The sequence below is a fragment of the Rhizophagus irregularis genome, chromosome 13, assembly GCF_026210795.1.
Source record: "Rhizophagus irregularis chromosome 13, complete sequence".
Lineage (NCBI taxonomy): Eukaryota > Fungi > Glomeromycota > Glomeromycetes > Glomerales > Glomeraceae > Rhizophagus > Rhizophagus irregularis.
Genome location: NC_089441.1, coordinates 1404903 through 1474787, shown reverse-complemented (window position 1 = coordinate 1474787; position 69885 = coordinate 1404903). Strand labels below are relative to the sequence as shown.

Here is a 69885-nt window from a genome sequence, read left to right as displayed (position 1 = left end):
TACATAATTAATTTTATCCTAATTTTTTAATATAATTCAATATTTTTTAAAAAAAGTTAATTTTATTAAAACAAGTAATTCTATGTTCATAACTAATGATTATGATTAGCGTAAATATAAAATTTAATTCTAGAATAAGCGCGCAAGTTTCGTTTAAGGGAGAGTATCTTAGCAATAACACATAATTTTTAAAGAAATACAGCCAGTATACAAAATTTATGCTAAATATTGGTCTGAAATATTAAGCGTAAAAGGATTTAAAATCTTTTCTATGATTTATCATAGAAAACAGGTTTACTTCTTTTCTTAAAAGAAGATAAATACATTTACGAATAATAAATTATGTCTATGCTCGGTTATGGAATTGATATGTAGAGTATTATAAATATAAAAATAACAATTACTAATAAAATAAAATAATCATAGTTTAAAATAGTATAATTGATTGTCAGATTTGTTAAATTCAGCAATACATTTTTCAATGTTCATTAAAGGTGCGTGCATAAAAGTCACTTCCATTTTGGGATAAAATTCATACGTGTCATCAAAATTCCATTAACCATCTGCCTTCAACCATTAGTTGATTTGCTTGAATTTTGTATCCACGCTGTAAGAAAAGAAAATGAATAGAAATAAAGAAAGAAATAGCGTTTTAAGAATTTTGTCTGTAATCGGAATATTATCGAGAAGGCTACTTTTACTGTAAATGTTTATGTATAAATTTGATTTAATATGACGAATATTGGTGGACTTATGATTTTTAAATGAATTCAAATATAGTAAAATAAAGTAAAATCATATCGCTTCGTATACTGTATATTGTAAAACTTTCGCTTAGAGCCATGTGAAAATTAACATTGTAACATTGTGACACATGATCCATTTACAGTTTTTGTGGTTTCTAATATGGGTAAAACATTTGATATATAAAATAAGTCCCCTTTTTACAACTAATTTTCTTTTCCTTTTTATCCTCTTCGAAAATCAACTAATTTAGCAAAGACAAGTACCGGATGGATTTTATTTCCACTTTGCGAGATGATGATAGCTTAGTAACTTTGAAAGTTACCGTTAATTTAGTAAACAATATTTCTTAAGCTTCTTCGCACGCGGCACGCTATCAACGAATATGAATCCATCGCAAATTCGCAACTATGAATCTTAATAATTCAAAATTTAATGACTAAATTTTTGAAGCAATTAATTATGAGAGGTAAATTTTTAAACAAATTTGAAATTCGATGAAAAAGTCTTATGCAATATATATGGGTCATTATGTCATTTTTTTTTTCTTTATTGTTAATTATGGTTTTCTTATGAGTATTAATATTTGTTTTAATATTGTATATTATCAAGATTGAAATAAATATTTGTTTAAGATAAAGGAAGAATAAGGTTATTTCGAATAAATGTAAAAATTTCTCAATAAATTAGAAGCGTACAAAAAACAATTTGAATATTCGAAGCAAATTTCTTTAAACAATGCAAAATAAAATTCAATTTCACACCAAATTGGAAGTCTTATAACTTTGAAGATTATACAATATTATAAAAAAATTACGGATCTAGATAAAAAAAAAAAAATCATTTTATAATAACATATTTCTTACCATTTTCTAAATTGGGTAGCTTGGTAAAAATCCTTCCATATGAAAATAAAATTTTTCGTAGTTTAATTAATATTCTTAATTTTTAATCTTTTTTTATAGCACAAGCAAAACTAATACTTAAACAATAATTATATTTTAAAATTTAATTATTTATATTTTTGCGGAAAAAACATGCGAACATATTATTATAATTGTAAGTTAAATATGTTAAAAATTACTAATACTTACTCATGATGTAATGACTCACGGCCTGGATTGAAATTTACCCGAGGGTTAATCATATCCGACGGATATAGAAGTTAATCATAATGTTGGCGGAGAATCAATAGTGCTGGCCGACATTGATAATCACATGACTACGACTTGCGGTTCTTATAAACCTGTAAATATGAGTGGTGAATTATACCAACGGATAATAGTGGGTAAACGGATTATCTGACGTTTAATCCGGAATTCCGGATTTATCCGTGACGGATGAAAATTATCCGTTATCGGATTCGGATCAGAATTATTTGGATGGTCGAATTTCGGATCGCTTTTATACGGCAGGTGACATAAACCTATAATATGGTATGTTCAAATAAAGAGATACTCGCGCAAATTGATGTTTTTGTATCTTAAAAATTAACTTATTTCTTTAATAATATGGTCTAAATTTTGCAAATTATTAAAACTAAAATTATATACTAGACATTATTAGTATATGTAGATACGAAATTACGCATGAACACGTAATTTATTTAATTATTTTTATAAATTAATCGTAAAGGACTATGCTAAAAATAACATTAAATTATATTAAAATTTCTATATATTAGTATAAATCTAGAGTCATTTTAAGAGCAATTAAAAATGACTATTATATCAAACTAAATCTAGAGCTACTTGAATATCTATTTTATCAAAAATTCTATTAAAATTAATTTAGAGATTGCTTGAGAAATGAAGATAATAATGGTTATATTTATGTTCAATTGGAAAAGAATATATCATTAACATGATTATAAAGTGTGTTGGTATATATGATGATAGCCTTATTGGATAGGTTTAGGAGAATCGCATATTTCACATTTGCTAGATTTCTCATCAAAATATTGTTTAATTATTACTGCTATTATACTTCCCGCTGCTACAATGATCGCGGTTACTATTGGTACAACAATTACTATAGCTTTTTCATTTTTGCAATTATTAATCGCCGTATTTTTTTCATCAATCGCCTTATTTTTGTCAATAATCATTGCATTTTTTTCTCTTTCACAATCAGGAGCATCAACATATCTAGCATAGCAGAGTTCTCCACTGAAACGGGGGTTAGGACAACTAATGTTTTTGAAGTCACTAACACTAGCTTGTATACGGAATAGATGCTGCTTATCAGTAATAACATTAACGCCGATGTATTTATCAACGTTCAAGTCATTTCTTGTAAAGTTGCGTGCGTCAAAATTACCTCCCCCATTTTGAGATACCACTTGAATCAAAAGAACTGATGCACCACAGGGCATACTATAACGATAAAGAAAATTTATATCAATATTAAGAAAAAATAAATTAAATAAATAGAAGTTATACTTACAAGAGCAGAGTAAAAGTGATGTTTCCACCACTAAATGAATAGAAAGTATCATCAAAATTCCATTTACCATTTGATTTCAAGTCATTAGTAATTTGTTCACACTTGGCATCAACATAGTAAAAATGGAAAATGAAAAAAATGAATGTAAGAAAGAGTGGGTTAAAAATTTTATTCATAATCATGATTTGCTTATGGAGAACAAGAAGCATGTTTTTCAATCAGTTTATATAGAAAATTTTATTAAAGATTCTTTCAACAAGTGACAAATATAGTATTGTTTAATATACCATTTACAGTAACTTTATGAAACATTGTTTTGATTTCTAATTCGACGACTTCAGGAATTCTAGAATAGATAAATAAATAAATATGCAACTACGCCAGCCATTATGATTGATCGTCTGCATGATTCCAGTTACACGACTACGAAAATGTTTTAAGGTAAAAAAATTTGTAATTATCGAGTAGATGTAGGAAATCTTATATTATATATTATCACATTATTTTTAAAAAATGAAATATTAATTCAAACTATTTTTATTTTTCATTGGACGGCAAAATAGTAAATAAATTACCTATAAGGCCATTCCCGTCCTTTCCGGCGAAAAATTTGAGGGAGGAAGGAATAATTTAAACATGATATTTAAAAACATAATAAAAATTTCGAAGCACGGTGCTTTCGCTATGTGCATACCCTGCCTCCATGATACGGCCTACCACATAGAGGTTTTAAATGGTGCATTTCATCAACGGCCAAATAACCCTCGAAAGACCCCCGAATACAGTACCTTTTGCAAAAAAATTCTAGGGGTAATCTGCATGCAGTAAATCAGAAATTTCGATAAAATCGGAATTATCCGGTACCACTGAATTTTAGATAAGAGAGGGCGTTCTTTAAAATTTTCAAAAATAGAGAATTAAAATTTCCACAGTAATTAGACAAACTGCGGTAGACTAAGTGCCACAGCAGCTTTTATATAAAGAAAAAATCCGATAGTTTATTTGGGTACGGAATTCCTTTTTTGGAATTTTTAAGAAACGCCATCCACATGTACTGTGCATATACATAATACATGTACAGTACATGAAAGTGTTGGAATTTTCCTAATTTATAAATTTTTTTTTTTTTTTACTTTTACCAAGACGATATACTATTTGACGAATCAATTTTAATTGTGAGACAGAAATGTTCAATGGTATCATAAAACAAACAAACAAGCAATATACAAGGTGAAATAAATAGAATTATATACAGTAATAACAGTATATCCAGATTTCTAATTGGAAAAATAATAAAATTGAATAAAAAATATAGATACTTATTACGATTAATTTATTTCCTATACTCACGTCATGTCTCCAAATTTATTATTAACATATCTATAAGTATTCATTCACGTTTATTTAAAAAGAAATTTACAAAAATAATTAAAAATTTTATCATCACGATATACATATTTTATTTTTTGATATATAAAACTTGATATTGAGCAACGATATACCGAACTTAATCATATGAATTGAAATTAGATCACGGTCTTGGTACTATCTATAATTTCTATCTTCGTTATCATATTTAGTAAGGATATTTTAATAATAATTAATTGATTTTAAATTTATTTCAATTTTATTTTATAATACAAAATAATATATAATTTTTTATAATCTTAAAATTTTTTTTTTTCAAAATTTACAATTTTCATAAATGTATATTTTTCAGAATAATAATAAGTATTTGGTCGAGCAATTAACTAACTTATTAAGGCTTGCGTTTCACGTGCTTTTTTTTGATTGACGAGCACGTAATAAATTTTGATACCTGTTGATCGTTCACCAAAAAGCATTGTACTGCTATAAATAAAAAAAAATCGCTATATCGAAATTTAAACTAAGTTTGATATTTGATGTTGACTTATTTTACTAAAAAAGCAAATTTTGTAAAATAAAACGAATCGTCGAATCGTGAAAATTATTTTAGATGAGCGCCGTTTCTTTTTTTAATTTTATTTTATATTATATATATATATATAATATATATTTACATTTTTCGTCAAACCACTTAACCACGTCACCTAGTTCGGTCATTAATTACGTGATTTTATATAAAATTAAGAGGTAAAAAAAAAATAAAAAGATTTAACGAAATTATAAAAACTTTTTATGGAAGTGGAAGAAAAGGTATTTTTAAATTGATTCAGTTTTTGGTCTCAGAAATTCACGAACCATTCACAGATTTATTATATTTAACTAGGGGGAAAGCGACTATGAGATCGCTTTAACTTTCCAAAATACCGAAACAAGATGGTATTCAGCAATCCGGAGATTCCTGTTCTGGAAAAAGCAAGGTAAAAATTTTGAGTTCTTCTATGATGGAAGTACACAATGGACTGGCTCCGAAAATGATTTCCGTGACTTATCACAAGATTGGTTTTTAATTAAAGCTAATCAGAATGAAACACTTCAGGAGGTCAGTCGGGTCCGAAAGTGACGCCCGATTTTGTACGGTGTTACGATACACAAAATTTACATTATTTATACCCCCTTTTTTTTATTTTTAAATGTTTTTCTCACAATTTCATAACCTAATAAACGCGTTGCAAAGTTAAAAAAATAATGTCACATAGAACTGAGTTAACTTCTCAAGATAAAGGAAAAATACTAGCATATATGGAGAATTTTAACCCTGCACAAATAGCAAGAAAAATGGGTCGTGACCCCACCACAATAAGAAGAATTATTGACAGATACAAGAAGACAGGGAAAACTGAAAATTTACCTAGATCGGGGCGTCCACCTGCTCTCAATAATAATGAGAAAAATGCACTCATAAACAAAGTTACACAAGATCGATGCGAACCTTTACATGAAGTCATTAATACATTAGATTTAAATTGCAGCCTTACAACTGCTAAAAGAGCATTACATAGTGTTGGAATTTATTCCCATGTTGCTGCAAAAAAACCCTTTATCTCAGAAAAGCATGCATTAGCTCGTATTAGTTGGTGTGAGAAATATAAAGAAAAAACAGCTTATGATTGGGCACAAGTTATTTTCTCAGATGAATCAAGTGTTGAGATTGGCAAGCAGTCACGACAAATAAGAGTTTGGAGACACACAGGGGAAAGGTTTAACACTGAATGCTTGACACCTATCTTTAAAAGTAGTCGAAAATCAGTCATGGTTTGGGGATGTTTTGCAGGAGGGATAAAAGGGCCATTAATTTTTTGTGATGAAAATAAAGAAGGAAATGAAAAAATCAATTCAAATACTTACATTAGAATCCTAAATTCATATCTGTATCCATTTCAGCATACAGTTCATGAGTTAACAGGAAGGGCTGCAATTTTTCAACAGGATAATGCACCCATACATACCGCGAAAATAACCAAGGATTGGTTGAAGAAGAATAAAATTGTGGTTATTGATTGGCCAGCAAATTCTCCCGATCTAAATCCAATAGAAAACATCTGGAAGCAGTTAAAGGACAATATCCAGAGTTGTAAAGTCTTTCCAAGAACTGTGGATGAACTTAAAGTTGCACTAAGTGAAGAATGGGAAAATTTGGATTGCTCCATTTTTGAAGAGGTTGTTGCTTCAATGCCACAAAGAATAAATGCAGTACTAGAAGCAAGGGGAGGGCCAACACATTATTAACCATTTTTAGTAATTATTTTTTATGTGAATTTTAATGAAAATCAATAAAGTTTTGCCATTTTTGGCATTAATTTTAAATTGGGCGTCACTTTCGGACGTGACTGTACATAGCTAGTATCGCCCGGGTGATGATGTGGTCATCCAATATTTATAAACTAATGGGATTTGAGATATTGTAGATATTGTGATTCAGGATTCGGAAATTGTATATGTCGGGAAAATGTTTACTTCGGGAAAGGTACTATATTTGATCATACTGTAAGTAACCGTAGTAACATAATACATAACAGTCTGATTAAAATGTGACTATTTTTTTTGTAATTTTAAGTAATTTTTGTTAGGACATAGCAATCAACAATACGACGAAAAATAAGGTTTCTTTTTAAATGCTTTTTCTTTAAATTATAAATTTGTAAATTATCGTAATTATTATGAAAATTTTATTATTGTAAAAGTATTATTTTTCAAACAAAGTATTTTTTAAATACTTAATTAAAGTATGATCATATTTTGATAAATATAAAAAAAAAAAGATTGATATGGTTTAAATACTTAAAAGGTTTTGTAAATTAATTTGGTTGTAAATTAATTTAGTTATTTATATTTAAAAGAATTTTAAATTCATTAAAATTATATTATATTAAATAACATTGAATTCCTATTGTGAATTTTCAGCATATTGTAATAGATTTGCAAAATCATCTTGATGCCATGCCCAAGAGGCGGTACTAGTATCAGGATAAGGTTCATATAATATACCATGTGAAATACCCATTACATTGCCTGCGTTAGTATTTGGATCATAATTTCTTAGCCAAGGACCCCCACTTGAGCCGTAACCAACATCTACATTTATACCTCTATACCACTCGTAATTTGGAAGAGTTGATGGAAAATCAAATGAATCTCCTTGCCACAGACAAAGATGTTGTCCATCTTTGGGACAGTTCACGAAACCACCAGAATTATCATGTGGATAACCAAATACAGTAGTTGGAACATTTCCTTGAGGTATAACGAGATCATAATCGAAAGCTCCTGTATCATCTTGTAATTTTCTTCCTTCTGGGTAATAAAACTTTATAAAGCCATAATCAAACCTTGTAACGTCTTGCCTAAAATCTCCCCAAATAAACGATTTATAAGCATAAACTTTTCCAACTCTACCTGGTACATTATTGTTGTACCCAGGAAAAAAATAAAGATTAGTATTCCACGTCTGAAGATAATAATCAAAAATACAATGTGCAGCGGTAATCGCAATATTTCCATTATTAGTTCTAATTACAGAGGCAGTACAAGCATCATCAGATCCGTCTGTTTTTACAATCTCTAAGAGTCTGACAGAATTTATATTATTAATATCATCAACAAAAAAATCTGTTGTATTACTCGTTCTTTCTTCTGCTGATGGAATATCATATGTTTTAATCATAGGTTCCATTTTTGCTCTTTTACTCATAGGTTTAGAACTTGTTGGAAACGCATAACTTGAATTCGTTATGATTATTAATACAACAAATATACATAGTATATATTTCTTCATTTTTGTTAAGGTAACGTATTTTTAGAAAATTGATATATAGTGGGAAAAGTTAGAGGACTGTTAATGAATGTCTTATTTTCATCGCTTTATATATTTTAAAAAAACGATGTTCATCCATGATCTAGTGATGCCACTACTCCCATTCTCTCATTTTGTTGTATATCGTCACTAAAATACAATTTATTTAATAAAAAGGAGGCCAAAAATTCTTGTCGAGCAATAATCTTACTCTTACTCACCGTCTTATATTTTCTTCCCTTGGTGAACCTGAAATAATTTCTTTACCAAATATCTCAAGTATTCCTTGGGAATCCATTAATTCCACTTTATCTTTTACTCCAGTGTCATTTTTTTTAATACGGCAATATCATTGGTTAGAATAATCACTTTCTAAAATTTATATTTATCAACATCGATATCACCAGCATTTCGTCTTTTTCTAATTTCGTAGTATCGACAGTATCGACATAAACAGAAAATTCTCTCCTTTTTAATAAAACATTTGTAAAATCATTTAGATACATTTCTTGGCATGTTTCACAAATTCTTAAGAATTAGGTTGTTAAACATTTTAGTTAGATTCGGTATATTATATGATCATTGCCTAAGGGGGGTGGTAAAATCCTAAAATTTAAATCAGGCCATCCCCTTAATTATTTATAAGTGGAAATATCATAAATTATTTATTAGACTTCTTTGGTTAATATTTGTGTTTTCACTTAATTATGGAATTACTATTAAAGTTTTTCCTGTTCTTACAGAGAATACATAAATGAGTTAAAAAAAAATTTGAATTTTGGTGTAATGTAAAATACCAATCAATAAAATGTTCTATATGTTATCTTCAAGGTAATAAGTATAACGATGGCTATTAAAAAGACGCAAAAGGACAAAAAAAATTAATTTGTGTAGGCATATCACCAATAAGAAATTTTTTTTTAATATCATTTTTAAACACCCTGCACCAATTATGCCCTATCTTTTTTATATTATAAATGTATATAAATAGAAAACGATCATCATCAATAATAAAATGAATAAAATAAGAAAATGATCTCTTTTTTCACATGAGAAGTCAACGTAACCTTTTCCCGAAAGACATTATTCCGATATAACATTTTCCCAAATCATGTAAATTTTTATATAACAAAATAAATTATTAAGCAAAATAGCAAAATTATCTTCTGTAGTAAACATGGTTCCTTCCGCCTGTTTAGTTTGAGTGTTTAAACTATGCTATGTATAAAAAAAGGTTACGGTACATTTCGCCGAAATTCATTTCACCGAAGTATAGATGCTGTCGGGATTATTTTTACGGTTACGGCACGTGCCGTAACGCCGTAATTAAATGCCGTAAATCGTATATACCGTGGCGCCATAATGCCGTAATTTAATTTAATGCCGTAATGTCGTAAATATATATGTCGTAAATGAATGAGACTAAACTTAATTTCAGCCAAGTTCGTAATGCCGAAGGTCAATTTTTTTTTTTCGCGGTTTATCACGTGTCGTTACACTAATTTCCAAAAAAAAGGAAAATTTGTCCCGAATAATGGGTTGCACAATGTTACATGAGTTTCCAAAAAGGAAATATTCCTGTCAATCGTGTAGCATTTGTACAAGTCACGTGATCATGATTAGCTTCATTACGGTTACGGCATTATTTACGACATATGTCGTAATGCCGAAATGTCGTAATTAGGGAATTCCGACAGCACCTATACACCGAAGGGATATTTCATCGAAGGGACGTGGTCGTTTCTTTGAAAGTGCAGTTTATCGAATCCATTTCACCGAATCGTCCATTTTACCGAATCGTCCTTTTCGCCGAAAATGGTAGCGATTAACATTTTAATAAAAAATATTCATCGCGCAATGAAAATAAAAATTAAATTATTTTTAGAGATTTTTGTTTTCCAGGATTATTATAAATTTAACATTCAAGTAACTGATATTAATTGTTGAGAAATAAATAAATAACTTTATTTTCCTAAAACATTTATTCACGAAAAAGTAAGTAAAAAAAAAGACGATTAATATATTATAAACAACAACGAGATAAATTTAATAAAAACCAGCTAATCCCAAAATTTTTCTAAAAAACATTTCTTTTATGTATTTAGTATAAAAACAATAAAATAACTAAGTGGAATAAATAATTTTCTGCGAATGTTTATTCGGCGAAATGTCCATTCGATAAAATGACTCCGGAGAAATGGGAGTTTCGGTGAAATGGTATTTCGACGAGACGTTCTTTCGGCGAAATATCCTTTCAGTGAAATACTCCTTCGGTGAAATGGCTTCGGCGAAATAGGTTTCGGTGAAATGGACTTCAGCGAAAAGTCCCGATACCATAAAAAAAGCATCGAAAATATTTTAAATATTGGATGTTATCATAAATATGCAAGAAAAGTCGTTCCATGTATTTACAACAAATAAATACAATGCAACGAATAATAAATTTTATTATAGTAAAAATATATGAAAGTAAATTAAGTATCGTATAGCACTGACTAAAAGACCCCCCTTTGACGTACCCTATTATAATATGGTTACGATTTAGTTCCCATAACATTAACTAATTAGATAATATGTAAAATTAAAATTAATATTTAAATAAACAACTATTGTTCAAGTCATTATTAATCATTAAAAATAATATTCATTATTTGATTATTGTTTAATTACTTGAGTCAAGTGGCTTGCTGCGGGGATGCTTATTAATTTTCTTTCTTTGTTATTTACAGTATGATTGTACCCAAATTATATTTAATGATTTTTTTTAGTTAAGTGTTTCTTTCTTATCTTAGAAAGTTCAAATGGACCAGATATTACCAAATAATTCTGTGTCAAATTTGTAGGTTTATTTTCCATCAGAATCCCGTTATAACACAAGCCCAACGTCGCAATCCTGACAAATCATAATCTCGAAAGTTCGAAATTTTGATACTCATTATAACGACATTTATTATCTTTTTTTTTTAGTTTTATAATACTTTGTAACGAATAATATTTCTATTATATCATATATGTAATAATTTTAAAAAATTAAATTTTTTTATTAATACGTCGCAAAATTAAATAATAATTAAATATTTTTAATATAATAACATAATTTTTAAAATGTTTCGCAAAAATCAATGTTTTTATTCCAAAAATTATATTTTTACATGGTGAAGAATTAAGTTAGATAGTGGGATAATTAGTTAGAGGTATACAAATAATCCATATTCAAAAAATTAATTTTTTATTCCTCAGCATGGTGAAAATAATGGCACCAACTGATCACCGAATATATTTGCCGTTTCTTGCTCCTGATATAATCGTGTTTGGTCATGAATTTAAATCAGGAAACTTTCGAATTAATTGAATGGCAAGAGATCCTTCCATTTACACATCAGACTTGAAGGTAAAACATAGTATTATTAATGCATTAATTCTACCATTTGGAAAGAACACGAGGCAACCAAACAGTGGAACTTTCCCTCAACATTACCAAAAAACATAAGAAAAATTATCGCCAGGCTCCTCTCACTCCAAAAAAACGTAAACGTACACATACTGCCGTCAATGATGATACACTCGGACATACAGTTAGGCAATCAGGCAATATTTTACACCATATTGATACGCAGCCTATCGGAGTCGGTAATCGATCTGGTAGAACCACGTTCACTACTCCATACAATAACCACAATATCCGCATAAACAGCTTATATTCGATGGACATCGAGTAATTTCTTACATGCTGGTGATTAGAGACAATTTTATTTTTTCTTTACCTTCTACTATAGATTATTTTTATAATAATTCTTTTACTTGTAATCTTGTTAATTAGTTCATTTATTTTTTTTTTATCACGGTTTCTTTTTCTTTTCCTTGGTGCATATGTCTGGGGGAGGGTTCATCCTGATCCCGCGCATTTTCCTTTTCCGACCAAGGTGACAACACCCTGATTCCGTAATGGTCAGTCGTGTTTTGGTTACTAGTTTTCATAGTTACTTTAGTCTTTAGTTTATAGGTTCCTTGTAATTTTTACTGTAACTTGCTTCGCTTTGTGATTTAAAAATAAAAAATACTTATGCATGACTAGAGATATTTCGAAATTGTTAAATAAAATAAAATAAGATAAATACAATTTAATAAAAAATAAAAAAAGTTATATTGTATGCTGAAGAAATTAAAGTATATTTATTTGCTAATATTAGTATAAACTTTATTAAAGTGCCAGAAAAAATATAAAGAAATATCTAACAACTAGGAAATCTATTATTAATTTTTTCCTAATTCTAACAATTTTTATAATCTTTCCTTCAAAATTTTATTCCTCTCTCTTTCAAATGCAAGAATTTCTTCTTGTTTAATATGAAAAATTATGTTTCAGAAGAAAACACTGAAATATGTGGCTCTGGTTATCGCGATTTCCTGTATATTAATGAAAATAAAAGAATGTGTGCAAAGGATCATAAAAGCACATTGAATAAAAAAATATTTCAGATTATGCCATAAAAAAATTTTTTGATAAAGAACTAAAAATGAGAAGACAAATCCTAAGTCTCGCGCCATTATCAGATGACACTTGAACGTGTTACATAAAATCACGTGGAAACACGTGAAACACGTTCCACATCAATAATATATGTCAAATGGGCCAGACTGATGCATATCATTTACTAAGCTATATGGTTTTATTTAAACTGACATAAAGTTGGTCATTTCTTTTGTTACATTTAACAAAGATCAATAATTACTGAATCATTTTGACAAATATAGCAATAAATATAAAAAAGATTAGTAACATGTATCATTAAAATAAAATTGCATCCGTGTATCTAGTAATAAATACTAATTATATTTGCATTTTTTATCACTCAAAGTCTATTTGTTTGACAGATCTATTAATTTACATTATTTAATTATGATATTTGGGTCTAATAATTCTATGTCAATTTTTAAATCTATATTATGATCTAATATTTATTACTCAGCTTAGAATAGTAAAAATAGGCAATATGACTTGAACTGACATATTAATACAAATGTTAATTGCATCAATGTGTCAGTCTAAGTAATATTGCTTACAAGCCATTTTTTATATTTAAGGTTCATACATTTTTTTAGATTTATTATTATTTATTCTTGTTCTATTCTTGTTATTTATTCTCGTTCTTATTCTTGTTCTTTATACGTTCTTATTTCTTGTTCTTTATACGTTCTTATTCTTGTTCTTTATATTCTTGTTCTTTATACTCTATTTTTAAGTTTTAACCATGCTATCAGAAGAAGTCTTACATAAAGTTCAACATGCTAATTACTGGAAAAGATCATATATTCAGTGGGGGATAGAATCATGGGATCAATTTTACTTTAAAGAATTTCCAAATTCAACAAAGCAAATATCACATACTATGTTAGGAACTGAATTAGAAATTTTAATTAGAAACTTGGAACCAAAATCAAGAAAAATCCGAAGATTATTAGATCTGAAATGTCAATTAAAGGTTAGTATTGCACATTTCTAGGAATGTAAAATATTAACGAGCATAGTGAGTGTGCTACAACCTATTCTACGGGTATAGGGAAGAAGAGCGTCTAGCCAGTATGAGTACCTAGTGTCTCATCCGCTGAGGCGTGCACAAAACTTACTATGGGTTCTTTTGATTAAGGTCTGCTAATTCTGGAGGAGGAATTGGCTATGTACCTTCCTTATGTTAAAGGATCTTACTCATAATCTCTTGTATATTTCAGAAATTTGGAAAAGAAAATGGCGAAGAAAAAGAAAATCAACTTAACAGTTATTCTATAAAAAAAAAATTATTGGAAAAAACAAATCAAAAATAAAATCTAAAAAAATTATTAATAAGAGTGAAAAAGAAAGAATGAATGAAAAAGAAAAAGAAGGTTCCATAATTTCTGATCACACTGGTTCTATTTCAGCTGAGGCATTTAAAGATTCAATTAGTAAGTAAATTGTAATTGTTTTACACATTACTTAATAAGTTCTCAATTATATTTTTGTTATTCATAGAGATTTCTTTACCAGAAATTGTTTTAAATACCGTACCAAATCTGGTCTATTTAGATTCATACAATAAATCAAATTCAACTACTATATCAATAGAACAGCGCTTTCCTGATGAAATTATAAATTGGATGGATTTTAAGCAAAAAGTTCAAATATGGCAACCAGAGTCAGATAAAAAATATCAAAACCCCATATTTAGATCACGTAATATCACTTGTGAAAAAGATATATGGTCGGCAACAGATGCAAATATTTTTGATATATTAACACCACTAGAACAACATATTTATTTTTTGGATGGCCGTGCCATAAAGAATATTGTTGGAGAACCAGATTTTGTCATAGTTGATAATAATAAAAAATTACTTATACCCTGGGAATCCAAAACTAAATGGGTTTTAAATGTACTTTCAGATCAAAATATTGTTACACTCTATAATGAGGAAAAGAAAATTCGAGAAGGGCCATATGCTTATTCTAGTAATGTTTCAGTATATCATCCTATAAACCAAATATATGGCTACATGTGTGCTAACAAGCTAAGGTAAATTTCTATTTTTCTTTCTTATATTAACATTTATTATGTGATGTGATAATTTATTCTTTTTCACAAATTAAGGTATGGAATCTTATCAACATATGACCAGACTTGGTTTTTTGAAAGAGGAGTAGTGGGAGAAGATCACGGCTGGTTGCATGTATCAGATGCCATTACAAACTTATCAACAGATCCTACACTTCTTAAATCTGTTGCTTACGTAATTGATCTTGCTTCTAAAAGTAGGTATACACCCTTCCTTGAAAGACCTATAATGGTTTCTGATAATGTTGATGAAGAACCTGATTCTCCTGATAGAGAACAAAAGGATGACAGTGAATTTAAATATAAAGGAAATTTACTACCAAAAAGTCTCAATGTTGCAACTCGAAGCCAGGATCACTAGGAACTAAATTAATCAAAGAAAAAACATTGTTATGTAATTGTTTTCACTAATTTACAATATTATTATTTAACATTGCTAAATGAAAATTAATATCACATGTTAGTGATTTCCACAAGAATTCCTTTTGAAAATCGCCAATAATCGTCCATTTCATAACTGTATATCAAAAAATTCATTTTATATTTATTTATTTTTTGCAGTTAAATCAAGTATTTTGAATTATTTTTCATAATTTGATTTTGGGAAAATGTCATGTCAGGATAATGTCATGTCCTGTTAGCGGGAAAAGGTTATGTTGGGAAAATGGATGTCGGGAAATCATTCTGTAACCCATACGACACATTACAAAAGTGTAAATGTATTGGCACTAAGCTTTTTTAATTTACAGTAAAAATGATCGCTTCATTTCCTATCTCATAAATTTTTTGCTAATAATTTACTTTTTATAATTTCTCATATTATTAAATCAATAAGTTAAATAAATATATATTTTTATAGAGATCTATTTTTCAAATAATCCAGCATATTTGCTGAATCTACCATTCAAGATGGTCAACTCGAATTTATTCGTATATCTACTATAAATCCTAAATAACAATAATTAGATATTATTAATTAATATGTTTATACAGTTAATTTGAAAATAATAAAGTAAAATAAATGAAGGTGGGTTCAGGGCAATTAATGTTTTTGAAGTCATCAACCTTAGCTTGTATACGAAATTGATGTAGTACCAATGATTTTTCATTATTAAAATCATCTTTTAAAAAGGAGTGTACAGTAGTTACCTCCCTCATTTTGGACTACCGGTTGAATCTAAAGCGTTGATATATTCTATAAATAAAGAATTTAAATAATTGATATTAGTTTATCACAATAAATTTGATTGGCCGGTTAAGTAAAATATATTATCCGTTGTGAAATCTGAAAGATGTAATTAGATCATCTCTGTAATTAATTATATGACTTCCACTTTAGGATTATTTAAAAAAGAATTTATTGGAAAAATTTATTTACGAAATAACAAAATATTATCCGCATATTCTCATAATAATTGTCAAATTATTATTGTTGATTACATAATTTTTTTTGTCATTTAATAATGTGATTTTCCAAATTATCTAATGAAAGATTTTCTCGCTAATGAAAGATTTCAGGTTAAATACATTTTTATTATGATCATCACAGTTATCATATTAGCGGTTAGCATCGTTGATCGATAAATTTTTAATTATGTAATTTCCACCTACACCCTACACCCATGACCACAGTCACACTTCAAGCAGCCCAATTTGGTTTTGAAACAATAAACACCCCTAATTGATAAATTCAAAAAGTAATCGTTTTTGTTTAAATTTTAGAGGAAAAAGCGTACCGACAATCTTCGGAAAGTCTTCTTTTGGTAGCCAATATTCTTAATCTATAGCTATAGTACAAAATAAATATATTCTATTCATATTCACATGCTATGCTCGATATATTAGAGAACAAAACAAGAATGGAATTAGAACATTACAAATTAAGTGATTAATTTATTTTCTTTATTGGGTATGATTTGACTTAAATTTTACTAATATAATTTGTTATTTGATGAAATTTAAGCGTGCGGTGTAAGTGTCACAGGAGAGAAGACATAAATAATATATTAACTAATTTTAATAATTTAATTTAATATAAATGAATAAAGAAATAAAAAAACAAATTAATTGTTCAAAGCATAAGCGGAGAAAAAAAGATTAGGGAATTCCGGTTACAGCCAACAAGATTTTGTGCTACATAATAATATTACTGCGAAAATCATTAAATTATATTGGTTATGGTTACCTGATCGACAGTCAAAATTAAAAGATAGGTTAGGATTATGATTAGTCAGGTTTGGGTTAGGCTGTTTAGGTTAAAAATTTGCCCGAGCGCAGTTTATTCTTAATGAGTATAATTTCGTCATGAATTGACAACTCATTGATTAACTCATTGATTATACAAATAAATGCAGAAGAAAACAATCATATTCTTTTTACGGACGTAATATAAAAACTGTAACATGTTCTATTACGTATTTATTATGGTTAGAATAATTTGATTGGCTGTCGGCCAATCCATGAAGATTTTTGTGACTAATCCAGTTCAGGTTAATGAAATTTTAATGGAATTTTATAATTTTTAATGTAAAAAAATGTGGGAATAATTTAAGCCGAAAAATTAAAATTTTTTTTTCAACCAGTTTTTATTTTATTTTTTTTTTTGGTTCAGACTTAAAAATAAATTTTTTTACTGTATATAGAAGATGTTGGGCATGTCACAAGTAAATTATTTTATGTAAATTTCTTATGAAACATCTTGGAAATCCCAGTGCGAAGCAATAGGTGACTGCTGGTATATGTATGTACTATAGAAAAATTTTTAAGTTCACTATATCCAATATCAAAGCCGTTTTATTAATGAGATTACTAATAACGAACAAAATTTATTATAAAGTGAACTGGGAAATAAAGATCATTATAATCCATTATAAATATTAAATAATAATAATTAAATACTAATAAAATTAAAATAAGAGAAAAACAAAAAAAAAATTTGTCTTATATTAGTTAATGGCAACATATTTAGATTATATCAAGGTTGGGAAGAATTATTTTGCTTATTATCAAAATATTGTTTAAGTAATACTCCCCCTACACCCCCTATTAATCCAATAATCGCGGTTGCAATTGGCACACCAATACTTATAGCTTTTGCTTTTGCAGCGTCAGGAGATTCAGAATAATTAATATAGCAAAGATTTCCCTTAAATTGGGGATCAGGGCAATTTAAGTTATCAGCCCTAGCTTGTATACGGAATTGATGTTGGTCCTTAGCAATAACGTCCTTACCGATGATTTTTTCAACTTTAACATCATCTTTTGTAAAGTTGCGTACGTCAAACTCGTTCAATCCTCCATTTTGGGGAATAACTTGAATAAAAAGAATTGATGCACCACAGGGCATACTATAAATAAAAGTTATATTGAAAAGTAAGAAATTAAAGATGTACAAAATTCGTCAAAATTATATGAAAAGAATTTGTTTATTTGATCTTATAGTACTTACTCGGTCAGTGTAAAATTTATATTTCCGCCGTTAAGCGAGTAGAATGTATCGTCAAAATTCCAGTTACCATTCGTTTTTAATTTATTAGAGATCTCTTCACATCCTGCATCAACTTGGTAAAAGAGGGAAACGAAAAGAAAGAAAACAAGAAAGTATGTTTTAAAAATTTTGTTTGTAATCATGATTTTAGCCATTATAGTTTGTTTTAGCAAGAAAAGGTCATTTTCAAGTGATTTTATAATAAAATTTTTGACCTGAATGACGTATATTAGTATCATCTTTGTAATTATTATTATGACTTCCACTTAGAGATAACAAATTAGGATCATTTAAATTAAGAAATTATAGAAAAAATTCTTTCAAAATATTATCCACATGAATCCAATCACATTTAATGAAAAATTTTCTTTCTTTTGTTTTTTCTTGCCAAGTTGGTGCCAATGAAAGATTTAACGTTAAAAATAGGTTTATTATGATCATCGCAATTATCATATGGTTGGTATCGTTGATTCAATGATTCGTTGATCGCTTTTAATTGTGTTTTTTTTTTCAATAAGCCCCATTTTGGTTTTGAAACAATGAATACCCCTAATTGATGAATTCAAAAAGCTGTCGTTTTTGTTTAATAAATTTTAAAGGAAAAGCGTACAGACAACCTTCGGAAAATCCTCTTTTGGTAGTCGATATTTTTAAACTATAATACAAAATAAATGTATTCGTTCATATCCACATGGTATGATCGATATATTAAACAAAGAAATACGAAAGAATAGAATTATAACATTACAAATTAGGTAAAATAATGGAAAAAAAATGAATTAATTTTATTTTCTTTATTAGATATGATGATTTAAATTAAATTATTAAAATTAATACTCAATAATAAATACTTTTTATGTCTTCCTCTCCTATGACACTTCTACTGCACGCCTAAAATTGAGTCGTCAAATAATAAATTATTTTATAAAATTTAATTTAATATATACTGTATTACAAATATAGATAAATAAAAAAAAACAATAAATTCTTATTAAATATTAAATTTTTTTATTCCATTAATCTGATATTCCGAATCAATATATAAATTATATTATTTTAATTTTAAGAATAAGGAAAAAAATTAATTGATCAAAGCGTGAGCGGAGAATAAAAGATCAGGGAATTCCGATTGTTACAACCAACAAGATTTTGTGCTACATAATAAATATTACTGCGCAAATCATCAAATTGTGTTTCACACTATTATATAATTGTTTACTAAGTAAATGGAGTTATGGTAGATCTAGGTCAGGATTATCTGATTGACGTCAGGTTAGTATTGGGATTAGGTTAGGATTAGTGTTAAAAGATAGGATATATGATTAGTTAAGTTTGGGATAGGCCGTTTAGGTTAAAATCTGCCCAAAGAGCGACAACTTATAAATTAGAAAGTTTCTAATAAATGTAATTTATTCTCAATGATTATGGTGTGAGAGAGTTTCGTCATGTATTGACAAATCATTGATTATATTGAATTTTTCAAAAAAAAAAAAAGAATCAAAATGTAAAACCTAAATTTTATGAAACAATCATATTCTTATTACTTTATCAAGAAATTAAGAACAGTTCACAATACAGGAACAATTCATCATGCACATGAGTACATCTGACATACGCTATCCCTGTAAATAAATGTTGATCCGTGTTTATATTTCCATGTTTTTTCCGTGAATGTATCATTTTCATAGCCTTAAATCATGAAAATTTTCATCTATCTAACACGGATATCCGTGAAAGTATCATTTTCACGGAATTTTTACGAAAGCCACCGAAAGCCACGGAGAAACAATGGAAATATTCGTATAAAAATTTTTTATATAGGGTATGGACTCACGAATCGAAGATTGCGTCACACCAATTATTCATAAAAATGAAAACTTAAAATATAATGCTAAAACTATTGATGCGAACATATATATTTGACTCTTCAGACCCGTTTCTTAGTTTGCGATACAATATATTCGCGATACAATATATTCTCGTACGCTGTGACTCATTTCGGAAAACATCGGAGTTAAAATTTGATCAACGTTTCACATATAGTCACACGACCTAGTACTTAATAAATTTATTAATGAAAAATGAAATTCTTATTAATTCTATCTTACCCAAAAATTTATAAAATAAAAAAAATGACATTTGAATATCCCCAAGAAGTTAGTACTGATTATGAAAAATTACTTGAAACTGAAGAAACTGAAATAGCATATGATGTCATTATATTTGCTGGTGAAAATGAAAATTTAAAAGAAATTCACGCACATTCTCTTATTCTGTGTACGAGATCTCAATACTTTTGTGCAGCATTTTATAATGATTGGGTCGAGAAAAAGGATGGAAAATTTATTCTTAAAAAACCTAATATTTCTTCTGAATTATTTGAAATTATTTTAAGGTAATAAATGTAAAATATTATTATTAAATGTGACGCAAATTTATTTGTAATCTTTTTTTTTTTTAGATTTATCTATTGTGGGAAAGTAGATTTTACGGACGTACAAGGTCCTAAAATATTAGAACTTTTAATGGCAGTTGATGAACTGAACATTCAAAAATTAATCTCATGTATTCAAAAACATTTAATCAAAAATCAGTATGAGTTTTTACAACAGAATATTGTAGAAATTTTGCAAAGAGTTTATCAAAATGGATTATTCAGTTATTTATTAATTTTTTGTCTTGAAAAAGTTGATATGATAATCAATTCCGATAAATTTATCAGTTTAGAAGCACCTTTATTGGAATTTCTTTTAAAACAAGATGACTTAGATTTAGATGAAATTGAAATTTGGAATGGTTTAATTAAATGGGGATTAGCACAAGAACAAGAACTTAATAATAAAGACGTCTCTAAATGGGATCAAGAAGAATTTAAAATTTTTGAGAGTATCCTTCATAATTTTATTCCTTTAATTAGATTTTATGAAATATCTTCTGAAGATTACATAAATAGGGTTAAACCATATGAAGAAGTCTTATCTAAAGAATTACGAGATGAAATTTTAAAATTTCATCTTGTTCCTGGATGGAAACCACCACTTAACCTTTTACCAAGACGTTCCATTGATTCTGTTCTAATTAATCGAAAACATGTCGCACTTTTTGCTGATTGGATTGATAGAAATGATGAAGATATCAACGATACTAAAGTTCCTTATAAATTTATTCTTTTATATAGAGCTAGCAGAGATGGAAATACCAATGCAGCATTTCATGAAAAATGTGACAATAAGAGAGCCACTATAACCGTTGTAAAAATTAAGGATTCAGAACAAATAGTTGGAGGATACAATCCACTTGAATGGGATTCAAGTGGTAGTTATAAGTCAACAAAAGATAGTTTTATATTTTTATTAACAGATAGAATGAACGTTCAAACTGCAAATGTAAGTTATAGTAACGGTGGTACATATTCTATAGTTTGTAATTCATATTGTGGTCCATTATTTGGTTATAATGATTTATTTGTAAATAGTGGTATTTGGTATAGTAATCCAGTTATGAAATGTGGTCAATATTCTTATCCTTACCTTGTTGGTATGCCATCAGGAAGATTTAATATAGATGATTATGAAGTTTTTCAAGTCATAAAAAAACCTTTAAACCAAAACTCATGTTAAAGAGGATAAATTATAATTTGGGAGTGTAGTATAATGTAGTTAATTATTTATTCTTATAAATTGTATATTTTTTTTATTTATTATTACAACTTGTATATTAGAAGTAATGAATTATTTATTATATCTAATATGACCTAATTGGTTTCATCACATTTTTTTTAAAAACTATTGATATTTTGAAATTATACAATGATATCGAGATCCTAAATTACAGTTTTTTCATAAAAATTAAAACCAAAGATTTTATTGTTAAACGACGATTTATTTTCAAAATATGTTAAAGTATGATGAATTATAAATTACGAGTTAAAAATTGCTTTTTTTTAAAAAAAAAAATTCTTATAAAAGAAGTTACTGAATAATAATATTATCATTTTCAGCATTTCATAAGGATCCTGTACAATACATTATGGCCTTACCGTGAAATTTCGAGTATTATCGTATCTTCGCTTTCTTAAAACTATTGGTAATATTATAATTTCGGCGTGAACAACGATTTATTTTATTTATTTATTTAAAAAGTGAACTACTTTATAATTTTTTTTTTAGCAATTACATAGTTATTAAAAAACAAAAAAAGTGTTTATATTTTTTTATTTATAAATACAATAGCGTACAATAATAATGTTTATAAACCCTACCCATATGCATAATAAATGTCCTACACACAATTAATCAGGTCATTTTTTAATTACTTGAAAAACTTCATAATCATCTACAACAAAAGTATTTGGTAAATTAAGTGTAGGATAAGATCTTTCATACCAACTATTCCAAATATCAGGATTCTTGTCATTTTCATTATGATTTACATATAAATCACGATAACCAAAATATGGTCCACAATGCGAACGACATCTTACAGAATATTGATCTCCTTTACTATTAGCTACATTTGCACTTTGGAAGTTGTTTTTATCTTTAAATGAAAATATAAAACTATTTTTTGTAGACTTATTTTTACCACTTGATTCCCAAGAAAATGGATTATATCCCCCAGCTATTTGTTCTGAATTTTTGATTTTTACTACAACTATAGTAGCTCCCTTATTATCACATTTATTATGAAATGCTGTTGCTGTTTTACCATCTCTACTAGCTCTATATAAAAGTACAAAATTACAATATTTATGTTTTCTATCAATCCAATTTGCAAAAAGTGCAAAATGATTTTGATTAATTAAAGCAGAATTAAAAGAATAAATACGTCTCGGTAAAAAATTAACCAATGTTGGTTTATATTCAGGAATCATATGAAATTTTAAAATTTCTTCTTGTAATTCTTTTGGTATAATAGGTTTGACTTTGTTAAAATAATCTTCAGAAGAAATATCATAAAATCTAATTAATGGTGTAAATCTTTTAAGTTTTTCTTGATTATCCTCATCAAGAGTTTTTTCTTGCGCTTCTTGCGCTTTTCCCCATTTAATTAAATTTTCCCAAATTTTAATTTCAATTAATTTTAAATCATTTCTTCTCAAAATAATTTCTAATATAGGAGCGGGTAAATCAATAAAATCATCAGAGTTAAATAAAATTTCAGGTTCAGAACAGATTGTTTCCAAACAAAATTCTTGTATCTTACTAAGAATTTTATGATGAAGAACTAATTTTAGAATTCCGACTGGATCATTTCGTAATAATTGACATTGACGATTCTTAATAAAGAATTCTTCGGCTTGTTTAGCTAATTGATATAATTTTAAATCATCAGAAGTAATTATAATATTTAAAATTTCAACTCCGGTCTTTCTATTTAAGTCATCAGTTCCGTTTAAGTTCCTATAATTATTATATACAGCGTTTATATTTACATAAATAGATTAAAAATATAAATAATATTTTAAATTATCAAATAAAAAAAATCATTAGAACATAATTACTTGATAATAATTTCAAAAATTTGAGAATTAATATTTGGTATCTTAATTACGTAATATCCATCTTCTTTCTCGATATTCTCGTCAGAAAGTCTTTTTTTAAAATAATCGGATTTATTGCATAAAGTTTTAGAATATGAACGAAATTCTTTAATATCTGGTTCTTCTCCAACATGAATAATAACATCGTCGGCTTTAAATTTAAGTGTTTTTAATAGACGATACATATCTAGTTTAAAAAAAAAAAAATTATTTTTTGAAACAATTCAAATGTAAGAAAGGATTATGAGTACAACATGCGTAAATGAAGCTTTATAAATAGCATGATCAACATTTTGAAATTATGTGTACCGATAACCGCAGAAATCAATATTTTTGATAATCAGTAAAAATTTAATTCTGGTCGAATTATTAATTCTGGTCAGAATTATGAAACTTTAAAAATTATGAGTCACGATTAGACTTTATTAAAATTACGAAAAATTGCATGATAAATTGTATATTAAAAATACTTGGAAAAAAAAACTTTTTTAAAATTGATTTAAGTCTCAAGTGCGTTACTATTATTTTTATGGGAGTTGTTAATCTTCGGGTTTTAATGTACAGTGAGAGTGTAAGATACGAATTGACCGGAGTTAACGTTAACGCTATCACGTGCAAGTGCATAACTCCTAAACTTTGGCCAGTTCGTTCGTTCGTTAATACCCCCACTATACGTCTGTACGTTAAGGACGCCCGTTAATCTTAACCGGGGGGAAAATTAACCGGTAAGGAATTAATATTACAGCTGATTTCAAAAAAGTTGGGACACTTACAGCAAAATTCAAAATACACGGGACACACACTTGAGAAATTTGATTGTCGGGTTGTCGGGTAGCCGGGTTACTCGGCTGTAGGTAAAGTAATTTATTGTTACATGTTATATACTATTATACTATATTTATTTATATAATTTTAATTTTAATTCTATTTTTACTTAAGAAGAGGTTATATTTATTTATATAATACGATTATATAATCTTATTATACTCATGTCACGTGTTATTATACTTTTCTAATAAATAACCTACTGCCGAGTAACCCGGCTACCCGACAACCCGACAATCAAATTTCTCAAGTGTCCCGTATGTTTTGAATTTTGCTGTAACAAATTTCAATGTACTCGGAAATATTCGGTAAAGCTTGATATGAAATAAAAATTATACGCTAATTTTGGAGTAATATTCCGAGAATGGTGGTATAATTTTATCTTAATTTGAGCTTTACCAAATATTTCCGAGTTCTTTAAAATTTGTGAAATCTGGTAATGGTTTGACTTGGAATTATGTAATTCTGCGGATTTCGATTTCTGCCCACCGGTTAATTTTCCCCGGTTAAGTGTAGTTATTTTCTATTATTATGATCATGTTTGACATTTACGTTCTTATTTTATAAACATACGAACTTGTATTGTTACGATGCCCGAAGAATATAACAGTTTGACTTTTGAGCATATTTTCAAGATATTTTCAGAATATATAATATACGAAAAAAAATGTTCCGAATATCATCAAAATACACTGAACGATCATATTTCGAGAAATTTTTCAAATATTATAAGAGTTTACGGGACATTTAATGACATTTTCCGAAATTAATTATTTGTTATCACAAAATGTTTAGTAATAATAGTAATAATCAAATAATTCAATAATTCGGCGACCTACTCTTTTAATAAAGAAAATTTGAATTATATAGAATGATACAAGTAAACAAAAACTCATAATGCTTATTAAATGAAAATTATGTTTTTAAAAAGCAATTAGATTATTATTGTCATTATAAGTAGAAATATTATCCTAATTTAAAATCTTTTTCCTAAATTTCACCCGTCTTAGATTAAATTAGTTTGATTGAATTCAAAAAGCAAGACGTTATCACAACTTCTGTTAGAATCATGCAAATATGTAAATGGTAATCTTAAACTTTTGGAAGGTAGCAAATGCATTCATGTATTAATAATATTATACGAATTTGCCAGTAAATCATCTAAATCATTAATAATCTTACGTCACTTCAATATAATTTTTCCACGATTTGATGAATATAATTACGTAAAATCCCGGAATATAAGAATACCAACTTTATTTATAGCAGTATTTTGTATAAAGACTGACGAATTTAATCGAATCAATCATACTCAATCAATATTAGTTACTTAGTAATCGTATGTTGGGATTACTACGGCAATCATATGACTTTAAACTTATTCCTCCGCCTCATATTAGCGATTGGAATCCCAAATAATAAATTTTAAACATCTATAAAACTCATTTTCTATACTATTTTTATACTTTATCGAATACTTTATCGAATAGATAATGTCAGGATTATTAAAGCATTAATATAATAAATATAATATCAAAGAAACTTATAATTCTTATTATAAAAACATTAATGTTACTGCTGCTGTACAATTTGGCTTAATGAAGATCCTTCAGTTTTGAATTCAGGGCCTAATGTTCGGATTATAGTTAAGATACTAAAGTTAGTCTAGTTATACGCTCCCGGATTACCGATTACCATTTGTTTATGACATCAGGAATTTCTGCTAATTCATGCATGAAATATTATTTTTTTTTCTTTTTCGTTCTTTATAAAAATAATTAAAAATAAAATAAAAAAATTTGAAAGATCACCAGCTTAACTCAAAGAACAACAATCGAAAAAAAAACAATACAAAAAAAAAGCTTATAATGAAAAAAAAATTACTAATCACTTATCCAAGTAAGGACAGATCGACAGTTCTTTTCTATTAATTTATTTATATATGTAAATTTTTTATTAAAAAAATAAATTATGTGTATGCCAAAAAATTATTAGCGTAAGGTATTTAATTGTTTGTGCATATGATGATCTTCGTTCATCAAACATGGATTTTCATTTCCAATAATATTACGCAGTTCGGATGATATAATGATTCATTCATGAGATACCATATTTGAACATTTGATACATTTGATGGTCAAATTGTAAAATTTTGAGAAAATTTTTATTGATCAACATAACTCATGACTCTAAAATTTTTTTGTATAAATGACAAAAAAAAATAGCTTCACTCTTTAAAAGCAAATTATGATTACAAGTAAAATTCATAAAACGTTATTTCTCGCTTTCTTTCTTCCTGTTTTTCTTTCTTACCATCTGGATGCAATATGCCAGCAAATTACTAACAAACTGAGGACAGATGGTAATTGGAATCTTGATGATACTTTCTACCCGTACAGTAGTGGAAACATAACTTTTACTCTGACCGAGTAAGTATAACTTTTATTTCTTTAGTTTCTCATATTCTAATGCTAATATAAACTTTGATTTAAAGGATGCCTTGTGGCGCCTCAACCCTTTTGATTCAATTAGTATCTCAAAATGGGTTAGGTGGCTTTCATACACGCACATTTACTAGTAACGAATTAAATGTTGCTAAATATGTCGGTGTTAATGTTACTTCTTTGAGGGAACACCTATTCCGTATACAAGCTATGGTTGATGACTTCACTAACATTAATTGCATTAACCCCAGTTTCAGTGGAGAAATTTGCTATTCTAAATATGTTGATCCTCCTGACTGTGAAAGGGAAAAAAATTTAGCAATTGATAATTGCAAAAATGAAAAAGTTATAGAGATTACTGTACCAATTGCAACCGCGATCATTGGAGTATTAGGAGGTATAGCAGGAGTATTAATTAAACAACGTTTGGAAAAAAAATCTAATAAATCTTCTACACCTTGATGAGGTTAAACCATCAATTTAGACTAACACAAAATTATTATTATTTAAAAGTATTTATTATATTATTTATTATTTATAGTATATAATATGGCGAAGAGTAGTGCTTCGTATCCACTTTAGGAGTTGATTATAGTTCAATAGGTGAGAACATCAATTGGTTATTAGATTGTCTGAGTTTGGTAAATTATTAGCAAATTTATGTTTTGGTAGATTACCAAATTAAACTTTATTAGCTTTATTAAATAAAATATGTATTTTAGATAAATACTAGATTTATATTTTTCCATAGTAATATTATACTTTATTGATGTAATAACGTATGACATAAAATGAATATTAATAAATATATTTACAACAAATTTTTTTTCAAGAGCTTTTTCCACATACGCCATTGTATTGTCTAAATTGTGAGGAAATACTAAGAACACTTTTTTACTCCTGAAGATATTGGTGGGCAATTTAATGAGGTTATTTACGAAAACAATTAAAATAATTTAATGGTATTGGCGCCCCAAAGATCTAACTCCATGTTGAAGAAAACAAAGAATTAAAATTACTAAACAGCGAGCTTCTTATAGGAAGATCTTGAAGGTACTGTATAGAGTTTCTCATATTACAAGGAAATTTAATCTGTATTTCTCTCAAATTTCAACTTATAAGCACATTCACATCATCGTAACTATTAGTAAATGTCTGAAATTTGCGTTATCTGATATTTCATTTTTTTTGTTTGATTAGGTGAGAATGATAGATTCCATAACTACGGCAATAAGCTATTTTCTTTTTACAATGTTATATTTGGATCTTGTGCTACCTCGTCTGAAAAAGATGCAAGTCAATAGGATTTATTAATAATGTTCAAAGTGCCAAATTTCCAAAGGATAAAAATGCAGGTATTTATAAATGTTAATATTACAAAAATATAATAAATTTATCGGTGATTTTTTCAATTATTTGAATTTTGATTATAAAATCGCAAAAGTTAGTATTTCTAAAAATAGCTTCCTCATGTGTGACATGTGCGACGATAAATAAGGAAGTAAAAGATAAACGGAATTAACGTTAAGTTTTCATAAGGAATCCATATCTTTAATTTATAATGAATTCGATTCATTAAAATTAAAATTTATAGATCAAGATTATCCAGTATACATACTACTGATATTAAAAAACTTGAATTAAATTTTTTTTTTTTATTCTGATCAAAATTAAGTTTGATAAAATTGTGGCTGTACAGTAATAATAAGAAAATATTGTGCTTGCACCAATTTTTGTGGCAGTGATCATGGCTTTTTATTATATGTGGCAAAGTTTCATCTGGTGTTACTTGACAACAAAGCCTTATTGCTAAAATATTGTTCAAATTTGAGTATAAGTAGCTGAGAAATTCACATTGATCCTATTTTCTCAAATTTATCAATTTCACAAACAATTAAAAATCCAAAATTTCCTACTAAATTAATTATCAAACAAATATTATATATCTTAATATGATCCTTTGTGTCAATTTATTTAGTTGGAAATTCCTTGGTATTTTAATAACAAAGAAAGAAGTTTCCTTATGATTATATCAATTGCATTTTTACCAATTAGATCATTGCAACTTATATAATTACATAATGATATTTTTTTTTATTATTATACTGATACCAGATGAAAAAATGTTTGCAGACCTGGAAAGGCATACTTTAGGAGTATGTTCATCTCATTATAATTTTAATTAAAATTCATTACATACATCAAAATTAAAATAGTTGAAAAAGCAGGATTTATTTCCATTTCTTTAATAAGATATAATGGAATCATTATTACTTTAGAATATGAAGTAATAAACGAAAAAAAGAAAACACTGGAATTTTGAAATAAATTCATTTGATATAACTAATGCAGAAATAAAAACAACATTTCTTGCTTTAATAATTATAAATATTACATTTCCAGAACTAAATATTTGATTTACACATATTTTAAATTTTCTTTGTTCAAAACTAAAGTTATTGTCATCTTTATATGCCATTCTTTATACAGTAAATATTATATCTCATACACAATCTCATGAAAAATTTTGTAATAATAAGGACAAGAATCACAACCAGAGTAAAGATTAAGGTGATAATATAGTGAATAATTTGCAATAGTAGATGATGTCTGACTACCATTGATACCACCCTATGAAAAAAATTCTGGAAAAAACTCTGATAAATGATCATTTTTCTAGTTTTTATTATGAAGAAACTCAGAAATGTGATCATTTTTCCAAATAATTTTTATAGGGCCAAGATGCTACAAATGTTATTACAGCAGCTGGCAGCATAAAATCAGCTTGGTACTACAACTCAACCTTTAAATTAGATAGATGGTGAGAAATTCCAGTAATTACAAAAATAGTAAAAAAGACTGCTGACACATTGTTGCCACAAGGCCATATTACTGACTGAAAAACTTTTATGGAGCAGCATCTGGAAGTACAGATTTTTTTATAAACAATAATTGTAGATATTAATTACTAATAAATATTAAGACTTCAGAAAATCTGGTAAAAAAAAGTCATTTGATAAAAATAATTCAGAATTTGAGAGGAAAAAAAAAGATGGGAACTTTCTAGAAAAAACCCCACCACATTATTCAAAAGCTGCAATAGCTGAGCAAAAAAATGCTGAAATTGTGATACTTAATTGGCCAGCATAAAGTTTTAATTAAAAATCTTTGGATAGAGATGAAAATGATAATTTGTCATTATACTTCACCACCATACAGCTGATGAGGATATTGAAGTTAATTTAACATACCATTATCTATTGATTCTGAAGATTCTTGTAGAACTATGCCATAAATAACAAAGCACATTCACTGAATCAAGGAATAATGACATTAAGTGACTGTACTACTTTATAACTGAATGGCCAAATGACATTTATCATGAATTTATAGAAATTGTACTAGAATTCAATTATCAAATTCTTGTATCAACTAATCAGAAAATTCACATACCACAGAATATCTGTCATCAGTTATTGAAAAAGTCATTGTTGATATTGGGTTGATCAAATATCAGCTGTAGTAATAGGATAATTAAGTTAATCTAATATTGAAACTCTTAAGAATACATGGAATGATAATCTCTCAGAATATTTTAAATTAATGTCTATAGCTATTGCAGCAAATGGAAATAGTATTAAATATTAGATTTGAATTAATTTTTTTATAAATTAACAATTTTGCCTAGATTTTTATTTTTATTATATTAAACTTAAATAATTTTTTCATTTTGAAAAGTGGCAAAATAATTTTGCTATTTGCCCAAGTTGAAAGAAGAGTAAATCTTATCAATTTTAAACTCAAAAATCTTTAAAGATTCAAATGGTAAACTTGATATATGTTTACTTTATTTAAAGTATCTTACTAAAATTTTTTTATTTACTTATTTATTTTATTTATTTTCTATCTAAATTTTAACTTCAACATCAGTACTATTTTAATCATCATTTGTACATATTTTTGTTAGGCAAAATATTAGTTTAGGAATAAAATAGAAATTAATAAGAAATTGTATTATGCAATTTAAAATTTATTAACTTTTTCACAACTTTTTCCTATAGCAGGAAAATTATGTAAGATAACTTACAAAATTTGTTATAATATGTTTGGTCAGTTAATTTACATAGAAAGGTTGATTTGACAAAGCTCTTAAAAGATTAGTATAAATTTGTTAAGAAAATACTGGTGGAGATTAACTAAATGAAAAAAAATTCTATCCAAAGAGATTATTTTAATATGTTATCATCAGAATATATAAATTATTCATTATACTTTAGAATGTAGTGAAATCAATTGTAAAATGATCTTACATTCAATTTATTCAACCAATGAGAAGATGTATAAAGTAATGGAATAATTCATGCTAGAAGAATACAGAAATTTTTTAAAAAATTCAAAAATAATGTAAATGATGTAATTAATTAAACAAGAATGAATAGTAAAGTTTATAGAAAGAATCTTATAAACTTGCTTATAATTATTAAAAGTATTTAACTTACCAAATCTAGTGCTCTATGAATTATTTAAACACTATCAAATTGAGTTCAATGATATTGCAAGCAATCAGGTGTAAAGCAAGATGGACTAGATGGACTAAAACAGAAGACAATGCAATGAAGGAAAAGACTTCATTGGCAATAATGGACACTCTTTATAAAATATATGAAGTGCCTATCAAAATTCCTCTAAAAATATCATATAAATTCTAAGGAAACAAATAAAGAAGGAGAATTTCAACATACTTTATATTGATTGGTATTCATATAAGAGAATATGTTTATTATCATTTGAAGAATATGAAGTTGATGAATACAACAAATTAAACCATAGATATCATAAAGATGTATTAATTAATGTAAACAATAATTTAACAGCAATCATTAATAGATTATCTCCAATTATAAATTAGATATTTATGAATATATTTTCCACTGATTATATTGATTCTTTCATACATCTACTTTTTGTTAGAAAAACCAAAAAATAATCTAAAAAAAGGAAAAAAGAAATTGATTTGAAGATATATATTTAAAAGCATATTAAGAGCATTGTGATTTGTGATAATTATAAAAATAATCAAAGAAAAATGATTTAATTTCATAATTGATGAAATAGGTATCAAGCCATTAATATTATATAAAATAGATAAGATTTTATATACAGTACAAGTCGAAAATGAGAAATTACTCTTCATTTTCAAATTATAGCAGATGCAATGAATAAAAGCAAAAATAATGATTGGCAGGTGAAAATTATATATGATATAACAATATAAATTAAATCTTTACATATTAATCATAGTCCACTTTTTAGATATTTCTGAAAAGCTTGTACTTGATGAAGTCAAAATTGATTATATTAATAATAATATCTGCTTGCATCATCTTTTCAAAAAATTGTAAGTAAAAGTATTATATACAACAGTTCCTGTGAATTATTCAGATACCTCTCCAGAAGGAATTGCAATAGTATATAATATAACTGGCTGGAAAAATCCCAGCAATGTATTTTAAATATATAAAATTTTAATGGTTTTACCAAATAATGTAAACTTGCCAATCAAATTTACTGAAAGTGCTGTTTCTAAATGAAGTCTTTCAACTATCTTGAACTTATGCAAAGAATATGGCGAAGTAATTAGAACAGAAAATGAAATTTTAATAAACAATGTGAATTTTTTTATTATTATTGTTATTTCATAATATATAATAATTTAATTTTAACCAACAAATAAAATAAATTTTTTAAAAATAAAAATAGGTTGTATACAAAAGATACTTACAATTTGAATGGTAGGGATTGATAAATGGATGAAAACTATAGAACAATTACCTAGTAAAAAAGCAGTTGAATCATCTCAAATATCCTATTAAATACTGTAATAAAACTTCAAAGTATTAGAAAATTGTATATATATCTTTACATATCAATGTATTAAACTTAATGTAATTCCTAGTAAATGAAAAGAGGCAATAATATTCTCTATTTCATTGTAATTTGAACTTGGTGAATACAAGAAAAGAGGTAATTGAAATTATGTAAGTTTCCAAAATTTGAAATTTGTAATCATGTGAATATTTATTAACTGAATTTATTTTATTAGCAAAAAATTGAAAAGAGAGAAAATTTATTTGATGATTATGTGTCATCTTCACAGGAAGAAGAATCTTTGCAAGAAGAAATGGAAGACCTATAATACAATATGGAAAGCTTTATTTTGTATTTATTAAATAAAAATATTATTAAGATATTTTAGAGAATAACTAATCACTGATATTAGTGAAAGGATAGCAAAAACAAGAGAAGGATTGTGAAGAAAATGTTTTACAAATTGAGTTGCCTGAAATAAATCCTAAAAATAGATTGAACAATGTTGGTAACAATTTTTAATATATTCCAGGCAGAAAGAATGGGCAATAATTCATTTGTAAAAGTAATTGGTTTCTGGTTGTAATTTTATCTCATTCATGTTATAATTGTAATTCTATTTTATATATGTATTACTTACACCTACAAACAAAAATTCACTCATGCCACCTATATGACTATCTCTGTAGAGAGAAGAACCAGAACCTATTTTTTACTGGTTTACCTTTGAAATCACATTTGAAACAATTCATATTTTAGATGAATTAAGAACTATGGATCCTATTACAAGATCTAAGTATGACTTATGTATGTTGAATGATTTATTACATTTATAATTAATTTATTTTTAAACAGAAAAAATCAAGTAATAACAGAGTACAGATCTGAACAATATAAATATCAGAATTGATCAAAGTGAGATTATTTCTCCCATCCTATGTATGGTATATATATTGTGGCCATTATTAACAAATAATTTGGGATATAATATTACAGAAAAATATAAAAAATATTACAGATTTATTTATATATTAAATGACATACAAGTAAATAATACAGTATAATTATGGAGACTCAAAAAAAGGAAAACAAATAATTGCGGTCTGGAATATGGTAATAATTCCAAGGATAGGGTATCAATTAGCAGTGATTGTACTTAGTAAACAAGAATGCACAAAAATGATGATGAGAATTAGTGCTATTATTAAAAAAAGAGAAGGTTTAGCAAAAACAGTGCACTTTATGAAAGAAGTTAAAACAATTTATGATCATCAATTAGTAATGTTATGTAAAAATATATTATACCAAGTGAATGGGAATGAGAAATTAAAGAAAATTTTTGCAATTAAAATGGCACAAGAGCAAAAAATTATTTGGACTGCAAAATGTTTAGAAGAATATAATTATAATATAGGAAAAGATAAAAATAATTGGATTAAGATGGCAATAAAAATTTTAAATGAAGAAGATATTTACCTGTGCAATCATGAAATAAGAGATAAAATACAAATCACATTATAAAAGGAGGGAGAACAGAGATTATAGATCTGATTAATGAAAAAGAAGAAGAGTACATTCTTGAAAAGAGAATAATGTTTTATATTTAGAAGACCTTTTAGAAGCCAATGGGCTAACATTGATGAAATGGAAACATTTATGCAAAGAAAAGGGAAAATATAAAAGAGAGTATACTGAAGTGGTTTAAACAAATTAAACAAGAAGTAATTCAAATATAAGGAAAATTAAAATAAATATTTTGAAAATATAATGAAAAGAATGATTCATATGAATTATTTTGATGAAAATATAAAACAAAAGAAAATGAAATAATAACTTAGAATAATAGCACAGGTTTGCCAGTTTTTGGACAGGATAAAAAACAATCAAAAAGTAAAAATTTTAAAAGAGTACATTTGGGTGGTAAAAGAAAAAGAAATAGATAGGAATACTTCACCAAATTTGATCAAATGCAAAGGTTGTGAAAGGAATATAAATAAGAAAAAAGATAATAATGAATGTTTAATATATTTAGAAGGAGAGAACAGTAGAATGATCAAAAAAAAGGAATGAAAAAGGGTATAAATAAACCTTATGAGACATTAAATAACATCAAAGTTAAAATAATTGGATTAGAAATTACAATGAAGAAGTAGATAAAGACAATATATTTAATGAAAAGATTGAAATCATAGATACTTTGATTAAAACGGAAGAAAAAGAATTCATTGAACTATTGAAAATGTGAGATAAATTTGATAGACAGAGGAAAAAAGTGTTTTTGGCCATAGATACTATAAAGATCAAAAATAAATTAGACAAAGAAAAGAAAAGAAGACATGTATAAAGTTATATGAATCTGAAGGTTATGTAAATTTATGGAGTATTTTGCAGGTGTAAATTTTCGTAATAATATGCCATATTAAATTTGCTGATGTATATTGTTGGCTAATTATAATCAAATGATACTAGGGATTTGTTTTATTTTTATATTTGATTTAAAAATTTAATAAAATATTATTATTTAAAACCAAATTCATATAAATACAACTAATATTAATAATTGTAATTTTAATACATTGACCAGATTATAAATTTTATGCTCAAATTATGTAAGTTCTATGATCAAATTAACATAAATTCAGTGTAAATTATAGTCAAATCATGCAAATGGTGCATTTTATAATATGGAATTATTGTGCATTTTCCCATATTCCTATATAGATTAAATACATTATTTTTAAGAAAAAATTGTGCAAAACCTTATTAAAAACATGATTTTTATAGACTAATTATAATAAAATTTTATTATTCAGTAATAAAGCTAACTGCTATGTTTAATGTTTACTTAAATAAATAATAAAATAATATTCAATTATTGTTTATCTATTAATCTTTATAAAAAAAATGTACCATAATTATTTTATTATTTTTATTTTATACAATTATTAAAATAATGAGAAAAATTTGTAAATATTTTTCATTTGACAATTTACTGTATTAGCTAATCAACAAAATCCCAAAACAATTACTAATAAATTTTTATATACTTGTCAGATTTAACTTTTAGACAATCAAACAATTTTATTATTTTATATAATAATAAATACAAAGTATAATTTTACACATGTTAAAAAATTCCCCAAATTTCCCATAAAATTTAGATATTTTCACATATAATAAAATAAAATTTCCCAACTATTTCAATAAACAAAACTTATATAAGGGTTATTATTTTTTTATCTATAAAAAAAATACCAGTTTAACTTTCCATAATCCTATATATTTTAATTATAAAGAATCTACTGCACTAAATTTCTTTATTGGTTCTGCAACTGGCATAACAAGATTAAATGATAATGATTTAATACAAACATGTAACAATTGTAACATGACTATTTTTTATCCAATTGATCCTTCAACAATATGTTATATCCCAAAACTAACAAATGGCCAAGTCTATCAGTAAATAATTGTAAATTTTCATTGGGAAATATTAATCAAATTGATGTAAAATATTTATTTTATTTTTCACGTTTATTTTATTTAATTCATTTTCACTTTTAATTTTATTATCATTATATTATATTTTAATTAGACAAATAATAATTACACATTAAATTATTGACATTACTGACAAGGTGTCCAGGGACGGTCCCGCATTTCTCGATATACTTACTCCATGTGATTACCTATCATATGAAAATCATTTCATTCGTCAAATTTATTACCCAAAGTTCAATCACAGTCATACAAAAATCAAGTAATAAAGTCAAAAAATGATATTCATTGACTCACTCTTTGTATAAAATTCTTTTTATTTTTTAAAAAAAACCTTTTATAAAAAATGTCTCGAAAATTTGTTCAAGAAGTTGTTAACGATTTGGAAAAATTGCTTACAACTGAAAAAGGATATGACGTTATTATCTATGCTGGTGAAAATGAAAATATAAGAGAATTACATGCTCATTCAGATATTTTATGTACAAGGTCACAATATTTTAGTACTGCATTCTCTAATGAATTGGCAGAAAAAAAGGATGGAAAATTTATTTTTAAGAAACCTAACCTTTCAGCTCAATTATTTAAAATTATTCTAAGGTAATGTAAGATAGTGATAAATTCTTTAAAAAAATAAGCGTCGTAAAAAATATTTAATACGTATATTTTTAATTATTTAGATTTATTTATTGTGGAAAAATTGATTTGAAGGAGTTACAAGGTCCTGAAGTGTTAAAACTTTTGATTGTGGTGGATGAGTTTAATATTCAATCTTTAATCTCTTATATTCAAAACTATTTGATCAAAAATCAAGATGAATTTTTACAGCAGGATCCTAGAGGAATTCTTGAAGCAGTTTATCAACATGAATCATTCACAGATTTATGGAATCATTGTCTTGAAAAAATTTGTCAAGAACCCAAAATATTGTTTGAATCTGATAAATTTACTAGTTTAAAAGCACCCTTATTAAAATTACTTTTAGAGAAGGATTATTTAGATTTGGAAGAAATTTTCATTTGGGAAAGTTTATTAAAATGGGGTCTTGCCCAAAATCCTTCTATTTCAAAAGATATCACAAAATGGAACAAGGAGGATATTACAATTATAGAGAGAACTCTTCATGGATTAATTCCATTAGTAAGATATTATCATATCTCTTCAGATGATTTTCTTGATAAAATATATCCTTTAAAAAAATTATTACCAAAAGATTTAACTAAAGATCTGGTGGAATTTTATATTGCACCGAATAGGAAACCAAATATTGTCGAAATTCAGTCTACTAGAATACCAAAACATATTTGTGATTATGATTCAATTTTAATTAAAAACCATCATTTTGCTGTTTTTGCTAGTTGGATTGATAAGAAAAATAATTTGCATTATTATGTGAATATTCCTTATAATTTTAATTTACTTTATCGTGCTAGTAGAGATGGTAATACACCCGCAGCATTTCATGCTAAATGTGATAACAAGGGGCCCACCATAGTCATAGTAAAAATCTCAAATTCAAAAAAAATAGTTGGAGGGTATAATCCACTTAAATGGAATTCAAGTAATAAAGTTGAATCTACAAAAGATAGTTATATATACTTATTTACTGATGGGACAGATACAAAAAGTGCAAAAGTAAGTTACAGTAATGGGGATCAAAATTCTATAAGAAATTTAGCTGCATATGGACCGGGATTTGGTGGAGGTACAGACTTATTATGTTGGTCAAACGGAAGCTGGTTACGTAATTCAGCGTTGTCTTATCCTAAAATTGATGGTATTCCAGAAAAATTCTTCAATGTAGATGATTACGAAGTTTATCAAGTCATTAAGAAATAATGAATTCATATTTACGTAATGTAGGTTAATAGAATTCTTTTAAATATATTGATTCATTTGGATATTAAATAACTCATTATACTTCAAATAAAATAAATACTTGCTATCTTTTAGTTTTAAAAAATATATTAAATAAAAATTAAGCCAATTTGACGATAGATATTAATATATATACTTACAATCTTTCTTTATTAATTACTACGTCAGTATTGGATAGATCTTCCAGTTTCTAATAATAAAGCATCCAGATAATGTAATGGAATATTCATTCAAATATGATGAACTGCAAATTCAATTTTTTTTATAAATAATAACAGGAAATATAATACAAAATTTAACGTGAGAAAGTTCGAGAAAATTAAAAGGCTAACCTTTATATAGTTAGCAATTGAACATTTCATAATTTTTATATTAATCGTTAAAAAGACCAATTTAGTTAAAATAATCTCATAAAAAATGATGTGTAAATAATTTACGTTAGATTACAATACAATCAGACTCTTATTTAATAGCTAAAATTTTAGAATTATCATATACAGTTTTTTAAAATCACTAATGCGAAATCTACTACTTGCGCCTAATTATTACAATTCTTTATTGCACCTTTTATTAAATAAAGTAAAATTGCGGTTGTATCTTTAAATTTACTTTCAATTTTATACAGATAATCAGATAATATACCGAATATTAATAATTTTTATTGGCAAATAATGAATTCTAAAATTAAAATAGATAATAGATGAAATTTAAAAAGTGAGCTTTTATACAGATATTAATATCTTTCTTTACAAAATGAATACTATTATTTTTTTCAGACACGATGTAACGACTAAATGACCTCACAATATATACGATAAATCATAAAATGGTAAAAATATAAATTATTTAATCTCAATTTATTGCAAATATGTATTAAGAAAAACCTTTATCTTATCTTCTATTCTCATTCTAGGGATTTGAATCGATTAATCGAAAATCGAAAAACATAATAAAATCGATTCTCGAGAATCGATTCTCAACAATTTTTTACATATAAGTTAACCTGACTCCAAAGTAATTTTCATGCCGGCCAAGTGCTGATTATTTTTGCTGAAATTAGAAACTGATTCAAAGTCAGGTTGGTCGTCTATAAGAAAAATCTTGGAAAGATTCGATTTTCGATTCCATTCCCTATCTCATTCTCTTTTTTAACTTTCTTCTCCTCTATTCAATTAAACTCAATATTTTAAATCATTCCACAATCAATCAGCCCTTACAGTACCACCTGTACAAATAGCATCATGGTGCCAACAAATGTAATAAAAACAAGAAAAGACTCCTTACCTGAGGATCCTACCTAATAATATTTTTTGTGGCGCAGAAATGTTGATTAAAATAACTACCCCCGCGGCAGTGCGGCACCGACAAAAATTTCGCGATAGGGCCGGCATTACGGCATTATGCACGAACACGTGAAATAATCAGTGACGAATAAGGGTGACAAATAATATTTTACCTACTTAAAAAAAAACGAGTCCCTCAGATAAATATAAACAGTGGAAACCTGGTGAGGTGTGCTGCTTGTGATGATTAAAAAGTATGTGCAAAATTTTTGTCGGTGCCACTGGGCTAGTTGATTAAAATTTTAGTACGTGTTCGACCTAAAAATAAATCCAAAAATTTTATACAAGGCCCGACTGAAAATGCAACCGACCCTATAAAAAAAAAGCTCCGATAAATGATCATTTTTCTAGTTTTTATAGAAACTGGAAATTATCAATTCACAATTTCAACAAATGTGAAATTATAGGTGTCATCATTGCAAAGTAGATTGGAAGTCATTATTTGTGAAATATTAACTTTTAATGTATTAACAATATTTATGGATTCATAAAATATTATTATTTTTATTGTAAATTATAACAGAAAAATTTTTAATTTGCATTAAGACAATTCAATGAATACAATCAAGAATTATGGATATTAGCATTAGATATGTCAAAGACTTATGATTGAGTAAACATTAATATGTTAGAAAAGCCTTATGTCACATCCATATTATCCCTAATAATTTGGAAATTATATATCTTTATATTAATATTTTATATGATTATCAATTTTATTTTTTTCAAGAATTGAATTTCTAAGTGTAAAGTAGTCAAGGAATTAGAAAATTTATATAATACAACAAAGTTAAATTAAAAATTAATAAAAGACAATAATATCAAAAATATTTAGATATAAGATATTAGGGATAATATGTATTTCAGAAGGAATATATTAGATTTCCATAATGTTAGATAGTACATTTCCTTGTAATAATGTTATATATAGGGAGGATAGTTGTATAGAGGTAGGTGTGCACGTGGAGGTGATGAACAAGGCTGGTTTGGACTAGGAGGAGGGTGGCAACGCTACATAGGAAGTTTATTAGTCTTTAGTTTACTACTGATAGTTAATTAATTCCATTATAAGTGGCCGACTTCAACGTACTTTGTGTAATATAGGTTTAATATTTTTTCTTTGAAATTGTATTATTTCTATATCTTTGTCAAATAAAAAAAAAATCTGTGGCAATTTACAAGCAAGAAAAGTATCATGGCAATTTTTTAAAAAGAAATACCTAAATCATTCTTACTCCTAAGGCAATTGTCAAGTCTTCATCACCAAGATGAATATTGCCAGCAGCGCCTCTTACTCACATTTAGTTAATATATAATAAAATTTATTTTTTCAAATATTTTTTTATTATTATTTTTTATTTATATTATCGATACAATGTTAATAAGAAATTCAAAAATATAAAAGTAGAGAATATTTCTTCTAAAATTATAAAAATTGAATCAATTATAGAAAAAAAAATCCACCAATATGAATTTACAAATATCTTAACTTTGAAAATTTCTTGATAACTCCTAATTCAATATATTTTTCAATTATTTTCATATTTTTATTACATTTATCTAAGCTTCTACAACCATCATCAGAAACGATCACTAATGAAAGTGATTTTTGTGGTATGCGATTTTTCCAATTTATAAGAAATGTTTCCAATTCTTTTGAAAGTAATTTAGATTGTATATCAAATTGAAAATATAATATTAATTCAACAATATTTTGTGAATATTTCAAAACTGCCTCCAATGCTTCCTTTTCATCAAAATATTCACTTCCACACCAAATACTAATACTTTCTAAATATTGACAACTATTAAAAACTATTTTTAATGTTTCCAATTCATTATACTTAAATCCCGTAGAAAGTTTTTTGAGGTTTGAACAATACTTAGCGATAGCTAAATTTAATGAATCATCGCTTTCGCATGAAATATCAAATAAGTTTAATTCTTTTAAATTTTTCCCATTGTTTTCTAAGAATTTAATTAAGTGCTCATATCTTGGAAATCCATATCTAATTTTAAAAGATCGTAACTGTGGGAAAATAACATATTGTAAATATTCAAACTTTTGAAAAACATCCTCATCATAATTAGATGATAATTCAAGTTCTTGTAAATTTGAGAATCTAGCAATTAACGATAATGAAATATAATTGAACATATGAAGTTTTAATTTGGGTAAAGAATCAGGAAGATTTTTAATTAACAAAGGAATTAATTTCTTCTCGTTATAATCCAGATGTTCCAAATAATAATATAATTCAAAATATTTTAAATTTCTTTGAACAGAAATCAAATCAGTCAATCCATTTGAAATACTACTCTTAGGTTTTATAGTAAGTGATTGTATATTATGACATATTTGAGATAGATGACAAAAAAATTCAGGGGAAAGATTTGAACTACAAATTAATTCTGAGAGATTTTTAAAATAATCTTTTGAATTAGGATAAACGTTATAATTTACATTTGACATTTGAACATAATCTAAACTTTTTAAAGAGGTTTGATTCATCAACATTTTAAAAATTTCTTGTACCACTATACGTGTATTTTTTTTAATTTTATAACGTGAAAGAGAATGTTGATTTTTAAAAAGCTCCATAATTTTTTCATGTACTTGGTTAACTGATAAAATTTTACAAAATGTTGCATAATTGAAAGTCGGAAATTCTAAAGTTGGGGTTGAAATAATAATTTTTTGTTTATTTAAAATATTTTTGGACTCGCTCGGAAGACAAGCAATTAAAGTACTAAAATTTGAAGTACTATAATCATTAACATTTCTCCATAAAATTCTAATTGAAATTTGGCACCAAAGGCGATTAATTAGTATACATGAATTCAAAGTAATTTTATCATCCTCCAAATATTTAAAAATTTCGTTTAAACAGTCAGCAGGAAGACTAGACATTTTTTTTTAAAAAAAAAAAAACGAAAAAGGGGTGACAAAATGAAAAAAAAATAAAATAAAAAAGTGTGCCGAGTCCGTTACTTTATCTTATTATGTAAGACCTGTACTACAAACGTAAAAGTGGACCTCCTAGAAAAGGGGTACAAAACTGGTACATATTGACAAAGAAGTCATGTACTTACACGTGATAGTGTTTACATTATTTTATGGGTGTAACATGATTGTATTTTAAGGAAAACATTAAGGGCATAATTTATAATTGCATCATTTGATATCACTTTATTCATGACGACTTTGTTTGACCGACATATCAGAATATTGAATATCAAAAGTTTAATTGCAAATAATATAAAAAGTTTGTTGATAAATACAATTCCTCTATGTAAAGCATGATCTGCAATAGTCATTGGTTCGTGACAATAGCCAATATATTCATAAATATAGTGATAGTGTGATCGTCAAATTAATTAAAGATGATCCCACAATTAAAGTTAGACGCATTTCACGGGCTTTCGTGCTTCCAGGCTAATTAAATAACATAATTATATATTTATAAGGACTGAGGAATATCAGATTATTTATTTGTACATATTAATAAATTATTAACACTAATAATATACTTTCTCTCTTATGACATTTCCATAAATTGTCGTCAAATTATTTTGAATGCCATAAAGAATTCCTTTTTTATGATATTCATTCGTACTTCTTTATCTAATGTTCGGGTATATGGACATAAATAGGAATTACCAACAAAACATTGTATATCAATTGGTGATATTCATTGTTTTTAAATGTGGTTTCTTGACCTAATTAAAAGTTTGGTTAGCCGCTCACATGATATTCATATTCGGTCTAATAACACCATCCGAATTTGGGATTTAAAATAAACAAAATATGGAAAATTCTTTCAAATATGATACTAATTTGCGTCATTCAACTCATTAATTTTTTTATAAAATTTTTTGAAAATAGCCTCGCTCTCTGAAAACAAACTATAACAGAAAATCACTAAAACCATGATTACAACCAAAATTTTTAAAGCATACTTTCCTATTTTCTTTCTTTTCGTTTTTCTTTTTTACCATGTTGATGCAGTATGTGAGAAGATCACTAATAATGTAAGGAGGACAGACATTAATTGGAATTTCGATGATAATTTCTACGCATTGAGAGGTGGAAATATAACTTTGACTCTTACCGAGTAAGTAAAAGATCAAGTGAACAAAATGATTTGTTTCTCATGATAATTTTGTAATCACGAATTTTGTTCCACTCGGTAACCCAGATAACAAATTATATTCAGAAATCAGCACTTTTTTAAAAATTTTATTGCTGGGTCAAATTTATTATGAGAAAGTAATATCCATTTCTTGAATTTCTTATCTTCTAATATTGATATAACCTTTTATTTATAGTATGCCTTGTGGTGCTTCAACTCTTTTCATTCAAGTGGTATCCCAAAGTGGGAAAGGTAGCTATACCGTACGCACTTTTACAAATAAAGATCTGGGCGTTTTAAGATATATCGGTGTTGATGTTATTGTTATAAAGGAACCTCTATTTCGTATACAAGCTAGGGTTGATGATCTCGTAAACATTAATTGTCCTGAACCGTATTTTAGTGGAGAACTTTGCTATGCTAAATATGTCGATACTCCTGAATGTAAAAAAGAAAAAGATATAGAAATTGGTGTGCCAATTGCAACCTCTATCTTTGGGGCAATAGGAGGTATATTAGTAATAAAAATTAAACAACATTTTAATAATAGGAATAAAATTTATCCAGAGAAATAAATTCATTTACAATATTTCACGGAGTTGAGCAAGTTGAGCTAATTTGCCATTATACATGTATCTATAACTATTAATAAAGATATATCATAAGAATGTTAGAATAATAATTAAGGAAAGGGAAACAAATAAATTGGAAAATTACCCAAATTACACTTTGGAATTCCTGAAATTATGAGTAAATAATATCCAATGTTTCCATCATAATTTTTGTTGATTAGTATTAAAATATTGTCATAAAGGGGAAGTCCGTTCAAAATCCAGAAGCTGGCGACACAATATTTATTTCGAGATTTTGTAATTTCGGTATATTTCTAAACAATTTATTGATTTCTGCTAGATATCCTGGAAACATAATAGTTTTCTTTTATGTTATATCCTAGAAATTTCCTTATTTTTTGAACGAAGAAATATTAACTAGGATATATATTTGATATTTTTAAAAGATAATGTAAATTATAAACTCTTAGGTTTTGGATTCGCACACCGCGTTCCTTCATCAATTTTTCACACCCGCCCTTAAACTCTAATCTCATATCCGTGATCAACAACTTTGGCCAGACAAGATCATATATTTTTTAAAAGCGCGTGCAGCAAAAATAATTACAATGTAGCCTCGACTTTTAGAAACGTACAAATTGTCAATGTTTCCATCAACCTCTAATTGTTCTACCTTTCTTTTTTTCGGATTTGATATTGTTATTAGTCCAAAGTGTAACGAACTAGCGAAGATAATCATTTCTTTTTTATAAATTGGACAAAAACGCATACCACGAAAACTACTTTCTCTTGTGATCCTTGATAGTGCATTTTGTAAAAGGAGATTAGATAAAAACGACGGAAATATGAAAATTATTGAAAAATACACCAAATTAGGCGCTGGTATGAAATTGGTATTGTGTGAATTATTATAAAATTACTTATACAAATCGGAGGTGATCGAAGATGACTGTCATATTGTATACCTGTATTTTTCTTGTAAATAATTTGATTTTTGAAATTCGAAAGAAACATTCTTTTTTATTAATATATTTTAAATCTCACTTGTATCTATCAAGTAATATAAGAGCATCGTGTATACTAAATAAAAAAAGAATTAAAAAATAAAAAGTAAAAAATAAAATAAAAAAAAAATATTTTTTTGATATGAAAGAAATATTTCTTTTGTTTCATGTACCTAGTGAATCAAGCATAACTTACTTGTCTTTCCATTATACTTGATAAACTAAAAAGTTTATAAAGAAATGTTCAAAACTTTGTAAGTCAACGATTCTTTAGCGTATCCGTGCTTTAAAAGCTCACTTGCATCATCATTTGAAGAAATCAGTGGTTTGTAATCACTATATATAATGAATGTAGGTTAAAAAAGAAACGTAGTAAATAATATATTTGTTGTAAGTATTATTTTATTAAATATAGTACAATCGTTAATTTAGAATAAAACAATTATAAATAATTAATCAATGGCTATTCTAACTATATAGCCAATATTATTATCGTATTAAACTATTACCATTATAGTTAAACTCTAATTAAGCTTCCCATTAAAACTGATAAATTTTAAACTTCAATTACTCTGAATTCTTTCTCATTAATTTCTTTTTAATTTCACGAATATATTTCTAATAACTACCGCTCTTACGTAATAGACCTTTTTTTTATAACGAAGATATTCGTATTTCAAAAATAACAAGAAAACTATTTTTAAACAGTTTCCCTATAGGAAAAGTTTTAAACATTTTCAAAAAGTAAGGTGTTGCATTGCTTTTAAGTTGCCATGTATATATTTGAATTTATTATTATATGAATACTAATAAAATACATTGTAATTGAATCTTGTAGATTTCGGATTTATAATGGGAAGAATCTCACGCCGTGCCCAACAATTGAAAAAGGCTCGTGAAATACAAGCTCTAAAATTAGCAGCAAAGAAAAATGATGCAAGACATAAAATCAATAAAATTATAAGTGAGATGGATGAACCGAAACTAAAAAATGCATTAGAGTTGATAACAAACCTAAATAATTCAGAAATAACACGATTTGAAGCTTTGACAGATTCAAAATTCGAAGATGAACCTATTCACTATGAATCCAAATCTTTGTGAATATCCTCACTTGTAAAAATCGAATTTGGAATATAATAATTCATTAGCAGAAAACCGAAGGACTTTTCAACAAATATGATCTTAAAAGACTCATCAAAATAGTGAATCAAGAATTACAGCAACCAAAATTAAAAGTATTAATATATCCAATATTAGAAAGGTTCAAAAGCAAAAGAAGCGGCAACCATATCGTAGTTTCGCAGAGTGCAACGAGAGTTATAGAAGCTAGAAAAATTATTTAAATGTAAAAGAAAAGTAATTATATTGCAATTTATTTACTTATATAATAATTTGTATAAAAAATAAAAATAAAAAAAAAGTAAATAAAGTCAAAATTCGAATTAATCGATTAACATGCAGAAGTTAAAAATCTTTAATAATACGTACAATTTTATGACACTTTATACATATAAGTTTTGATTTACATAGTCTGATTAGTTGGTGTATCATTATGGGTTACGGTACATTACTACATTTCGCCGAAACCCATTTCACCAAATTCCATTTCGCCGAAGCCATTTCGCCGAAAACCATTTCACCGAATTCCATTTCGCCGATTATCACTTTTATAAAAATATTAATCGCGCAATGAAAATAAAAATTTTTTTTTTTTATTTATTTAATAAATTACATCAGGAACCTAATAGATATTCTGATTTACAAATGGCAAATGTAACCATAACCTTCTGATTCATAAAATTTTTTCTTGTTCTCAAACCAATTTTATGTCGCTCATACACTTATTTTTAAAAAATAAAGAGCAATTTCATCAAAAAATGTTAAAGTAGTTACGATAATAATAATGAAATTAATAAATTTTGTGATGATGATGTTAGTAAAGGTAATCAAATTTTCAAAAACAATAAATGAACTTAAAAATAAAAAGCTATGATATATTAATATTAAGATTCAAAAAACTACGCTCTCATACTGTAATGTCGGTCAACATTTATTTACGCGATCACACCTCGTAACCCGTTTTGACCACATCTTTTTTTAGAGATCACGCTTGTAATTTTCAACAATATTCAAATACTATTTTTTCCTCAAATATGATCAACCACTTGAGTGAAGATTTAAGATGGAAAGTTGTTTATTTATGGCTTTATAGCTACAAGCCAAAGGAAATTTCACAATATCTAATAAAAATATCTTCCAAAATCTTTTATCTATTAATTGTGTAGTGTGTACCTTATAAATGATGATATATTATCTTTTTTTATGAAAGGATCAAATTGGTTTTGTACCAATTCTAGAATTTCGTCTTCAATGTTCAAATTCTATAAACGTAAAATTTTAAAAGATTCCCACTTTTCTGACCTCACTTTTTCATTACAGGCCGTATAATAAATTGAATTCTGTAATATAATAATCATAATTACTGCTTGAATAGGTTGAATCTTCAGTAAAAGAAGCATGAGTAGGAGAACTTGGCGGAGGAGAAGTTGATAGCGGAGAAATAAATATTTGAGAAGTTGGATGTGATGAAGCTGTGTAGTAATTGTGGAATCATATGATCTAAATTCAATTCAAGTGTTTGTTTTTTTTCCTCTTTAACCTTGCAAATGTATTGTAATACTTCGTACACAAAGAAAAATGAAAATATCCATCAAAAATTAGAACAATATCCAAAATATTTATCACACTCCTTCAGTTTATTAATTTATAATTGTATAAGTTTTCCGTTGTCTTTTAAATTATAAATTCTACTATAGCAAGCATTCTCTTTTTCGCTTATTTTTGGGTTTTTCAGTTTGTGTCACATTTACACGTGTAAAAAGCAAGATTCTTGTTACAAGTCAAACAAAGTTGATATAAGTATATAAGTAACAGGTACCAGACTGGTAATTGGCTTTTGTATATTTATTCAGTAAAAAAACGTGTATTTAAACAAGTAAAAATAAATTTTATAGGTTAATTTATGTTTATCATGTGATTTGTTATCAGTTTGTGATCTTCCCCAGTAACACCATCAACATACGGCGCAGTTTGTGGCAACTGATCTATTTAAATATTTATCGCGAATTATTTAAGCTATTATTTAAGCTTTCCTTTCTTTTCGCGTCTACATTACCAATACCAAAGAATACAAATTTAAAAAAAAGTTGGCTTATTTTATTTACAATAGCTACTTGCAGGAAATATGAAACCTGTAGAATAAACCTAATATCTTGGAAATCACCAAGTAAGCAATAATACCAGTTCAACAAACTAATCTGCAACTGTTATTTGACAGCCTAATTAATGCTACCTTCTCTTCTAGAAGAGCAAAACTAGTCTGCATCAAAAATTAGTAAGGCAAAATAAGTGAACCATGCCATTAACATGGAAGGCATATTGATAGCACTCATTATTTAAAATAATTTATTTTAAATTAATGTATTTTAATAAATTGAAATTGAATAAATTTTATTGTCAAATTAATATTACATTCTATTTTAATAAAATAATTACACTAATTTATTAATTTAAAAGAATTTGTTTTACTCTTATGAATTAACATCTATAAAATTTCATTATATTCTAAAGCAATCATCTTTGGAGTGGAGTATCTTAGGGTAGGAAAGTTACTTTAGGCTGAAATACTTATCTTTGAAGATAACATTGACGTTGGAGTATCTTAGGGTTAGGGTAAGAAAAGTTGTTTTAGGCGGAAATACTTATCCTTGAAGATAACGTAGACATTGGAGTATCTTAGGGTTATGTAAGGAAGGTTAGTTTAGGCTGAAACTTTACTTTGGAGTTAGTGTTGACTTTAGGAAGTTAATTTACCAATAACTGCGTAGTGCAATTAGCCACACTTAGCCGCAGTTAAATCACATGAATCACGTGCCCGAGCTTTTTTTGATGGTTTTGATGGTTACGCTGGGGGAGTTTCAGTTTGTGATCACGTTCGTGTTCACGATATTTCGATATTTTCATACAAAGAAATAAAAAATAGGGGCGCAGACACATCACGCGTTCCCATGTTACACAATTCAAATTATTTATAGTATAGATGACGAATATAATAATTTAATAAAATAAATATATAAGAATAATAAGTTGAAATTTCATAAGTATAAAAATGTTTGTTAGTAAACACACAATAAACTATTTTTGATTTCGATTATAACTAGTTAGGAATTTCTAAATAAGGTAATTTAGAATCTTGACAATCTATTTAAAAAAATAAAAATTGTTAGTTGTAGGATTAACCAAGTTATAAAAGTAAGAGTTTAAACACATTACCTATACTATTTTCATCAAGATACGAAGAATTGATGGGGTTTGGCAAATTACTATTTGTGAATACTCTACTAGTATATATTGCATCAGGATTTATTTCATATAAAGTTGAAATATTTGGTATTTCTTTATCAGCTTCATCAAATACAACTTTAATTTCTTTTTCTTTATAACCAAATTTCTCTTTTTCCTGGTTATATTCATTATTATCACAAGCATTATACCAAAACATTAATATCTCAAATAATTCACCGGTCTTTGGTCTTTGATCAGGATTGACATCCATACATCTATTTGCCAATTTCTTATAAATTTCAGGAGTTCCCTTTCCAAATTTAGGTCTGATTCCACTACATATTTCTAATGCTAAGCTTAAATCATGTTTTCTTTCATAAAAAGGTGATTTTCCAGATGATAATTCAGTCATAATTACACCAATACTATAGATATCAGAAGATAATGTGTATGGTTTTCGATTCAAAACTTCTGGAGCAATATAAGGTAATACACCATATATTTTATCATTTGATTTTTGTTCATTTGATGGCCCTGATAATCCAAAATCTGCAATGAAAGTAGCACTACGACCCCTTAGTATATTTCCACTATGAAGATCTTTATGAGAATATCCTATATCATGTAAATTTTTAAGGTCGATAACTATTTTGGTCAATAAAAGTAATTTATCACGCCAAAACATATTATTAAAATTATTTAAAAGAATACGTCTCAAATTTCCTTGATCTATTAATTGTGTAACCATTATTAATTCTTTTGTTTGTGGATCTTTTGTTATTCCATAAAGCCTTAAAGGACTAGTGGCTGTAATATAAAATCTCCAGTGTATTTTGAGCTATTATATAAATTAAAATTTTAAAAAAATTACAATTTTAATTACTATTTATATTAAGGATTAATTTAAAAGTAATAAAAACATATGTAAAAAAAAATACCTCATTTAAATATTCAGCCGAAATATTTTGTGATTCATTTAATTTTTTCAAGGCTACTCTTATAGACCCGGTTTCTCTTCTTTTCCAACTTCCATCATCTTGTTTAAAATAATTTGCCTTACCATCAATCCATGTCGCAGAGTATACTTTAGAAAATCCACCTTTAGCAATTTGTTCAACACCTTCAAATCTATCATATGGTATCCATTCAAGACATTTGTTATTTTTTGCGTTATAATTTGTATACTTGATAAATTTGTCAACATCATTATTCCCGCTGGTCCATCCTTCAATCATACAACGAGGAACACATTCTTTACACCACGGACAACATTTCTTATGATCGATATAGACTAGACTCATTATTATATTTTACATTTAAAAATATTTTATTTAATATTCGTGAATTGTAAAAAGGGAATTTCACGTTTGCTAAAAAAAAAAAATTGGCGTATTTATTTATATATCTTATGACAATGAGGGTAAAAAGGTATTGTTAATTTGACGACTTGACGACCAAAATAATAATACGATTTTCCGGTGCAACTCTTAAAAAAAATTATAATCTAGGATATGATTATTATAGTAAAATATTTTTTTTTTAAAAAAAAAAAACTAAGATTGCTAATAGAATTATATTATGGTGCAATTATATATAAACTAAATATTTTGAAATTTCGAAATAGAAATTCTGCCTCTTTAAAGCATACTCTAAATCAATTACTTCTTCTTGAAATCGGTGATCTCTCTAATATAAAACTTTCAGTTAAATAAGAACTCTACGCCAAATTTTTCATTTCCAACCTTTTATACGTTCTCTTTATACTGGATTATCGGTAATTGGATAAATATAACAGATGTACAGTATCATTAAATTTCACGACTTGAATAAAAAAGTTATATTACAGATAATTTTAATTATCAAATCAAAGTACTTTATTTTATTAAAAGTTTTTCTTCAAATATTTTTATTACATCAAAAGTCATATAATATTTAAGTGAAGATATAATGAGCGTAGCAGCAAAGTCAAACCTATATCAAAAAAATTAAACTATAATAAAATTAACTTTTTTATTATTTATATATAATAGCTTAAATCTCAAAATAGGTTACATCTTAAAACTAATGCATTATAATAAATTAGAAAGTAACCATACAGACGAGTTTTTCTTGTAATAAAATTTCTATATTTGTAGGTGTAGAAATAGAATAATATTCTTACTAATAAGTATTGTGTATTTATAATATTACATTCCATCACGAACACTGATTATAAATCGTGGTACAACAATCAATTAAATCAATTACAAAACAGACAAATATTTATCTTACACATAATTTGGAACAATTGTAGTATGTAAAAAGTGAGTAACGTAGATTGACTAAATAAGTAACATGTTTTGCTAGTGTTACTCACTATTATATAAAGTACGTAACGTAAAGTGACTCTCCCTATATACTATATATGTTACAGAATGTGAAAGGTATTAAAAAATTTGTGCGACAAAAATGGTCACTTACACGTCTCTAAGGATTTATTTTATTTATATGAAAGCTTGCATTAGGCCTAACCTTTCCTATTTTTTCGATTTTAACTCAGAGAGAGATTCTAGTTTGTAATGAAAACTAAATATCTTTTTAATTACTTGAATATAAGTAAATTTTTACATAGAATCAAAAAACTTATTTCATAAAAGTCAAGTTAAATATTAATTTTTATGGCAAATTCAAGATTTTTTATATTATTCTTGTAAAAATTACATAATAGGTTCCATTTTAACAGCATAAAAAGAATTTTTATAACTGAATAATAAATAACCTTTTTTCAAAATAGATATATTATTATGTACACGGAGCAAAAAAAATTAGTTACACAAACTATGTCATAGTAAAAAGTCCTAATCGACATGATCAGTCACCAGTGGCTGCCAATAATTTTAACATGATTATCATTTTTATTTGTTTATTGTTTACGTTACAATTCTAAAAGAAATTTCTTTTCCCTTTTTAAAAAAATTTTAAGTTTTGTTATTACAAACTAATGCATATTAAACATTGTTTATATTAAATTAATATATTGTGAAGTTATAGGTATTGTACAATTCAATGAATATCTATAATTGTCAATTCATAGTAGGCCGATCCAACAGATAGTTTTGTTTAACATCACATGGCACAAGAAAATTAGAGGGGGAGGATTATAATAAAATTTTAAACTTGCAAAAAATTTTAAACAATCATGTGACTAATAAAGCTAATTGACCAATAATATTTAATATAAAGTGTTTGTTTAAATCCAATTTTTTGGCAAAAATGAGGGGGTGGGAAACTATTTATTGGAGCGGCCAATTAGTTTCTAGATTTCTTCTTTTTACTTTTGTATTTTATTTTCTGAATTCAGAACGTAATTTCACCACTTTGGTTGAATGAAATCGACTATTTTTATTAATTGAAAATTGTTCATCAAGTTAAAATATATTAATATACGAATTTTCATTATATTTCTTATATTTCAATTTTTGTACTTTTTGAAAAACATTTTGTTCATGTGATCTATACATTATGTCATACGTTCTGCGCCTCATATAAAGGAAGTGACGTAAAGTAAAAAAAAATAATTTTACATTACATGCCTTAAATAAAGATTGCATAATTTAGCTACCTTACGTTACCACGTTGCGGCGTTGCGCACTTTGCCAATCACTTACTACCTACCGGAACAAATATGTACACATTGCCGCGTACTTAATATTTTTTAAAGAATTGGATTTATCTGTTAAAACCCTATTTGTAAATACTATAGGCGCTTTAATATTAACAGCTAAACCTTTATTATCTTCCTGACGCGTGTAGTTACTTCATTTAAACTTAGGTTTAGATCTTCAATAAAAAAAACCGAAATTATTTGGAGCTTTTACTATTTTATCCTAATATTTGGCACGTAATTTACTTTATAGTTTAGAAAGTGTTTAAAGTCATCAAATCAATAATTAATAATTTTACTTAATTATAATATAATACAAATATGTAAAGTAATCAATTGACTAAGTTACGAAATAATTTATAAGTATTTGTTACTTTAACAATTATCTTCGTAATTAATTATATTGATCATTTTTTTTTTAAATAAACACAAATTAAAAGTAATCAGGTGTTAATGATCCACAAATAAAAGTTTATTTTGCGTTTATAATATAATTATAAATGGTATCAATTATTGATACTAATATAGTATATTGCAAGGCTTCGAGTAACTACAAAGTTTTGAAAATTTTTTATTAAAATATATACTGTACATGTTACGCAAATTTATCACAAAAGCGATAGATAAACTTGAAACTGAGGGTCGAAATAAGTTCTAAAATGATGTTGTCGTTTACATTGGAAGAGAGCCAGATATTAATTTTATTCGAATTTTAAAACTTTGTGTGATCAGTCCGATTATTTTAAAGGAATACTTTCTAATAATGATATTGAAAAAATATGTAATTAAGGAGTCAAATATAAATTCTCAAGTTTTTGATGTAATTATTAAGTAATTATATTGGAGTTATATTATGATAACGTGTTATATTTATGTTTTTTAATACAGTGATTAATTTAAAATGTTCATTTATTTTAATTGAAATAGGTATTTTTCTACCGGAAAAATTAACATTACCAATAAAGGAAATAACTTTTAGTCTACAAGAACTGATCACATTTTACATCTTTAAAAATATCTGATCAAAATTTCATTAACCGGAATTGAATTAGTCACAAAAATCCGCATAATATACACAGAATAGGGCGCAGATATATCACACGTTTCATGTTGCACAATTTAAATTATTTATACAAGTGCCATGACACTCTTCGAGGCATTAGTAAATTTTCTTTAATTGTCGTTATAATGAAATATATTATGTTTATATAACTACATCAAAGGATTTCAAAAAATGGTATGTCGTTATACGATAATATGTCGTTATAATTAGATGTCATTATAACGGGAGGCACTTGTATGCTTGTATGGGAAGGACATCTACCGAATTTTTTTAGTTACATAGATGATATATATAATAATTTAATAAAATAGTCATGAATATATCTCATAAACAAAAATACAAATATATAAGAAATAATAAATTGAAATTTTGAATATCCAATATGTGTTTCAACTATGGTTAAATAAACAGTATTTTGCATAAATATTGTAAAATATATTTTATAAAACATAAGCTATGTTTAATTCTTATTATAATCAGTTAGAAACTTCTAAATCGAATAATTTAGAATCTTGGCAATCTATTAAAATAATAAAAAATTGTTAGTTGTGGTTTACTCAAATCATGAAAGTAATAATTTAAACACATTACCTTTACTATCCTCATCAAGATATGAAGTAATAATAGATGAATTGATGGGTTTTGGCAAATTACTATATGTGAATACTCTACTAGTGTATATTGCATCAGGATTTATTTCATATGAAGTTGAAATAATTGGTATATCTTTATCAGCTTTTTCAAATATGGCCTTAATTTCCTTTCCTTTATAACCAAATTCTTCTTTTTCATGATAATATTCACTACCCATACAAGAATTATACCAAAAGTTTAATATCTCCCATATTTCATTGGCTGTTGGTCTTTGATCAGGATTAGCATTCATACATCTATAAGCTAATTTCTTATAAATTTCAGGAGTCCCCTTTCCAAATTCAGGTCTGGTTCCATTACATATTTCTAATGTTAAGCTTAAATCATGTTTTCTTTTATAAAAAGGTGGCTTTCCGGATGAAAATTCTGTCATAATTACACCAAAACTATAGATATCAGAAGATAATGCGTATGGTTTTCCATTCAAAACTTCTGGAGAAATATATGGTAATACTCCACATATTTTATCATCCAACTTTTGTTCATTTGATGGCCCTGATAATCCAAAATCTGAAATATAAGTAGCACCATCACCCTTTAGTATATTGCCACTATGAAAATCTTTATGAAAATATCCTAAACTATGTAAATTTTTAAGACTTATTGCTATAACGAGCAATGTAAGTAATTTATCTCGCCAAAACATGCTATAAAAATTACTTGAAAGAACAGATCTCAAATTTCCTAGTTTTGCTAATTGTGTAATCATCATTAATTCTTTTGTTTGTGGATCTTTGGTTATTCCATAAAGCATTAAAGGAGCAGTGGCTGAACTACAAAAACTCCAGTGTACTTTGAGCTATAATATAAATTAAAATTTAAGAATTACAATTTTAATTACTATTATTAAGGATTAATTTAAGAGTATAAAAAACATACTGTGTGTAAAAAAAATATACCTCATTTAAATATTCAGCCGAAATATTTTGTGATCCATATAATCTTTTCAAAGCTACTTTTTTAGGTTTAGGTTCTCCTTTTTTCCAACTTCCATCATTTTGTCTAAAATATTCTGCCTTACCATCAATCCATGTCGCAGAGTATACTTTGGCAAATCCACCTTCACCAATTTGCTTTAAATCTTCAAACCTATCAAATGGTACCCATTCAAGAAATTTATTATTTTTTGCGTTATAATTTGTATACTTGATAAATTCGTCAACATCATTATTCCCGCTGGTCCATCCTTCAATCAAATAACGAGGAACACATTCTTTACACCATGGACTACAATTTTTATGATCGATATATACTGAATTTGAATCATTGTCAGCAATATTTAATTTACTAAATTCAGATTCTACCTAAATTTCATTATTTATACTCATTCTTATATTCTATATTTAGAAATATTTTGTTTAATATTTATGATTTGTAAAAGGGAATTTCACGTTTGCTAAAAAAAAAAATTGGCGTAATATTTATATATCTTATGTCAATAATGATAAAAAAGGTATTATTAAATTGACGATCAATGTATCACGAATAATCGGGAATATCATATGATTTTATAGTAAAGATTTTTTTTTTTAAAAAAAAAACTAATATTTACTTAAAAAAACAAGTTCAATTATAATAAACTAAATATTTTATAATTTTGTAATAGAAATTCTGTCACTTTGAAACATACCTTTTATGATATGAGTAAAACACTGTTATAAACGGTAATTTCAGTCAGCAAAAAAAAATAATAGTATCAATTAGTATACGCGACATTATAAATGTACTTTATAAAATAAATAATAATCTTAATGTAAATGAAATCAATAAATTTATACTGTCGCACTAAGTACTTATGATTACTTTTGTACTAATTTTTGAAAATTGCTAGTCTGTACAATATAATCAAACTTAATTGCTTGGATCAGTCAAAAAGAGTCTTTAGTTGAAACGTTTACGCTGCATATTATTTTTTGAGCTTTAAGGATTTTACCACACAAAAATTATTCACCATATTATCTAAAATTGCGAAAATAATCCTATTTGTATTTTATTGATTGAGACGGTAAAAATTATTCTACATTATGTTGAATTTGATTTTATCCATTAAAGCCTTTCAATATTTTTTAACTTGCACACATGAAAATGAAAAACTATTTGCAACCCTGGAATATTAATTGTACAGTATAATGTAGTTCTAGTAGCAAAACAAGTATCTAATGATACACCAACAATTTCCACTTATAATTTATTACCAATCGTTAAAAAGCTGTTAGAGAATTGAAACTTCTGATTGTAAATGCCCAAATATTAGCTATTTTTTTTGAACATAAGAAATTATTATTATTTTTGAATGTTTATTAACAGAGCTATACTTGCCACCCATATTAAATGGGATGGGAGAATCCCCTATCCCATCCCATCCCATATCCCATCCCTTTTGCCAAAATCCCCTCCCATTTGCCAAAATCCCATCCCAATCCCAAATCCCAATCCCACCCATATCCAACAGGGCGGACATGCATTATATCACAATGTCGATCACTTGCCGATCATTATATAAGTGATATCACGTTAAATTTGAAGCTTTATTCCAAGCAATAAATGTTCTGACAATTTATGTTAAATTATTTTATTTAATAGTTTCATTTATCAATAAATTAATATAAAAGTATTGTGGCAAAATAAGGTGTGTTTCCAAAGTTAGATTTTACGTCAAATTTTCAATAATTAATATATATGCTATATATATGCCGATCATCTGCTAACGTGACTTTGAAGCTTCGGGTGAAGCCACAGATCTTCGGGCGAAACTTGAAACTTTTACAGTATATTATTTAGGTATTCAAGAATCAATGGCTAAAATAAACCTGGATAATTTTTGATAACCCAAAAGTTATCATTAAATAAATGCTTACAATTATTGTAAAATTAATATATGTCTGATATTTGACAAAATCTTTATGAATTATTTTAAGAACTAATTTATTAACAATAAATAAAATAAAGTAAATAAAATCGAAATTTTATACATTATTATGTAGAATTTGTGAAAAAACTAATTCAACGGTATTTTTTAATGTGATAATATTGGACAAGTGATCGGCAAAATGATCGGCAATATCGTGATAATATGGGGATGTCCGCCCTGTTCCCATATCCCATATCCCATATCCCATCCCTTATCCCAAATAATCTCATTGGTCAATTATCACGTGACGTTACACAAATTTCCAAAAAAGGAAATTTTGCTTCCCGCAAAAATTGAGAGATTTTGGTTTCACAAGTATTCCAAAAAAGGAGAAATTTTTACGCCGATCATATAATTCTGGCCAGCATTGCATTCATTACCAGAATATGAGCAAAATTAAGATTCCGAACAGATTTACGAAGTTTATATTTTAACTCCGGCCGGAATTACAAATTATAAAGGTTTAAATCCTTATCCTACAAACCCAATTTTTAAGAGATTTACTGATCAGATTTTAATGAAATTTATATCTTTGGATTCGTCTTGATGCAAGGAATTAAATGGTAGTGAAATCATATTTCTAAAATTAATATTGACTGATTTATTATAAAAAATGTATTTTTATACTATATATTATTTGAAAGTAACATGTTAGCAGTTAGTATTCAGTAATATATTGATTATTTTATTTGAATTAATAATTTTGATGATATCTGCTGATATTGTTTTTTTAGATTAACAGTTAATTAATTCCTGGTTTGTAAATATTATTTTATTAAATATTTATGCAATAATAATAATATCTATCAAATTATATATATTAGAAATAAATAATCAAAATTTTTTTGATGAATTAATAGATAGGTTTAAGTTAATTCAAAGTTAAATTGTAATAAAAAATATAAAATAATAAATTGAATAAATATATTTTAAAAACTTTTTATATTAAAAGTAACCAATTATTGCTTGCTTTATACATGTTATTTAATAATATATATTATAAAATACATTTTTTATAATAACTTAGTCAATATTAATGTTGGGAATATAATTTCACTGCCATTAAATTCCTTGCATCGAGACAAATCCAATGATATAAATTTCATTAAAATCTGATCGGTAAATCTCTTAAAAATTGGGGTATGTAGGATAAGGATTTAAACTAAATTCTGACCTGAATTAACATTAGACTTCGAAAACTAAAATATTACGGCCGGAATTATATGATCGGCATAGAAATTTCCTTTTTTGGAATACTTGTGAAACCAAATCCGCCCATTTTTTGCGGGAGGCAAAATTTCCTTTTTTGGAAGTTTGTGTAACGTCACGTGATAATTGGCCAATGGGAGAAATGTTATACAAGTATTTGGGATTTGGGATGGGATTTGGGATTTGGGATGGGATGGGATTTGGGATTGGGATTTGGGATGGGATGGGATATGGGAGGGGAGGGGAGGGGATTGGAGGGGATGGGAGGGGATTTTAAATGGGCGGCAAGTATAAACAGAGCGATATGGACTATTTGTTCTACGCGGCAAGAATTACGTAATAGCGCCTGGCATTATCCAAAAAAAGGAATGATATACATTAATTTGGCGCAATTCTGAAGTCGTATTTGTTTTAGTTTGGTCAGTATTTATGCCATTTATGCCAGAATATTTATTTATCTTTTTAATCAAAAATAAATAAATAAAATATTAGAAAACGAAATAAGAATATATATATATAAAAAAAATAAAAATTTTGAATTTATTTCTAAATATTTGGTGAAATATTTATTTATGACAAAAAAAAAAATACGCGAATAAAGTTAAATGATCATCTAAATTGATTATTAAATACATCAATTTCTAAATTCTCAAGAATCTTAATTGCATCTGGATAACCATTGAGAGCGGCCAGCTTCAAATATTTTATTCCCAATTCCTTATTTAAATTGCACTTAAGTTTTCCATGGAGATACATATCACCCAAATTAAATTGTGCGGCAACGTTTCCTCCGTCTGCGGATTTGGTTAAGTATTTGATGAATATATCAAGATCAAACGCAATTCCAGAAACAGGGCTTAAAAGTGAGAAGGCATAATCCAACTGAGCATTAGCTATTCCATCATCAGCGGCTACATTGAATAGCTCGCATGCTTGTTTTAGGTCCGCCTTTACAAAGTACCCTTTGGATAAGTAACGTCCTTTCCAATATTTGGCAGTAATATTGCCTAAATCAGCATGAGCACAGAATGTTTCCCAAGCAGTCTTTCTATCTTCTCGTTTATGGGCTTCAAATCCAAATTCAAGCGGATTTATCAGTGCATAGGGTAAACGATATATCTTGTGGTCTTCCCGATTTTCTCGTAATTCACTCATACTTATAGGTTCAATAGGAAGCGGATTTTTGGAATCATTACTTTTATCATTTTGTGATGCCAACTTGTAAAGCTTCAAAAATATAGTTTGAAGAGAGGTTCGACAATTTGCATCTTGCCAAGCTTAAATTAGGAATATTAGATGTATATGAAGTTGCAAGTTTACAGTATTTAATAATAAATCAAACTATAATTGGTTAATTTATAAGTGTAACTTACCCATGGTAATTATTTTTTCAAACCCTTTGTGTATTTTTTTAATTTCAGGCGTTCCAGGAATCCAGTTCATCTTTTCTCGTTTGCCTTTCAAAACATGTTCTCGAATTTGTCCCACACGCATGTTTTCATAAGGAATTTTTCTAAACGAAAGTTCCCATAATAACATTCCAAAGCTAAAAATTATTTTCATCAGTAAAATTTATTTATTAATTTATAATGAAAAATTCCGCGAGAAAATCATTTTTATTTATCATAGGTTAATAATTATAATTTTTACCTGAAAATTTCACATTTACTCGTATATCTAACGGGATGTTCTGAAAACATCATCTTTTCTGGGGCCAGCCAAGGAAAGATTTCCTTAATGTTCTCAATATCAACTGTTCTGTCATCAAAAAGCCGTGAATATTTGAAATTAGCAATCTTAGGCTCAAGTCTCGTAGTCATCTAATTAAATTAAATTAATTTGTTAGATTAATTTCAATTTTCGTTTCATTACAAAAGATATTAGTGGTTAGTCAAGATAAGATTACCATGATGTTATTGCATCTAATATCATGATGAAAAATATCGCAAGAATGCAAGAATGTAAGTCCTCGACAAATATCAAGAGCAATTAGGACTTTGTCATGCCATGAAATATCTTTTTCCACATATAATTCCCTAAGAGTGCCAAACTCTGCCCATTCAAACATCATCACTTGATTCCCGTCAACCTTGGAAATACCATAAAATTTGAGAATATTTGTGGAGTCCTTTAATTTACTCAAGATAACTAGTTGGGCTTGTATTTTTTGAACATCCATATTACTATCTTCAAAAATGTTTGCCGGCTTACATGCAACATCTTGACCTTTATATACTTTCTTGCAAATGTATGGCTCCTTTCTACCACGTGATTGACAATATAAAGGATCGAGCAACTCATTTGGTGTTATATTTGTTACCTTGAATTTCTCCACCTTAGAAGTTTCTATTTGTTTCTTGATAATCATGACTTCTTGGATAACGGTGTTAAGTGTATTAGTACTATCAATAATATTACCGTCAATTTTTTCCAAAAACTAGTATTTAAAAGAATAAATAGTAAGAATAAATTATAATAACAACGTTTATATAGAGAAAAAAATTCAATAATTACCCTTGTCATTTCTGCGATATCACGTTCAAGAGCTTTCTGGTCAATTATTCTCTGTTCTTCATTAGCCACGGTCATCGTAAAATTCAATTCGCGTATTGCAACTTCAAACTCACTTATAAGGCTGTCAAATTTTTTTCTGATCATGTTTGCACTGAAGAATCTTTTATAACCTTGAATGGTAGATACTTCGCCTATAAATGCTTTAATACTTTTTAATACATCAACAAAACGTAAAAAAGATTTATAGTATTCAAGTTTTCGAAAATTTTCTTCATTATTTTTTTTTCGTCTCTTTAAGGTTTTGATGACGGATTCTGCGATGTCAACTCTATCCATGAGAGACTCGCAGATATTCAAATTGTATCTTGCATTATCATAAATTGTATAAATTTCCGAAATCATAATGGTCACCGTTTTTAGTAAGGGAAAGTAGTTATCCATGGCATTTCCTATAACCATCATACAGTCTATAGATGTTTTCAGAGCTTCCCTTTTAAGATTAATGTCATTTTCTTTGATTTTCTTCTTTTCATCATTTGTTGAAGACATTATTAATTTAATGATTGAAATCTATTCAGACCAATTTCAAATTTATTTATATGCGCATTATGCCGAACAAATATTTTGTGTTTGTAAGACATACGTGTAACACATTGAAGTCTGGTGATGATAAATATGACTTCCGGATTTAAATAAAGCATCATTGGAAATAAGGCTATACTAATTTTCGCTCCAGCCGATGTGGAATTAGACCGGATTCCATATAATAACGGCAGAAGACATGGGTTCGGATGATTACAAATGATTATAAATGATTACAAATCAAAAAATTCCAGATGTTGATCAATCGGACTCCAGAATCCACGGAAGCAGGGGCGAAAATTAGTATAGCCTGGAAATAAACACTTGACCAGAATTGTTTTTATGATCGACCTTAAAATTACTTCAGACGGCACTTCATATAGGATAAATAATTTATCTAAAACAGTATATTTTAAAAGTACGGTATTGTACATATGATGTTAGTGTAACGTATATTAAATATGCTTTCAAGAATTCCAAATTTGTATAAAGGATTCCAATTAAAGTAAGTACATTCGGAAGTTCCAAATTTGTATAAATATTCTTTGGAAATAGAACTATAATAATGCATAAAAATACGTACATTTAGATGCTCTAAATTAATATATATATTCTTACACTAACCTACATTACTAAAACACTCTTCAAGTCATTGACTACTTTTCATAGATTCTGAATTTTAACCTCTTATAACTAATAATTGAATAATATCATGGATTCTAACTCGGATAAACCTTCTTCCTCTTCTCAATTGCCAAGTAATAAATTAAAGGATAACGACGCATCAGATGATGATAAGTGTCCAGAATGTCATAATAAGTTCACATTCGTAAACATATATGGTAAATGGTGTCAACCTTGTAGTTCACTTCATTTTAAGGATGAGTTTTGCAATTGGACAAGTGGAAATGAAGAGATTGACAAATTTTTACGTGAAGTTCAATTAAATGCTGGTCGTTCCCGAGAAGTTTTACAATGGGTACCTTATAATCGATTGGAAGATGTAAAAGAAATTGCTAAAGGAGGATTCGGAATCGTATATTCAGCCAAGTGGCCAGATGGACCTATTCGGTATTGGAATGTACAAGAAAAACGATGGGAAAGGAGGTCCGATAAGCACGTTGCGCTCAAAACTTTAGATAGCTCAATGACTCAATTTCTAAACGAGGTGGGTATTTCTAATAATTGTCATTAATATTGTTCTTTAAATTTTTACTAAGTCAATATTTATTATTTCGCATTATATTTTAGGTTAAATATCATTTAAAAATGAATAGCGAAATCAATCATACTATTCCAATATATGGTATAACACAGAATCCTAATACTCAAGATTACTGGATTGTTATGTCTTACGCGGAAAAGGGAAACCTACGAAATTTTTTACGTGATAATTTTTATAATATTACATGGGAACAAAAAGTGGAAGATTTATGGAGAATTTCTGTAGCTTTGGCAGACTTGCATCATGTTAATTTGGTTCATCATGATCTTCATCCGGGAAATATTTTATTGACTTATGATCATTTTCACTTATCCGATTTTGGTCTCTCTAAATTGATTGAACGAAATCAAATAATTAATCCCAATGGAAATATTTGTGGAGTATTACCATACATCGCACCTGAAGTTCTTATTGGAGAAGAATATACAGCTACTGCGGATGTATATTCATTCGGAATCATTGCATACGAAGTATTTACTGGGAATTTAGCTTATCACGATATTTCACATAATTACGATCTTGCGTTACAAATTTGTAATGGTTTACGACCAAAAATCCCGTTTCATACTCCTAGACTTATTACAAGGATGATTATGCAATGCTGGGATGCTCGACCAAGCTATAGACCATTATATGATGACTTAAGAAAATTATTAAAACAATGGCATAATGATTTAGTTGAGGATAAAATTGAATCTGAAATAAGAATTCAAATTGAAAAAGCTAAAGAATTTACGAAAAATCAATCATCAAATGAAATATTTTCTCAACTTGATTATAAAATACATCCAGGTGCGGTTTACACCAGTCGACTTTTGAATTATACAAATCTTCCAGAACCTTCTAACGCTCCTAATTATAATACAATACTCGAGAATTTATCTGTTCCAACTTCTAATAACTGGGATCAATATAGAATATCATAAAAAGTGTGTTGTTTCTTGAAGATTTTTATTGTCTCGTTCGAAATGAATACATTTAATTGAAAGTAGTTATAACTTTAACAACATCGTTATTTCGTCTTGTATTTGATAATAATGATTTAAACATATTTTTATACCTTTTCTTACTTTAAATTCTTTTGTTATTTCTTTCTTATTATATTATAATCCTATATTTCAAATAAAGATTTATTTTAATCGCCACGACGCCAATATTATGCAGAATTGATAAAAAATGACAATAATAAAATATAGTACAGTGATGGTCAGTGACCCAAATGACATCAAATAAATGACTGGACGTATCGCTTGATTTGGGACATTTCAGCATAAATGACAAATGAAATAATTCTGCCTGGAATTATCCAAAAAGGAAAGATCTACACGGTAGTTTCTACGCAATGTCTAATAATTTAAATTTATTATACAGATTTAAGGTCATGCCGATCTTGATAGGGTGGGATAAAAAATATTGGTTATGTATATAAATAACATGTTAATTATTTAAAAAAACTCGACTTTTTATATAAAAACTATTAAAATTGGGCATGATCTTGGGTGACATGCATAATAATACAGTTATTGAAACATATCAGTCACCCCATAGGGGTGACCGATATTTTTACCATAACTATAATTTAATGCTCGTGAAAAATCACCAATAAGATGACTCAGCATGTAGATTTAAGCTTATTACAGTATTATTGAGGACAATATGAAAATTATACAGGCATCAAATTTTGTTAGATTTCTAAATGAATTATTATTCTAGTAAACCAATAAAACCAAATTTGGTAATGCCACAAAAGATACAGAATCACAAATCATTCATATATATGAATAAAATATCTCGTATTTTACTTTTACATTTAATGGTACAAAGTATCAATATCCTAAGATTCAAAATTTTCATTGAAACTTATTTAGTAGATATTTAGACAGCTAAACGATTCTTTATTTTTGATTCATGCAACATTAATCTCTTGACTGTAGATATAAAAACAAAACGAGGATACAAAGATTAAAAGTTTTAGATCTTTAATAAAAAAACCAAAATTTTTTAGTGTTTCAATTATTTTATCATATGTTAGTCATACATAACATTTGGCGTTAGTAATGCATATTTGCACGTAATTTACTACATAGTTCGGAAAGCGTTTCAAGTTATCAAATCAATCATTTTACTAATGTAAAGTTTTCTTAATTATAATATAATACAAATATGCAAAGTAATCCACGCACACAATTAACTTCAGTTACAAAACAATTATTTGTAACTTAACAATTGATGCCAAGAAAATTATTGTCTTTGTGCATAATTAATTATATTGATCATTCCTTTTTTTAGATAAACGTCAATTAAAAATAATCAGGTGCAAATGATCTGCAAATAAATGTTTATATTTATGTTTATAACTAGTGTACTTTTGGATATAGTGAGTGAGTTTTATACTAATACTGCTAATAAATTAATAAAAGATTTTTTTATAACAATAGATTGTGTTTAGTGAGATTTATAAAAAATTTAATGAGATTTCTTTTTAGTAATAGTTTGGTATAAAAAAATTTTCTGGGATTTTTTTTAATAACAATATGTTGATAGTAGACAATTAACTTGTTAATAATTGTTTTTTAGTAAGATTTTTTTATAGTTCACAGTAACACTAATATTACTAGTAAGTAATATAAATGAAAGATTTTTATAACAATAGATTACATTTAATAAGGTTAATAAAAAAATTTTCTGAGATTTATTTTAATAACAATAGGTATGATAAATTTTTGGTGATTATTTTTTTTAGTAACAATAGATTGGTAATAGACAATAAAAAATGTTGTGAAAACATTAAAAACTGAACTGATAATGAATTGGTAAATCAGATCAGTTTTGGTCACAGTAATAATTGTCTATTACCAATCTATTGCTACTAAAAAAAAAATCACCAAAAATTTTATCATATCTATTGTTATTTAAATAAATCCCAGAAAAGTTTATATATTGTACTATACTAATTTGTCATAAAAAAATTCCAGAAACTGATCTATTATATTAATAAAAAATCTAAAAAATTTTTTATATCTCTCCATTATAATATAGTACTGATCTGTTGTTATCAAAAAAATTTTTTATATTGATTTATTGACTCTATTGTTAAAAAAAAATTCAGAAAATATATTTATATCAATCTATTATTAAAAAAAAAGTTAAAATTTTTTTATATCTATTCATTGTACTATACCAATCTATTGTTATTAAAAAAAGTCTCAGTAAATTTTTTGTATTGATCTATTGTTATTAAAAAAAATCTCCCAAAATTTTTTTTATATGTCATTAAATATAATCTATTTATAAAAAATCTTTTATTAACTCATTAAACTAACTATTAATACCTATTAGTAGTAGTATTACTGGAAAAAATCTTACTAAAAAACAATTATTAATTGAACAAATTAATAATCAGTTGTCTATTACCAATCTATTGTTATTAAAAAAAATCACAAAAAAATTTATTAAATTAGTCCATTGTACTATACCTATCTATTGTTATTAAAATAATCCCAGAAAATTTTATATCTAGTAACTATTGTACTATACCAATCTAGTATTGTTATTAAAAAAAAAATCCTTAAAATTTTTTATTTCTATCCATTATACCATACTGATCTATTGTTATTAAAAAAAATCCAGAAAATTTTATACTGATATAATGACTTATTGCTAAAAAAAATCCCAGAAAATATATTCATATCAATCTATTATTAAAAAAAAGAATTCAGAAATATTTTTTATATCTATACATTGTATTATACCAATCTGTTATTATTAAAATAGATCCCAGAAAATTTTATTATATCTATCTATTGTACTATACCATTCTATTATATCTCAAAAAATTTTTTTTATTAACCTTATTAAATGTAATTAAAATCTTTTATTATCATTACTTATTAGTAATATTAGTGTTACTATGTTGAAGATAGGGCCGTCTGGCTAAGATAACGCATTACAAATGTTGTCTACCTACTGAGTCTAACGATCACTCGACAGTGCACACGTGGGGTACTATACGTATGACGAGTGGTTTGTAGTTTAATTATATTAGAGTAGCTTTTAGAATCATACTATGTATACATATTCTTTTATTTTTCTACTTTAATAAAACTGCAAATGCGCTGCGATTAAAAAAAAAAAGTAATATTAGTACTGTGAACTGTAAAAAAATTATTAACTTCCATTAATAAGTTACCAATCTATTGTAATTAAAAAATAAATCACAGAAAATTTTTATTATATCTATCTATTGTGCTATACCAATATATTGTTATTAAGGAAGAATTCCAAAAAAAATTTATTATATCATCTATTATATGATACCAATTTACTGTTATTAAAAAAAATTCCAAAAAATTTATTACATCTATTTATTGTATAGTTAACCCTATTGTACTATTACTACTATGCTGATATATCGTTATTAAAAAAAAATTCTAGAAAATTTTTTATACAAAGCTATTCTTATTAAAAAAAATTTCATAAAATTTTTTCATAAATCTCACTAAACACAATCTATTGTTATAAAAAAATCTTTTATTAATTTATTAGTAGTATTAGTATGCTTTTAAAATAAACTCACCCATTATATCCAAAAGTACACTAATATAATTAAAAAAAAATCATTTTTTTTTTAATTTTTAATAACAAAAACGTCAAGTCTGACGTTTTTAATTAAAAAAATATTTTTTTTTGATTTTTAATAACAAAAAACGTCAAGTCTGACGTTTTTAATTAAAAAAATATTTTTTTTTGATTTTTAATAACAAAAAACGTCAAGTCTGACGTTTTTAATTAAAAAAAATATTTTTTTTGATTTTTAATAACAAAAAACGTCAAGTCTGACGTTTTTAATTAAAAAAAATATTTTTTTTGATTTTTAATAACAAAAAACGTCAAGTCTGACGTTTTTAATTAAAAAATATTTTTTTTTTGATTTTTAATAACAAAAAACGTCAAGTCTGACGTTTTTAATTAAAAAATATATATATTTTTTTTGATTTTTAATAACAAAAAACGTCAAGTCTGACGTTTTTAATTAAAAAAAAATCATTTTTTTTGATTTTAATAACAAAAAACGTCAAGTCTGACGTTTTTAATTAAAAAAAATATTTTTTTTTGATTTTTAATAACAAAAAACGTCAAGTCTGACGTTTTTAATTAAAAAAAATATTTTTTTTTGATTTTTAATAACAAAAAACGTCAAGTCTGACGTTTTTAATTAAAAAAATCACTTTTTTTTGATTTTTAATAACAAAAAACGTCAAGTCTGACGTTTTTAATTAAAAAAATCACTTTTTTTTGATTTTTAATAACAAAAAACGTCAAGTCTGACGTTTTTAATTAAAAAAAATATTTTTTTTGATTTTTAATAACAAAAAACGTCAAGTCTGACGTTTTTAATTAAAAAATATATTTTTTTTTGATTTTTAATAACAAAAAACGTCAAGTCTGACGTTTTTAATTAAAAAATATATTTTTTTTTGATTTTTAATAACAAAAAACGTCAAGTCTGACGTTTTTAATTAAAAAAAAATCATTTTTTTTGATTTTAATAACAAAAAACGTCAAGTCTGACGTTTTTAATTAAAAAAAATCATTTTTTTTGATTTTTAATAACAAAAAACGTCAAGTCTGACATTTTTGATTAATAAAATCATTTTTTTTTTGATTTTTAATAACAAAAAACGTCAAGTCTGACTTTTTTAATTAAAAAATTTAATTTTTTTTTGTTTTTTAATCAAGTTTTTGACATTTTTAATTAAAAAAAAAAAATTTTCACATTTTAATAAAAAATGATCAACATACTATTTCATGATCTGTCAAGTTAACATTCTTTTTGAGCAGCACAGTTAAACTCAGCGCAAAAAGTTTCCATAGTGAATGTTCACTTTCTCTGTACATGTACATGTACATGTTCATGTTCTTGCTCTTGTACTTGTACATGTACATGTACAGTACTGTACTAATATTTAAGATTAAACTGAGAGTTTTTTACGAAAAAGGCAATTTTTTTTGTATCCATGGCAACTATGCATGTGGATGATTTTCAAAAACGGAATAGAAAATTTTGGTGAAAATCTGACTGAAATGAAATGATCAACCAAAATTTTTGCCTTTTAAAGTAAAAAATCGCCTTAAAATCCTACTTG

The 69885-nt window shown here is 26.5% G+C and overlaps 7 protein-coding genes across 7 annotated transcripts; 3 read left to right on the top strand and 4 right to left on the bottom strand.

Moving 5' to 3' along the window:
- Window positions 1-21849: 21849 nt before the first annotated feature.
- On the top strand, window positions 21850-22104 carry OCT59_004921 (uncharacterized protein; the record flags this gene model as incomplete). The annotated part of the gene is made up of 1 exon (XM_066138029.1): window positions 21850-22104. The coding sequence occupies one exon, from the start codon at window positions 21850-21852 to the stop codon at window positions 22102-22104; it is 255 nt and encodes an 84-aa protein (XP_065997214.1).
- Window positions 22105-41213: 19109 nt separating this feature from the next.
- On the bottom strand, window positions 41214-42799 carry OCT59_004920 (uncharacterized protein). Its single transcript, XM_066138028.1, has one exon. The coding sequence runs from the start codon at window positions 42791-42793 to the stop codon at window positions 41357-41359; it is 1437 nt and encodes a 478-aa protein (XP_065997213.1). The 5' UTR covers window positions 42794-42799; the 3' UTR covers window positions 41214-41356.
- Window positions 42800-46443: 3644 nt separating this feature from the next.
- On the top strand, window positions 46444-46695 carry OCT59_004919 (uncharacterized protein; the record flags this gene model as incomplete). Its single annotated transcript, XM_025331430.2, has 1 exon — window positions 46444-46695. The coding sequence occupies one exon, from the start codon at window positions 46444-46446 to the stop codon at window positions 46693-46695; it is 252 nt and encodes an 83-aa protein (XP_025187767.2).
- A 3115-nt stretch (window positions 46696-49810) lies between these two features.
- OCT59_004918 (uncharacterized protein) lies at window positions 49811-50686 on the bottom strand (the record flags this gene model as incomplete). Its single annotated transcript, XM_066138027.1, has 2 exons — window positions 49811-49854; window positions 49927-50686. 2 exons carry the CDS (start codon window positions 50684-50686, stop codon window positions 49811-49813), a joined length of 804 nt encoding a protein of 267 aa, XP_065997212.1.
- A 4434-nt stretch (window positions 50687-55120) lies between these two features.
- On the bottom strand, window positions 55121-56613 carry OCT59_004917 (uncharacterized protein; the record flags this gene model as incomplete). Its single annotated transcript, XM_066138026.1, has 4 exons — window positions 55121-55164; window positions 55236-56097; window positions 56198-56525; window positions 56603-56613. 4 exons carry the CDS (start codon window positions 56611-56613, stop codon window positions 55121-55123), a joined length of 1245 nt encoding a protein of 414 aa, XP_065997211.1.
- A 3414-nt stretch (window positions 56614-60027) lies between these two features.
- OCT59_004916 (uncharacterized protein) lies at window positions 60028-62481 on the bottom strand (the record flags this gene model as incomplete). The annotated part of the gene is made up of 5 exons (XM_025313222.2): window positions 60028-60695; window positions 60792-60964; window positions 61069-61238; window positions 61325-61855; window positions 61933-62481. 5 exons carry the CDS (start codon window positions 62479-62481, stop codon window positions 60028-60030), a joined length of 2091 nt encoding a protein of 696 aa, XP_025187770.2.
- A 745-nt stretch (window positions 62482-63226) lies between these two features.
- Window positions 63227-64665, top strand: OCT59_004915 (uncharacterized protein; the record flags this gene model as incomplete). Its single annotated transcript, XM_025309951.1, has 2 exons — window positions 63227-63682; window positions 63766-64665. The coding sequence occupies 2 exons, from the start codon at window positions 63227-63229 to the stop codon at window positions 64663-64665; spliced, it is 1356 nt and encodes a 451-aa protein (XP_025187772.1).
- Between the last annotated feature and the right edge of the window lie 5220 nt (window positions 64666-69885).

Bases quoted from the DNA above. Each gene is read 5' to 3' on its own strand.
- OCT59_004920 (XM_066138028.1), bottom strand. From the start codon at position 42,793: ATGTCTAGTCTTCCTGCTGACTGTTTAAACGAAATTTTTAAATATTTG.